This window comes from Tamandua tetradactyla, chromosome 2 (assembly GCF_023851605.1).
Source record: "Tamandua tetradactyla isolate mTamTet1 chromosome 2, mTamTet1.pri, whole genome shotgun sequence".
In the NCBI taxonomy this organism is placed as follows: Eukaryota; Metazoa; Chordata; class Mammalia; order Pilosa; family Myrmecophagidae; genus Tamandua; species Tamandua tetradactyla.
In genome coordinates, this window is record NC_135328.1 from 54,247,601 (window position 1) to 54,312,221 (window position 64,621).

Here is a 64,621-nt window from a genome sequence, read left to right on the forward strand (position 1 = left end):
ATTGACATACACACACCCAGAAAGAAACAACAGAAACCAAAAAATCTAAAAGATGCTTGATTGCTTGTTTTGGTTTACTTTATGTCTATGGGATTATTTTTGGTTTTTTGTGGGGTTTTTTGTTGCTGTTTGTTTTTTTACCTACTTATTAAACCATTTGGCCTATTTCCATACAGAATGTATGTGAATTTTTTCAGGTCATAGCCAAGGAAAGAGATTTTCCCATTTCTGTGGTTCTCAGAAATCTGCACAGCCTTCCATTAACTAGCAATACCTGTCTTCAAGAATGACACCAGAAGTAACCAACAAAGGGATTAAGCATGAGTTTCTCCCTGATGTCGCCTGCACTTAGGGCCCTCCACATACAGAAGAGGTTGAATGCTGGTGGGCTGCCTTTTTGAGGTCATAACCTGGTATATCCTCAACATGTCCTTTTTATTGTTATGTATCAGGACCCTCAAAGTACCAATGCTACGATTGGATTGGAGGCATAGTAAATCATTTGTGAATAGGCATAAGTTGAGTTTCTGAGGCAGTAGTAGCATTTTAAGTATAGTTAGTTGTGAGGCAAGCATGGAAAATAGACCACAAAGATTTGCATCTCCTTTCCTTGGAGAACCCACAGCTGAGTTCTGATAAATAGATATGATGCCCTTTGAACAGCCTCCTCGACCTTATCTTCTCAGTTTGACTCTTGGGAGCTGTGTGTCCCAAAAGCTAATTTCTTCTACCCTGGAGAGGGGGTGGGCAGTTGATTGAGAAGGGAGCTTTTATCTCCAGGATATGACAGGACATTGGTAACCCCACCTAGCATACTGTCTGGTAACCACAGTGCAGATAACTTTTGGGTAGACACAGGAGTTGTGAAGACACTGCTATCACCAGATACCACTAGCAAAACTGCTGGACTTGACAGCAGTGTTTGCTAGCATGTCCAATATATCATAATTATAGTTTTATTAAAATGCTTATTTCCCACGAATGCAGTATCTTTAAAGCCTAGATATGTTTTACTTCTTAGGCCTATAGTACCCTTGAGAGTTGGCAACAAATGAGGGCTGTCTTGCATTAAAAGTAGAATTAAGAATTTGATATTTTTCAGGTACAGAATATTATAGTGCTCTGGGTTGGGTTAATTTAAAAACAAATCTTTCCAATATGGAGTATTGCATATTGGAAAGATTATTTTTTTAATGTTTTAATAAAAGTTTTACATGTTATATTAATTTGTTATGTTACAACCAGTATAGCCTTAGTTCTGTTGACTTGTTTGGTAGCACATAGATTTCACTGAAACATTCTAGTCTGATGGTTTTCATTCTGATTATGCTTCAGACTCCCCTGTGCAGTTTTTTAAAATAGATTCACGTGTCAGTCCTGAAGATTTTGATTTAGTAGGACAGAAATTGGGGCTGGACCCCACAATTGAATTTTTTTTTCAACGTTATCTTAAGCTTATGAACAGAGGAGTCTCATAGTATAACACTCTTGGGCTTCAGTAACCCCTCCCTGAAGCAGCTATCAGCAGAGCCAAGAACTAGAATTAGATCCCTGGGTGTCCATGATTGACTGTCATCTTTCTGTCTTTGCAATTTATGTGAGTAGAGTGAGGGTCTTTCTGTACTTTATATTAGGCGGTCTGCCTCTTTTGAAGAGTTTGGGACTTTAGACATTTAAAGTTAGCATACGCCCTTTTCTGGTCCTTGCAGAATTGAAAAGCCTGTCATATCATTCTACCCTGTTCTCCTATGAGGCCCCCTCAGCCATTAAACGGGTCCAGTCCCTAGGAGCACTCACAACAATAGCCTTGGGGCTTATTCCTCCCACATGCGCACTCACTATTTTGTACACAGGGCCATCATGAGACAAACTGAAAATTTTGATGGGGAAAGCTAGTGGGGCCGGGGCCTAGTTTTGAAGGGAGCAATGTGATTGTGGGTGAAGAGAGCTAAATTCTGACTTTACATGTCATTCTTCTGACCAAAAACTATGAGAGCAGTCTTCTGTCCTTCCATTTTCCCCTGGAAGTGCCTTTTCATAAATAGAAGCTGATTCAGCCTAAACACTTAACCTCAAATTCTCCATGTTAATCCTCTATTGAGGTGGCATGTGACATCTCTACATAAGGCCATATCAGCTGTGTTCTGCCAGATAACTCCTCCAGCCACTCACTGTTGAGACAGCGGCACCTGAGGAATGTGTGGCTGGCATGTTAGCAACCCCTCTGAGTTCCTTTTTTGGGGTCGATTACATTAGTAGGTGGCAGGGGTCATCTCTGAGAGCTCAGACAGTGTGCATCTCCTGAAACCCAAGCTCCCAGGATGTCAGACAGGGAATGCACAGTGGCTCCAGCCTGCCCAGGGAGAAGACAGCAGAGCTTGAGCCTTCCCAAAATAGCGGCAGGTAAAGAACTGTGAAGAATTAGGATGAAAGTGTGTGGATTGTGGGAATGAGTGTCCTACTGAAGGAATCACAGCAATCATCCAGGAGAATACCCACAGCCCCTAATCTTTATGGTAGGTAGGTAGTCAGTCACAGTTGGTGGATTAATTTATCTTTCTGTTCTGTGTAAGGAAAAAGCAGGAAGGAAAAAGATGGGAAGGTAGATTTAATAAACTAGGTCGTTTTCCTTGGCTTTTTCAGACAAATGTATGTTGGACTGGACAATTCCATAATTGGTGCTTCAGATGGCAGCACTGTGATAGAGCTACGAATTGGGTTTCTTAGGAACAGGTAAAACCAAAATAACAAAATGAGACCCATGAACCTGGGTTCCTCACAGGCAAAAGGACAAGTTCCCTGCCTATTTGGCTGTGAAACCCTCCAGTACCCAAGAGCTAGTGCTTCCTTCTGTACTACACTACCCTCCCTGTTCAGGTGTCCTTGTGCTTGCCTTCAGTTTTGCTTTCTGTTTTTGTCAGCCTCCTTAGAGGTTCTAGATCAGGTCTTTGGCATTACAGAAAAACATGTACCAGTAGACTAACTTGGGTCCAGGGTACAGTGCAGGTGACCCTAACCCTTGTTAGCTCTGTGATTGGAACAAGTCTTTTGGCCTCTTAGGTTCTTGGGTTTTCTTCTCCCTCTGGTAAAATGGAAATTACAATGTCTGTCTTGTAGGGTGGTTGTGAGGATTAAATGAGATGATATATGTAGAGCACCTGGCACAAAATAAGTTCTCAATAAGAATAATTATTATTCTTAACTTACAGGAGCTTGTCCCACATCTAATTTAGGCAATTCTAAATGTATTCCCATTTGGACCTCATTTGATTGGGGTGAGCTGGGAGTTGCATTTTCCACCTGGCGGTTGGACCCCTTATCAAAACACATGTAATGCTTACGTTTTCTGACAGCCTTGTGCTGTGCTAGGTGAGGAGATTTCCCCTTATTGTAACATAGCTCTAAGGCAGTGGTCCTCGAACTTTAATTTGAGATTTCTGAGCTGAGTTGGATCTTTGAAGCTATATATTTAGCAAACATCCAGGTGATTCCAATGCAAATGGACCATGTTTTTGAGAAACACTTTAACTACAATTGTCAGAAATGTCAGGGAGCATTGTAAAAGATAGTTGCTAATCCCATGGAAATGTTTACTTTGCATTTAATCCAGGGTAAGAGATCTTTCTGAAATTGTTGATGAAAGGCAGCAAATTCAAATTTAAGTTGCTCTCTAGGCTCCTGAGCTGAGTCATCTTCCCATTCAGACATTCTGAAATTCCCTCCCTCTGTAAATTCTCCCTTGTTTAACAGACTAGGAGGAAACATCTTTCCTTGACTGCGTCCTGTCTCACAGTATGGCTTACTCCCACTTTATTTCTGCTCTTCCCCTTATTCATTCATTCCAAATTAATATATAATAAGAGGAGGAATATCCCTGGACTCATTCTGCCTGAGGTTGGCTCGCTCGACATTTTCTTTTTCTCTCCTATGTCATTAATGCATTGATTCCCATTTTTAATTTCTAACAACAAAAAAAAACTGGCCATTATTTCTAAGCATTTGGTTTTTAGCAAATGCAGCTGGTCCAGATTCATGTCAGAGGCAGGCTTCTTACATATGTCCATTCCTTCTAGGCTTGTTGTAGCATTTGTTGGGTGGAAAATGGGACAGGGTATATTTTCTGACTCTCTGCTGCCTGGGATTAGATCTCTCTCCCTCCTATCTTGTTCTCCCCTGAATTGTCTGTTAGCATTCTGCCCCACAGAAGGGTCAAATAAGTTTGGAAAAAATACCAACTGAGCAAAATTTAAAGATCTTTTACTTGAAGTACTATTTTTAAGCCTTATATATGCTAATATGTTTTGTAACTCATTTTGTAAGGTGAAATAGTTTGCCATTTCCCAAATGATTTGACCATGGAAGCTTTTTGCTTGGAGTCAGTCAGGTTCCTCACTCTGGGAACTGCTCCATTATTCATATTACTGAACAAAAATGTAGCTTATTAAAGTTGTGTTTCTAACATTCATTCCTCTTTTATTTTAATAGTAGGTTTAATTTATTGAGTGCTTATTATGTGTCAGGTACTGTTTCCTAAGCACTTAATAAACATTTAACCCTACATCAGATACTATTTCCCACATCTTTCAGTTGAGAAAATGAGGCCAAGAGAGTATAAATAATTTGCTTGAGTCACACAAGCAAATAAGTGGTTGAGCCAGAATTGGGTCCCAGTACTGTGCCTCCCTGTCTTTCTCTTCATCACCCTCCCCTGCCTCAGCTAGTAGAGGGAGAGGGGCACTGTCTTTAGCTGTGTCTGAAATTAAATCTTTTACTTATCTTCCTCAAGATTTTCTTTCCTTTTAGAAGAAACATCTGCCTGTGTGGTGCCAGGGCCATTGCTGAGCACCTTGCCCCTGTCCTACCGTGTGCAAATAAGCCAACCTTTGACATCAATTACAGTAAATATTCTTCCTCTTGTGTAGTTACTTGTCCCCCCTCTGCTGTCTCGAACGTTGTACATATCTGTGATCATCATCTGTCTAAACTGCAACCTCATGGGGGACAGAGGCTGAATCTGCTTAACTCACATTGGTATGTATCATATGCAGATGGGGGCCGTGGATGAAAATGATCAGACCTTGGTGGAATCATCTGGCTCAAGCCCTTCTGCTGTCTAATGTTTCCCTCCACTCCCCTTCTTTCACCTTCTTCTCCTGGAGTTTGGTTTTTGAGGCTTTCCAGAGTTCCATAGGAGGTCAGGCAGCAGACCCACTGAGGTGGCAGTTGTTCCATTGTTCTAAGCCCCTCTACTTATAAATAGAAACCCATCCATACCACAGGCCTGGCCGGAGATTCTTTGCATTGCTTTCGGCCCTAGATTGCCAGCTGCACAGATTCTTTGTGCAGGGGAGGACAGGAAGTCAAGAGCCCACCCCAGAGAGTGAATCTAGCCCCAATCCGTTGTCTCATAAAGTTCCCTACAGCACTGATCCTGGCTGACCTTACCTTGCTTCTGGGCTGGTCTTCGGCTATAAGGATACAGAAGAGGCTTTTCTTCCTTACCTCCTTAATGTTGATTTTCATAGCCATTCCTGGGCTTGGTTTTTGAGCTTGAAGGCTAGATGGGAACTTGGATCAACAAGTCAGTTTTTACATGGCCTGCAGTTTTTACATGGCCTGGTCTCTCCTACCTTGCCAGGCTCTTCTTATTGTATCCCTCTCCCCCTTGCTCTCAAGGCACAAGTAAACTTTGTTTCTCAAATGCTGCATTCTCCTCTCCTTCCCACTTTAGTCTCTTCCATATGAGGTCTCTGCTAAAATGTTCCTTTTGTTCCATCCTCAGCTCTCATCCTATAGGTCTCATTTAAATACTACTTTCTCTGGTAACCCTTCCCTGACTGCTTTCCCCACTCAGATTTGTCTGCCCCCCCCCCCTTTGTATTTGGCCATTATACTACACTATAATTTTGAGGCATATATCAATTTACAACTGTTAGTGTATGGTTGTTTGATTCATCTAGTCTGTCTTCCCCCTTCCAAATGGTCAATGTCATATAGAGCAAAAGTCAGGAACTTAACTCCCCAAGTTGACCTCCAGAGCAAAACAGAACTTGCTCAAATGCCAGACCCCCCTCCCCCAGCAGAAGATGACATATATGGGAGGGGGATTATTAGAAACAGTTCAAAGGCTTGGAGCCAGCTGGATCCCACCAGAGTTGCACAGCAAGGTCCGGTGGTCTGAACTCCTCCCTGTCTGAGTTCACTAAAGATTCTATTAGGCATCATTACTGCAGCAGCCTCTTGCTATCCCTGGCCTGGCACGTCCCATCCTGCCCAGTGGTCCTGTGGTTCTCATTGTTCCAAGAATGTGCTAAACATACTAGCTCTGGGTTGAAGCAGTTATCATGCAGTACAGCAAGTGATGAAGAGTGCAGTCTGGGAGCCGAGAGACCTGGGTGTGAGCCTCTCCTCTGTCTCTGTAACTTACTGACTGGAACAAGTCGTTTCACCTGCTCTAAGCTTCTGCTCCCTCAACTAAGAAATGACACAAATGACACACAGCCTCACAGGATTTTGAGGACTAAGGGCAATGTATATGACAAGGTGTAGGACAGTGCCTGGTAAAGTCAGTGGGCATCCTCATGAGTGGCTCCCCTGGCATCACGGAGAGAGATCCAGGAACTGCAGAAGCCTTCTAGAGCAGACTGACCCAGTTCCTTCTAAGCCCAGGGCAAACACCCAAGATGTCTTCATCTGACCCTAACAGCAGGAATGGGCCCCAGGACCCTGAAGGAGGGAAGGTGCTTGGGCTGAAGAACACCTGGCCCCTATTTCTGTTTTCTGCCTCAGCCTGGCCTAGGGAAGTGCAGGGCTAGCCCCAGGAAAGGAATCACCTCTATCACCCTGCCCAGTCTTAAGGATCTGGTTTCCAGCCTGCAAGACATAACAGCTAGATTCTCAACTCACACTCCACCAAAACCTGATAGAAGGGGTGTCAGGCTGCACCTGGCTGCAGCTGACAGAAGGGACTGTATGAGCTGATGCAGCAATTTAATTGTCGCCAGCTTCAGTTCTGAACACTTTCAGGAGCATTTAGAATTCTCAAGTCTTCACGTTTGCCTTTTCACTTTCATTCTCTTTGTTTTAGTGAACACAGATTTGTCCCAGTGTAGGGAAATGAAACTGCCACAGCTATGTTAATGTCCCATGTATGGGTGATTTGAAAGTGCAGCCTGAATTCCATCCCTCTCCCCACCATCCCTCATGCCCAGGACTCACGCCAACCCTAGCTGAGGGGAGCAAGCTCTTCCATATACAAAGTAGCAGCAGGTGATCTCTGAGCTGAATTCATTGTGCCCCACCCCTGGGCTTTGGGCATTCCAGCCTAGCTGATTGCTGGCTGTTGTCTTCAGGGTCCTCTTTATTCATTCTGAGCCACTCTAGCAATAGGAGTAAACATTTCTGAGAAACTCATGCCAAGTGGTGCTCAGGCTCTGCTCTTTGGTTGTCAGCTTCACAGATGGTAGGGTACAAGTGGGTATCATCCAAAAGCATTTACTGGCATACCATACTTCCTGAGTGAAACTACCCTGTCAGTCCACCATCAGCACAACATGCACATTGTGCTTTCTCTTAATGGAGGGGAGGGTCTGGGCTGTTCAGCCTCACACATCACCCAGGCCCTTTTCTTATTGTGTTGCTGGCTGTAAGATAATGTATTCAGGGAGTAGGTGTTCCCTTCTGTGCCTGTGACATAGAGCAAAGCAGACCAATGGGGAGATCAGAGAAGTCTAGCATTTTAGGGCTGAAGATTATCCTGTTCAATTCCCTCTTTAAATACAGAAAGGAATTGAGACCTAAAAAGAGGGGAAAGAAGTAAACCAATACAGCAAGTAGAGTTTAATGATTAAGATCATAGGTAAAACGGGGCTTGAATCACATCCTAGCTGTGTGACTCCAGGCAGATCATTTAACTTCTCTGAGGGCTCTGAGCCCTAGTTTCATCATCTGTAAAAAGGGGGGAAAGATAATATTTTCATGTAGATTTGTTGAGAATTAAATGGGGTACAGTATATAAAGCTGGCAGTAGTTTTATTATTGTCATTTATTGACAGAGTGGGAGTAGAATGCTGATTTCCCAATTCCTGATTCATTGCTCTTTTCCTATATGCAATAACTCTTAGACTCATTAGAGTATGACTGTAATTAAAGAGCTGACGTGACTGTTATGAGGAGATCTGAGCTGATTGCTCTGTTAGCTGCTTATACTCCAAAACAATAGGAGATGCCCGCACAGAGGTAAAATCTTTCAAAGATCATTACAACTTGAAGAGATCTTACCTTCAGATTTGCATGATGGGTCAGCTTGTGCAATAAAGGTTCATTGAATGTGAAAAATACCCATGGTCAAATTTTGGGGGGTAAATATTTTATCTTCATTTGTTCACCCTTCCCATAAAAGTCAACTATTGTAAGTCATATCATAGAGGTACAGCTATAACACGGATCTCTGTACTATCTGAAGGACTGGAGAGTAGCAGGAAGACATGCTCTACTTAAGGTCTCTGTGTGTCCACAGGATGATGATGCCTATAGCTTACAGGTACAAACCAGGCAGGCTCTGCCTCCCACTTCTGGCAGCTTACAAAGATCTGTCTCTAAATGTCATCTGACCACCCTGCTATCCTCACTGTACAATTACCTCCACTGGAATGGCACCCCGAAGGTGAGATAATCACTTTTCAGCAATCAGTGTTGTAGTGAAGTCTCCTAAAATGCATTTGGCCTAAAATTGGAATCTTTCAATATACAGAAATCAAACCTTGCCTCTTAAGAATGTATTTTCTGGTTGTTGTTTTTTTATTTATTTATTTATTTTTTTTGTAGAAATAAGATTTTTCATGGTGGTGTCCACCTACTCTCTTTTGGATATAAAATCAGAAAGCACCTTTGGGCTTCTCTGCAACTCTGTTATCTTCCCAAGTGCTTGGTCTGGGAAATCTGGGGTGAGAAAGGGTCCAGTTTCATCAGTTCATGATTCAAAGGTGATCAGGGCACGAGAGCAACATCCTTGAGTAGACAGAGTCACTGTATTCTAAAAGTCAATTTAGTTTCCAATTAGATACTTGATGAAAAATGTTTAACTTGTCTTACTGCTAAAATGCTGTCAAGAACAAATAGAATATTCCAAGTATACTTGGCTTGGCTGCCTAAGTAATAGCAAACAAGATCTTGTTTATCAACTGATTATGGGGATCCATTACCATTTGTAAGTTTATTAATGATGCCAAATAATGACTCCTGTTTTTTTTTTTTTTTTTTTTTTTTTGCTTTTTCTGGTGCTAATATCAGATTTGAGATGTAGGAGAGGGCAGAGGGCTACAGAAGAAAACAGAACTTGGACTCACCCTTACAGCAAAACCCTTTCCTTTTGTAACTCAGCTATTGGTATCAGAGCTACTTTCCTGCAGCCCAAGCACACGAGCCCTTCTGGAGAACATTTTCTAAGACAGACTTATGGCTCTGGAAGTGAAAGTCCTTTCTTCACATAATTCCTCAGACTTCTTTCTTAATACAAGGAAGGTGACCTGCTGCATTAGAAAGGGTTACCCATAGTGGGCATTCATAAACTAAAAGCAGAGGGAAAGTCAACTGAGGACTCTAAATCACTCTTAAGATAGATGGCCATGGTGCAACTCTTGGCAGTGCTTCTGCTGCATGTGTGAACATAGAGATAGTTGGGACCCTGCAATTTAGGGAGTGCCACAGTTTTTTCAGTGAGCATCAGTGTTACCTTGAGTTGGTTATGGTTTTCAGTTGCTGCCTATTGGTGTATTAATGTATCGTAGAAATACTTTGATTTTTCTTTTATCAGATGGTTATGTTCTCTGAAATTGCAGCAATGAAACTGTTTGATTTTTTTTAATCACTTATGTCCTCTAATTCTTGGTTATTTTGGAGTTATTTTTCCTATAGAAAGTGGGAATGGGTGGTGGTGGCCCATAGACTCTTTTTATTCCATGGTGAGCTGAGATGAGGTTCAGCAGACTTCTGCTTCCAATAAGATGGATTAATAGATACCAGATTTACTCTTCTTACTGAAACCAATAAAAATTCAATCAGTTTTCAAGACATTTGACATCAGGCATCAAAGGACAATGATCCTTAAGATTCAAGGTGAACCCCACAATTACCCAGTTCACTGCCTGGAGAAAGTTTCCAGACCTTCACACAGAGAAGGAGAACCCAAATAGAGCCCAGTAGGCTCCCTGAGGTCACAAGGCAGAGAATTGGAGAGGAGAAAATATTCAACTAAGTAATAATCAGCACATGCACAAATCTGGAGAAAGAATGACATGAAAGGATTAAAAGCAACAATCCTCAGAGCTCTCAGGGCAGAGAATAGTGCCTATTCCTACCAGTCAGAGTGGGAAATGTCATAATTCATTGGCCATCAGAAAAAAATGTACCCAGAGGTTTTGCCTTAGCAGTGGGGAAAAATTAGTCCTAAACAAAATGCCACTCTGATGTCACCTAACAATGCTTAAAAGCAAGACCCAACTGTTTCTAAGTAACTTAACTGTGAGAACAAATCTTAAGAAATTTATAGGAATTTATGGGAATACAAATATAGCAATAGAAATTATCTAAATTGAAACACATGAGGAGAGAAGACAAAAAAAATTGGAATGTAGCATCAGTAAACTGTAGTGCAATGTCAACTGGCCTAATAGTAATTAGAATCCCTGAAACAAGAAGGAGAGATAAAAAAATGAAGAGATAAAAAAATGGTTGACTACATAAGTAAATATTTTTTAAATCGTATTTTTTTCAGTGAAAAAATTGTATTTTTTAAATCTCTTTAAAAGATTGCTGACTGCTTAAAGCAAAAACAACAATGTACTGAGCATTTTATAACATGTAGGGAAAAAAGTATGACAACAAAATAGAAAAGAAATAACAAGATGTTTGATTTAAACCCAACCATATCAGTAATCATATAAAATGTAAATGGTCTTCCACAAAACTACCGTCAGTTGATTTTCTACAAGGTGCCAAGTCCATTCAATGAAGAAAGAATCTCTTCAGTCACTGGTACTAAAACAATGGGAAATCCACATGCAAAAGAATAAATATGGACCCTTCCCTCTCACCATGTACAACAGCCAATTCAAAATTAGGTTTTTGAAATTAATTCAAAAAATAGACAGGACTTCACCAGCACTTAAAACTTTTGTGCATTAAAGAACATTAGCAAGAGAGAAAAGACAATATAAATGGGAGGAAATATTTGGAAACCATTTACAAATGGTTTAATATCCAGTTATTAAGGGTTTAATATCCAGAGTATAAAAATAACTCCTACAATTAAACAACAAAAAATAAAACAACCCAATTAGGCCAAGGATTTGAAGAGACATTTCTCCAAAGATGATATTCAAAAGGTCAATAAATATATGAACATATTAAATGTTGTGGTGCTAAAGCATACTTAGAGGGCAATTTATAACACTAAACACCTGTATTAGAAAAAGAAGACTCACCTCAATATTTCCACTTCCACCTTAAGAAACTAGGAAGAGTGAGTGAAACCCAAAATAGGCAGAATAAAGTAAATAATAAATATCAGAGCTGAGTCGAGAAAATAGAAAGTAAGACAGGAGGAAAGAAAAATCAATGAAACCAAAGCCAGTTCTTAGAAAAAAATCAATTAAATTAATTAACCTCTAACCAAACTGATTGAGGAAAAAAAAAGAGAAAAGACACAAATTACCAATGTCAAGAATAAGAGAGATAATAGCACTACATGTCCTTCAGATATTTAAAGGACACTCCATATTTTACATCTTTATGCCAAGAAATTTGATACCTTTGGTGAAATAAATTACTGGATATCACCAAATCCCACTCAAGGAGAAATAGATAACCTGAATAGCCCTATAGCTGTTAAATAACTTGAATGCATCATTTAAAAACTTCTCGAGCAGGCAATGGTGGCTCAGTGGCAGAGTTCTCACCTACCATGCTGGAGACCCAGGTTCGATTCCCTATACCTGCCCAGAGGTAAAAAAAAAGAATTCTAGTGAATTCTACCAAATGTCTTAGGAAAAAAAATAATACCAATTCTTCACAAACTTCCAGAAATGAAGAGGAGGGAATATTTCCCAGTTCATTCTATGAAGCCAGCATTACTCTGATACCAAAACCAGACAAAGACTTACAAACAAGAAAACTGTAGACAAATTTCCCTCAACAAGATAGATGAGAAAATTCTTACAATTTTAGCACTCAAATCCAACAATATATTAAAAAGATAATTCATAATGGCCAAGTTGGTTTTATCCCAGCAATCCAAGTTAGTTTAATATTTGAAAATCAATGTAAGGTACCATATTACCAAACTAAAAAAGGAGGAAAAAGAAAACATATGATCATCTCAATAAATTCAGAAAAACAATTTGATAAAACCCAATGTCCATCCCTGATAAAAACTCTATTAGCAAACTGGTAACAGAAGGGAACTTCTTCCACCTGATAAAAGTCATCTAGGAAAAATCTACTTCTAGCGTCATACTTAATGGTGAAAGACAAAATGCTTTCACCCTCAGATTGAAAACAGGGCAAGAATGTCTACTCTCACCATTTCTATTCAATATTGCACTGGCGCTAAGGCAAAAGAAAGAAGACAGGAAAACTGGCTTTATTCTCAGATAACGTGATCATCTATTTAGAAAATCCTAAGACTTCTACAAAAAAAAGTTCCTAGAACTGAGTTAAGGTTGCAAGATGTAAGCTCATTATATAAAAGTCGGTTGTATTTTGTTATACTAGCAAGAAATAATCAGAAATTGACATTTGAAAAGCCAATACCATTTACAATAGCATCAAAAATATTAATTACTTAGGTGAAAACCTGAAAAAAGATGTGCAAGATCTGTACACTGAAAATTGCAAAATATTGGAATTAAACATCTAAATAAATGGAGAGATGTGTGTTCATGGATCAGAAGTCTCCATATTGTTAAGATGTCAGTTCTCTCCAAATTGATCTATAGATGCAATGCGATGCCAATCAAAATCCCATTGGGCTTTTTTTTTTTTTTTTTGTAGCTGATTCTAAAATTCATATGGAAATGCAAAGGGCTTATAATAGCCAAAACAACTTTGAAAAATTTGAAAGACTTACATTACCTGACTAAGACATAATAAATTGACAGTAATGAAGACCATGTGGTATTGGGGAAAAAAAAGAAAGCTCAGAAATAAATCCACACATATACGAGTAACATCATTTGTAACAAAGGTGAAAAGGCAATGAGAAAGGACAGTTTTTCCAATAAATGATACTAGGACAACTGAATATCCATGTCCAAAAAAACAATTTCAAATTCTACCTTGCACTACATACCAAAAAATAACTCAAAATGGATTATAGACATAAATTTAAAATCTAAAACTATAGAAGTCCTAGAAGAAAATGTAAGAGAAAACTTTTTGGTTAAATTTCTTAGGTACCAAAAGTACAATTCATCTTGTGACGAGCCATGTCCAAATTAGAAGAATTGGAGCAGCCCAATTCTTACGCCTGAGGAATTTGTAAAAGACCTCAAAGTTCTCCCTGAAATCCAGGTTCAAGATTGTACTTAGCTAAACCTTTCCTCATATTCTTACCTTCCTTTTCATGCATAGAAAGACCTCATTTCAGGGAATATGGATTTTCCAGATAAATGAACTTTTCAGATTGAAGACATTTTACCTCTAAGCACTTGAAATTTTATTATTTTTAACCAGTTGGGAGGGAAATCTTCCAATGAGGACCGCACATTAACTTCTTTACATAGCTCTCTCAACATAATTTACTCACTTATTGATGACTTACTGTGAACAGCAGTGGCTGTGCTGGGCTGGGAGACTGGGACGCCTTCTGGATGTTGAGGACAATGGCTTCAGACAGAAGTGCCGTAAGTAGAATAGCAAATAATATAAAAGGTGTGCGTTTATACTCAGCGTCTGTGAAGTACCAACCTTGTGCTAAACCATTCCTTAAATGAGCTTGCAGCATCTCGTTTAATCTTCACAGTGCCCCCAAGAGGTGTGCGCATATCCACATTTTGCAGATAAGGCTACCAGGGTCGCTCAGGGAGAGAACAAATGCCCCAGCCTTGTAGGTGGCGGTACTGGGGTTCAAACAAAATCTGTCAGACCCCAAAACTCACATTCACAGCCACTACCAAGTTGCAGTGCCCTCTTTTTTGCCTCGGACTGGTTTTCAGCCATCCCCACATTCACCTGACTGACTGGTACTCAGTGTATTGTTTGAGGACGCAAGAATCCGAAATAACCAAGCCTGCTCCCTGACCTCTGATTTTGCAAACAAATTTAGCCATTCTTAAAGAGAGAAGAGCCTCAAGTCTCTAATATAAGCCCAGATTTCCAGTATTATTATCCTCAAGGTACCCCCATTTGCACGTCTACTACTGAACATGGCGGCTAAGCATTTGCTGGGTGCCAGACAATGAGGCCAGGGGAGGACAGGGTCTAGGTATGTCCACCTCGAGTTTGCGGATGAGAAAACTCAAGCAGGCAACGTGCCCGGCCTCATTCAGCAAGACAAGTGGCAGGAGCAGGCAGAGCTTCTAACTGCATCTGGCCTGCTGTAAATACCCAGCCGCAACCACCTTTCATCTGTCTGATTAAAAAGAGTCCATGAAATGTGAGCCAGGGCAGCAAAGCTTAAACCTAAATCAGGCTCAGGCCTGTGGAGGAACCTACAGCAGCTGGTAGAGTCTGGTGTCTGCGTCTCACCCTAGTCTGTAACTTCTAAATTTAACCTGCTATCAGTTTGAGAGTCTGGAGGCTTCCGCGGTGTGATTAAATGCCACTTGGAATCCACGTTACTCGTAACCACCCTCCTTGCAAATTCCCTGCCCAAAATCGTTACCCACAAATGCAGACTGCCTCTCTCCCTCCTTGTTCAGCCGCACGCCAGCTTATGGATTCGTATTTTAAGCATCTTTGGCTTGGTCCCGTGATCCAGCTTTGCTTTCTCCTGCCGTAGTCCTGCTGTCTGGACCCCTGTTCTCTGTTTCCAACAACCACACACACACCACAGTCTCTCGTGGGCATAGCTTGGGAGACGACTCCACAGCCAGAAGCCAAACCACTACTGAGAATGCACCACCCATAAGCCATCTGGGTGGAGGGTGGCCAAAGAAGCCTGTTACACAATTTCCTGCTTTGGTATCTCAGACCCAGAAGGCAGGATGCAGGAGCCGAGTGCCTTTGGTTTCCTGCAAAGTGAAGAACCCAGAGAAGAAACAAAATCCCTGATGACCAGGGTGAATGGGAGTTCCTTGTCCTCCGTGACGATGTCAGGAGGCCCCTGCCCTCCCCAGAGGATGGGCCTTATGTTCTGGAGTTGACTGGGTATCCCTCTTCAAAGGCATGAGATGGGCTCGTTGTGGGTGCCAAGAGGACTAACTGTAGAAAGACTTCCTGCGGGGGAGAGGAAGGCATTTCCTGCCCTGAGACCTCAGGATGGAGTGAGCCAAAGGCTCAATAGCAATCATTAATTATTGGGCACCAAGTGTGTGCACGACACGGTCACACACAGCAGGTAGAGAGAGTGCACTGGCAAGAGCTTGGCTCTGGATGCTGGGTTTGAATCCTGTGTCTGCCTCTTACCAGATGTATGACCTTGGGCAGCCTCTCGTTCCACTCTTCCTCTGCTTTCTTTTCTGTAAAATGGGGTTATTGAGAGGATTCAATGAGTTAATACCTGGAAACAGAGCAGAACAGTCTTCACCCCATGTCTGCCATGGGGCAGTTCCTTGCAGACTCCCCTTTCTTTCCATGTGGGGTGACTGGGCCCCTGGGGGGCGCAGTGCCTTCCCCAAGGTCATCCAGGTGGCCTTACCAATGTCCACCTTCAGAGCCTGCACCCCCTCCAGGACCTCCAGGCCCCCCACCTCCCATCCTGACCCAAAGGTCCTGTTAGAAGGAGAAGGCATTTGCTCTCAGAGCTCTGACCCCACGCCGCACCCTTTCGGAAGCTGCCAACTGCGCATGGCGCAGAGCCGGTCCTGGGCTGGCGTTGATCTGGCGGTCATCTTCCATGTGACGGCGGCTCTGCAGGCCCGCGGCCTCCAGTGCTAGCCAACCCTATCATATGGCCTCTGCTGTTGGCCAAGAAGCCGCGCAGCGCCCCCAGTCCTACCTCTACCTTCCAGCCTGCCACCCCTCTTCCAAGCAGAGCACCAGCGGGGGCGCTCATATCTGGCACAGGACCGAACAGCCGGGGCTGGTTCCTGTTGGAGACAGGGGCTGCGGCCAGCAGCGGCGGCCAGGACGGGTGCATTAACGAGGACCCCCCACCCCCACCCCAATACCTTCACTCCCGCGACAGCCCAGCCCTGTGGTGCCGGCAACCCCTCACGGCTCGGCCGCAGCCCTTCGGAAACATCCAGATTCTAGCCAGGCCTACTTTAAAATTACGTTTTATTTCTCTTTATGAATAATTTTTTTCTTTAAAAAAAAGGTTTCATTTTACATTTTCTTCAAGAGTCGTGTGCCTCCTAGTAAGTGCATTGGTTTGTTTTCACAGTACTCTCCACAACCGAGGACAGTTCTTATTGCTGGAAGGAGTGAGCGTCCGCCTCAGGGAGCGGGCCCGGGGCTGAGAAACCAGACCCTGGCTAAGCCCAGGAACCTAGCGGGGGAGCTGCAGCCTTGCCGAGCCTTGCCGGGCCTTCCCGGCCCTTCTCAGCGAGGCAGGGAGGGGAGGAGGGGGGAGGTCCCGGGGCCACGGGGAGCTGGGGGTCTGGGCATGCAGACAGCTGTGCTGGGAACGACAGAAGCACCCGGAGCAGCCGCTGATCCCCTCAAAATGGGCACAGCGCTGGCCCCCTGCCTCAGCAGGCTCCCTCTCGCTGGGGAAGGGCAGGATCAGGGGTTCATCAGCTGAGAACCACAACCCACTGTTCTTCCCCCACCCCCAGCCCCCAGCAGGAGTGCCTTAGCAATGACCGAACCCAGAGCTGGAGCCTGGTTTCCTGACCCCTTGCCTAAGGCCCTTCCTCCAATTGAGTGCAAGAAAAACCTGAGTGCAGAGAAGGGTCTTTCCCTTAGGAGAGCAAGTCCTGGCCAAGGTACCATTGCACTATCCCTGCCCCGGGCCCCAGAGGAAAAGCTGGAACCCCATCTTTCCCCCCATTCAAGGCCTCCCTTGGTGGCATGGCTGCCAAGCACCCAAAGGGGCATTGGCAGTTTCCAGTGGGGGAAGGTCCCGGTCATGACAAAGGAGTCCCCTAGGCACCCCACTGGCCTTCCACACAGCGGCTTTGGTGCTCCCAGCCCAGTCCATTTGAGGATAGCTGCAAATCTCCGGTTGCATGCTTGGCTTGGGAGACTGACTGGATGTTAAGCACCCCTTGAATAAATATAGCATCATGTGGATAATGAGCATAGCAAGGATTTAGGTGACTCCCGCTCTCCCAAGTTGTCACTGAGATTCATACAAGTGGCTCATCTGTAGCAGAAGTGGATTATTTTCCTTACTTGACAGTTTCCTGTGCTTGATTATTATTAGTTGGAATGGGGGGGACCTGGTGACTTAGCTCTAGGTTTTGGCAAGCTTGGAGGAATGTGGGGTCTAGGTTCCGGGCTTCAGAGGGGTGACCCCTAACAGCTCCTGCAAGCAGGCATCAAACCAGACATCACCAAGGAAAATCCTGGCATTGCTCAGGACTGTCCTGGGGCTCCTGAGAGCCAAGACTCAAGGGAGGGTAGCCCTCAAGGACCAGCCACCCTGACATTGTCCTCAGGCTACAACTGGGCCCGACCAGCCTCCTGAGCAGCTCTGAGCTCACTCAACAATGGGGCCACTCAACCCTCTCTGCCCTGGGCCTGGGTTTCTTTCTTTGGGGATAGGAAGCAGGGGTCCCTGTAGACTGTCCTTCCCAGGGCTTCCCAGACCCAGGAACACCAAAGGCTCCATAGCCTCCCTCCCACCCCCATCAGAGTGCTGCACAGAGCCCACCCGCAGCCCTCCCCCGGAGAGCCTGGGAGGAGTGTCCCCTGAGAATGGGCCAGGAGTCAGACGTGGCCCAGCTCGACTGGAGGATGGCTGGTGAAGGCAGCCCACCAGGTTCAACTCTGAAAACACAGTTGCAAGAAGGGAAGTCCACGCCTTTCTGACCTTGGTAACCACAGCGGGGGCTGCACCTTGTCCGTCAAGGTGGCTGGGCTTCCAGGCCTTTGGGAACAGTGTGGCTGGGAGGGGAAAAAAAATTCCGCACACTTAGAGGAGGGTTAAGTAGACCCACCCTTGGGTGGGCACTGAGGACTGAGATGGTGAAGATTCCCTGGGCTCAACCCATAGCTCATGGGACCCCCCTCTCTCCTCCTAGGCCCACCCAAGGCAAATTAAGGCTGCCAAGAAGAGAGAGGAGAGAAGCGGCCCCTGGCAGGTCTCCCCTAGCCATGGCTTGCAGCTCTTCTCTGCAGGTTCCAGGGCGCAGGGAGTTTACCTTGGGGGAGAGAACAAGGGCGCTTTGGACAGAGTCTGTGGTTTCGTTTCTGCTGAAAAAGAACAAGGAGCAGCTGGTTTTAGGTCTAAATTTCTATCCTTGCCCCTCCCAAGGCAACCAGGAAGAAGGCTCGTGTGAATCTCTCTGTCCTCCCCAAACCCACTCCCCTCCCGCCACATCTGGCTGAAGATGAAAAGTCCAGGAGAAAAGAGATCCTGCTTTCTTTTTTTTCCCTTTAAATTCAGCTTAAGGCAAAAGTTTGGCAAAGCAAGTCTACCTAAGGCCGCATGACAGAGGGCGGGGTGGGGGGGGAGCTGTGAGGGGACGCCGGCCACGCCCAGCCCCTCAACCCCGCGAGGACCAGGCCGACTGATCCAAGGCTTCCTGTGTCATCAGTTCCCCCCCTCTCGCCCCTGAACCTCATAAAGAGGAGTCAAAAAAAAAAAAAAAAAACTGAAAAAAAGCAATTGTTTCAGGGAGTCTTTGCCAGTGAATGACTGAAACGGTGAGAAAAGGAGCGGAAAGGAGAGAAGACCGAAGGTGGACACGGAAGGGCGCATGTGGGGTTTGTCTGTCTGTCCCATCTGTGTCTCCCCCTCCCATCCCCGCAAGGAAGCAGGTTTCCCAGAGAGCCCGGGGCGGTGGGGGTGGGGGCGGAGGGGGGTGGCACAGCACAGTGAGACCCGTCCCGCCGGAGAAGGTAGAATGGTTGTATTTTGCTGAATGACTGAAGAGTGTGTCTGAGCTTTGTGCGGAGCGGTACTATTGTCGGTGAGTCTGGCCCGGCGGCCGCCCCTGCCCATTACCGGTGCTTGGGTGGGATCACCACCAGCGGCTGCCCATACTTGGGCCGCCACATGAGGACCTGGGCGTCGTTGGCATTGGGCTTGACCAGGGCGCTGGGCGGGATTGGCTCGTTCTTGCTCAGGATCTTGGGCTGGTCCTGGGCGACGGGCTCCCGCAGCCTGGCCCGCTGGCCCAGGGGCCGGCTGGGGTTCACTTCGATGCTCAGCTGCATCCGCCAGTGCAGCGTCTGCAGGACGATCATGTCATTGGTGGAGGTGTTGGTGGCCACCAGCCACGTGGTGAAGCTCTGGTCCCGGTAAATGTTGGTCAGCTTGGCCACGTTGCTCTCGCTGACCGGCACGGCCCACGTGACACTGGGATAAAAGTTGTCGTTCATGCTGATGATAAACTTGGAGTCCCTCTTGGTGGGGCCCACGATGGTGCACGTCTCCGTGGTGTTGCCGTACCAGGGGTAGTTCACCCCGTCCGAGTCACTGATGGCCTCGATCTTGCCCTCCTGGAGGTCCGGGAGCTCCCAGCTGGACCTGGGGGCGAGGGAGACACGGTCACTGGGCAAGGCCCATGAACACATAGATCCAGCGCCCTGCACCCATGGCGCGCGCCTTCTGGGTACCTAACATCATGTGGGGTGAGCCGGGGGCTCCCCTAGAAGTGGTGCCCCTACCCAAAGTCACACCTGTCCTCTCATGCTAAACCAGTCTCCCCAGGGCCAGCCACCACCTCGCTGGGCAGTAGAACCATTTGGGATGGGGACTGGGTCCCAGTGCGGCTTTGGGCGCGGGGCACCTCGCTTGGCGGGGGCTGGTGGGTGCTGACAGCAGTGGCGAGTGAGTCCCGAGACGGGCCGGGTGCCAGGCAGAGTCTGCAGACGTCGCTGGGGCAGCCGCATGGAGCCCCGTGTGGCCCTGTGACCGCAGGCTCAGGCCGAGGCCGGGGGCTCCGAGAGGCTGGCTGACTCCCCCCGGGCCACGCAGCACGTCGGGGGTGGGATGCAGGGTGGCCCGCACCTGCCCCGGAGTGGCACTGAGTGTCCTTCTCTAGCTGCAGGTGCTGACAGGAGGCTGCAGAGCACAGTGGCCATGGGCCCAGCCACACCTGAGAGGGATTCCCAGATGACTGCACGGCCAGGCGACCTGGGGCAAACGCCGGCCCCCTCTGGGCTGTGGGGCCTTCCATGGGGAGTTCTGTGCCCCCCTCCACCCCACCCCGCATTGTGGTGACAGGCACAGGGGCCGGGCTCCCGGGAGCTCTCACACAGGGTGGTGTGGCCGCTGTCGGGCTGTCACCTCGGTGTCTCCTCTACCAGGCAGTCTGCCTTCCCCAGCCTGGCCCCTCGGCCCAGACCAGGGGGACTCGATGCCCCTCCCTCCCACCCCCCACCCCCAACCCTGCTAACTTCTCTCTGCTCAGGCTCGCCTAGAGGGGAAAGGGAGCAGCAACGCAGCCACCACAGCTGGATTGGCCCCCCCTGGCTTAGCACCTATTTAGGGAGCATTAGAACCAGAAACCCTGACCAAGGGCCCTCCCCACTGGGCTCCAGCCCAGGCTCTGGAGCCGGTTTTGCCACAACTCCCAGACCAGGCTGCTGAGGGTTGGCCATGGCTGGGGGAACCCACGCTTGCAGCTGCAGGGCCCTCTCCACCTCTGAGCAAGAAGACTGCCTTGGCTGACATCTGGTCAGCTTTGACTCACATCTCCGTGCTAGCAGCCCTGAGTGTCAGACTTGGGAACCCTGCAGGCACTGATGCTAGTCTCAGCTGCCCTTTGCCTGGTGGGAGGCTCTGGGCAAGACCGCGCTCCTCTCAGGACCCCACCCTCAATCACACACATCTCTCGGGGAGTCACTGGGGCAGCTGAGGGCAGGCAAGTGCCAGCCCAGTGCAAGGCACAAAGCAAATGCAAGTAAATCGATAACTGCTATTATCGCTGTTTTCATTGTTGTTGCTAGAATAAGAACTCTCCAACAAAGGGGACAGATGCTGTACTGCTCCCTCCAGGGCCAGCCTGCCCTGAGTTGCTCTGCGGACACCCAGATCCCACAGCTCCCATGTGGCTGCAGGCTCAGTAGGTTCTGAGGGGCCCTCCCCAGCCGTAGGGCCCCTGAAAGTCACAGACACACGGAGAGTCATCACCTAACTGCACTCTACAGATGCAAGTGAAGCCAGAGGGGGAAGCAACTTTTTCCAAGGAGATCCAGCTAAGTTGTGGGGCACATGTAAAGCTCAGGATGCTGCACACCCCAGAAGCCTGCATAAACTACAGGTGCACGTCCAGAATTTGTTACTTTAAGAAATACATTCCGGCACAGGAACACATCATTTTGATGTGAACAATTAGCAAAATTGGGGCCACTATAGGAGGGATGGTTAGGAAAGCTCATACAGGATGGTATCAGCTGCCTGGCAGGCTACCTCCTGCCAGCTCCAGCCACGTCAAATGCCCAGGGAGCCTGGACAGAGCTTATCCGAGCCCACATTCCTGAAGTACCCACAGTCCCTAAAATCCAGAAGCCCTTAAAACCCCACCGCCCCTGCTGTGCGGGGTCTCCCCCCACCACCACCACCGTACGGGCGCATCAGGGACCCGAGAAGAGGCTCAGGGACTTGTTGGGAATTTTTCAGCCTTTGGGTGTGGCCTCGCCTCCTCTTTCAGAAGGTACTACCTCTGTCCTTTTGCAGTAGCTATGCTTGCTTAGGAATGTTTTAAAAAAGAAGACAAACTTCCTGACCAGAAGAATTGTAACAAAATAAGGCAGCAGTGGCTGAGAGAGGTCAAATAGAGTGGAGAGGCTACTCTGGAGGCTACTCTTAGGAAGCCTCAGCTAGATATTGCTAATTACCACGTGTGCCGGCGTGAAAGGATGCATGGACCCTAGAAAAGCCAAATTTTAATCCTAATCCCATTTTGTAAAGGCAGCCGTTTCTTCTAATCCCTATTCAGTACTATATGTTGGAAACTTTAATTAGTTTATCTCCATGGAGATGTATCTCCACCTATTCCAGGTGGGTCTTGTTTGGTTCTACCCGAACCCTTTAAAAGAAGAAGCTCTTTGGAAAAAAGCTAGAGAACCACAAGAGAGAAGGCCATGAGATTGTGAGAGGGCAGAGAAGAACGACATAGCCACGAGAAGCAGAGTCCACCAGTCAGTGACCTTTGGAGATGAAGAAGGAAAATGCCTCCCAGGGAGCTTCATGAAAGGAAGCCAGGAGAGAAACCTAGCAGATGACACCGTGTTCGCCACATGCCTTCTCACTTGAGAGAGAAACCCTGAACTTCATCAGCCTTCTTGAACCAAGGTATCTTTCCCTGGATGCCTTAGATTGGACGTTTCTATAGACTTGTTTTAAGTGGGATATTTTCTCACCTTAGAACTGTAAATTAGCAACTTATTAAATTCCCCTTTTTAAAATCCATTCTGTTTCTGGTATATTGCATCCCAGCAGCTAGCAAACTAGAACACCATGGTTTACCAAACCCCAACCAACACCATTCCTGTCAACCCTAAAGAACACCAGGGCTCTATCTGAGATTACAAAAGTTTCATGTAGTAAGATCACTTTCCAGAAATCTACACCCTCCAGATGGGTTCCTAGGCCAGATAAGTCCTGAAACCCAGAGGGCCCAGCCTCTCCAGAACATCAGTTAGTTCCATCCCCCATCCCATATTATCGCCACTCCTTTCCAACATGAAAAAGTTACAATGGCCATAGTCTAAATAACCCCTAAAGATTGGGAGTAAGATCAAAGGAGAAGGAGGAGTTATAACAGAGAATATAGGATTTAACAAATGAGTATGAGTGCTGAATCAGTATGTTGATATTTCTTTTAGTCTCCAGTGTCTTGGAGCAGCTAGAAGGAAAAACCTAAAATTGTGGAATAGAAACCCATACCAAACTGTGAAATCTGTTTTACAACTAATTATTGTGGTGTGCTTTGATATTTATTGCTTTTTTGTATATGTTTTTTACAATGAAAAATATTTTTAAAAAAGAAAAAAAAGGAAGAAGAAGAAAGCAGAAAGCAAAATAACAAAGGACTTTTGCTCTTACCGTACCCCTTTTCACTCCCAAAGGGCTGAAAGCATGCTTTGGGGGAGTGGGGTTTAGCACCTGTATGGGCCCCCTTTTTTGGTCTGTGGGGTTGGGGTTTTCCTTCCTTGTCCTAGCCCCCAAGTACCCAAGCCCTGAGCCAGTCAGGGACAGGTGACGCTCCCCGTGAACTGGTAGATGAATCCTCACGTGGGGAATTACTCAGAACAAACGGCCTCCCCACCAGGGGCATCCAAGGCTGCTGTGGGCCACCCCAGGCCCTGCAGTCTCCCCGTGGTCAAGCATAGCTGCAGGACAGCACATGCAAGCCAGGATCTCAGCACCAGCTACTAGTTCAGAAAACTCTCTGAGCCTCCATTTTGTCCTTAGTAAACTCTGAATAATCACCCCCAACTTGTGAGGATTTTGTGATGATTAAATGTGTTAATGTATATTGCCTGGTACTCGGTAAACCATACATGGAAACTTCTGGAAACCACTGAAGGAGACCTCAGCAGTTAGAGCTGTGCCTCTAACACTAATGGATTTGCTAGCCCGGATTTTACCTGAAGCTTTTTTTGACCTCATTTATAAATTCAGATTACACATGCTCTTAAAGTAATGAATTCCATATCGTGCCTGCCTCCTCCGTAAGATTCCCTGTTGTTCGTTCTGAAATGTCCTTAGGCTTTAAGGCAGACCCTCAGTTCTGTGCTAGGCGGGGTGGAGGGGGGGCTCAGCACCCCATCCTGCCTTGTCCTTGCTGCCACAATGGGATGTGGCGGACACCAGTCTGCAGGTGCATGCGGCGCTCTTGGCACCTTGCCTGGCACAGATGCGCCTGTGAGTTCGGATTCGCCTGTCCCTGCCCTGTGGTGATCTGATCACTTTTCCTCGCAGCCTTCCTCTTTCCAGAGCGCAGAGCCTGTGCACAGGTGAGCAGGGGAAGGCATGGCTCTTCCTTCCATCCTCTCCCTTTGACCCTCTTGCTGCCTTCCACTGATCTTCAAGGTGGGGCTGACTACAGAATTTGGGGGGCCAAGGTGGGAAATGAAAATGCAGGACCCCTTGTTCAAACATTAAGAATGTCCAGATGGTGACAGCAGAGTATTAAAAAGAGTGGGTCCTTCCAAGCATAGGGCCCATGTGACTGCAGGCTGCACACCAAGTGGCTGGAGGGCCATCCCCCTTCCTCACAGGCATGGGGACCCAAAGGACAGCAGGCAACCCAAGGTGGAACCTGGGCCTCAGAACATTCCACAACAGATGTGCGGCCTCCCTCAAAGCCTCCCTTTCCTGCCACGTTCCCCACCCATCCAGCCAGCCAGCAAACTTTGACACTGCACCTGCCCTGACACTAGCCGCCAGCAATGGGGGTAGGGGCTGCAGCCTCTACCCTCTCTTCCCCACTTTCACCCAGGCCCAGGACCCCCGCCCCCCACCCCCCAGGATGACCAGAGCCTCCACTCCTGCCTTCACAGTCTTATCTTTAAAAACAAATCCGACCACCGGAGACCCGGGTTCAATTCCCCGTGCCTGCCCAAGCAAAAAACTAAACTAAAACAAAAACAAATCCGACCACCTCATTCCTCCCTCTAGCCCATGACCCCCCTTGTCCTTAAATCCAGATGTCATTAAAGCCCGAGGCCCTGCCAACTTGCTGGCCTTAGCTCACACCGCCGTTTGCCCTGCCCCTGCCAGTCCCCAGCCCCACCAACTCGCATCTAGTTCCCCTCCCGGGCCGCGCCCCCCCAGCGCAGAACCTTCCACCGGGAACCGCGTCCTCCTCCCCCTCCATCCTGGTGACTAAGCCACTCATCACCCCCCTGCTCCCGCGAGGCCCGGTACCCCCGTATGTGATGCTATTCGATTCTTGTACTGCTTCTTCCTGGCACATGCACAACTGCGATTAAATAATTATGTGATGGTTTGTTCAAGATTCTCTTTCCCCAGATAGGCCAGAAGGGCCAAGAGCGCAGAGACTGGGCCACTCACCACCACATCTTCAGGATTCACTGCGGTGCCTGGCCCAGAATCAGAGCGCAATAAATGTTGGTGGCCGGGATCAGTGACCGTCTGCAACCTGCAGTGTTGTCCCGTCGGGCCTCCAGTCTCCACAAGGGGATCGCTGTAATGAGTTTAGGGTGCCCAAAGAGGCTCGGCCCTGGGGTCCCCGCTTCTGCCTTTAGGACATGCTCCCCCTGGAGCGGCTGCAGCTGGACCCACCACGCCAAGGACGCGTGTTGCCCCAGCAACGCTGGAGTAACTGGCAGGGTGCCGTGCGCATGAAGGTGAGCAGGCGCTGCACATCTGTGGCCCGGTCTTCCCCGCAGCTGGCCCTGGAGCCGGGAGGTGGGGTGCGACCCATGCTCGTGGCAGAGAAGCTGCAGCCCGGTCCAAAGTCACGCAGCTGGGCAGCGGCCGGGCCAGGGCCCATGGCCTGAGCAAGCCCCTACCTGTGCAGCCTCCACGTGAGCCTCCCTGCCCACCGTGCACACACATTCACGCATGCACACGCACACGCAGGCACACGCCGCACACACAGACACACACACAAGTAATTCGAGGCTCTGAACAGCATGACGGACAGAGTGTAAGAAATGAAACCAGGCGCGCCTAGAGGCTTGGATGGCAGGTGCGCTCCGAGAGGAGAGGTGCAACTGTCCCCCCACCTACCCGTGTCCTCGGACCTGTCATGGCTTCTTCCTGAGGCATGGTCTAAATGGGGGGACCAGCCTTTCCTAACAACCCGGCAGCGGGTAGCGGGCAGCGGGTGGCAAGCCTGGGCCTGGGCTCTCTCCTCCCACCTACTGCGTCCGTGGGCCCTACCCTTCCCTGTGAAGTCTCGGGGTGCCCAGGTCTCTCTCTGACCACTGATCCCTGGCTGTGGAGACAGAGGTTGGATGCAAGCTGGGAGACCAGGTCCCCTTCTCTCCAGAGCAATGTTTCCCAACCTCTATGTCTGTTTCATTTTTGTCCTGTCTACTTGTCACCTTTTAGGTTATTACCTTCATTTTTCCTTAAAATTGATCATTCTTAAAATCTTAACCAAATTTAATCTCTCCTAAGAAACAACGACTGGTTATATATTTTTTCTAATATACATGACAAGAAATATATTGCTTTAAAATATAACAGCCCTAATCCCCCTAAAATTATGTCACTTACTCCAAGTGGCATGCATTCTGCATTTTAAGAAACACTTTTACAGATAAGGACTTGGCCCAGGGCACACGGCTCAGCACTGGTTTCAAACACCAACCCCCTCCCCCCCACACAAAAATGGTCAGACAGGAATTTGAGGTTATCTCATCTAGTCCCCAACTCTACAGATGGGGAAACTGAGGCATGAGAGCCCCCTTCCCTAGAAGAACTGAATCCTGGTTTCCTGACTCCTGCCCCGAGCTGCACCCCACTGGGCTGGCCCTTTCCACCAGACAGGTCACCAGGACCCTCCTCTCTCAACCACACCAGGGCCCACGAGCCCTGAGGGACGGGCGTCAGTGTGGCCTCCCTCGCGGCCTGCCCTGCTGCTGAATTTTCCGCAAACAACAAACCCCACTCCTTCCGGCGCCCGGCCACCTTCTTCCTGCCAGCCTCACCTCTCTTAACCCAAGCCGCAGCCTTGGGCCCCTGGGGTTCAGCACCTTTGATTTTAGTTTTTAGTTATAAAATATATGCTTCTTGTTAAGAAAAAAAAAATCAAGCCATAAAGAAGTGTATAAATTGAGAAACGAAAGCTTCCTCCTCCATGCTTACCACCTCCTCTCTCTGCTACCCCCTATGTTAGTTTGTTAAACATCCCCCTAGACCTTTCTCTCTATATAAAAATGCATACACACGTTTTTAGTGTTTTCAGTTCTTTTAAATCAGAACGGATTCCTGCCCTACATATTGTTTTGCACCTTTCTCTTTCCTTTATTATTTAACAATATGATCACTTCCCGAAGTGAGCGCACCTAGAGATCCAGCTTATCATTTTAGCAGCCACTTCCTACTCTACGTGGTAGACATACCCTAATTTAATCCCTTACGGGTGGATGCTTGAGCTGTTCATGGTTTGGTTATTTGAGCAGTGCTGGAGTCAACATCCTGGCACATATTATCTTTATATACTTGCTCTTCGGTTCATTCATTCATGAATTTCTTTGGTAGATTATTTGTGCGTGCCTGCGTATGCCAGGCACTGGCTAGGGGCACCGGATTTCTGTAGGACGGACTCTGAAAGTAGAATAACGCAGCTGAAGGGAATGAATTTCTGAAATTTTAACAACATTGCCTCCTGACCTCCCAGAAGCAGCTCTCAATTGTTCTCCCACAAAGAGCATGTGAGGACGTCCACGTGCCACCCACTCTCCAACACTGGGTATTATTGATTTTTTTAAGTTACCCAGGTCTGATCAAAAAAGGAAAAAAAAAAAAAAGGAGCTGATGACTAAAGCCGTTGAGTGCCGTCCCGCACGCGCCGAGCAGCAGGCAGCCTCTGTCCTCCACACACGGAAAGTGGGTGAGGGTGCGACGATGGCCCGGCTGGGGGGCCCAGGGGGAGATCTCTCTGCGCTGTGTCCGCCGCCTCCCCCCACCCACTTCCGCCCACCCCCGAGCCTTGAACAGGGACTTCCCTTTCCCACCCCTGCGCGCCATCCCCGGGGCCCTGCAGATGGGGGCAGCTGCCTTCCGGGCACAGACAGGAAGCCTTGTCCTCAATTGTTCTGTGCGGGGGCCCTCAGCCTGGGCCCGGGCCTCAGGAAGAGGCCACGTGGTCACCAGGGACAGTCCTCCCTGGCCAGTCCCCAGATCCCTCGCAGCTGAGCAAGCCGGCGTGGGCAAGTGACTTCAGGTCTCAGAGCCTGTTTTCTCGTCCTAAAAAACGAGGCCTCACGAGGTCCTGGGAGGGTGCGGGGAGATGAGAGATGGGACGGCAAGCCCGGGGCAGCCCTTCTCATCACTGCAGGAGCATGGCCCGGGGGCACCCCAGCCCCAAGGCCCTTCCCTGGCCCAGCAGGCCTCAGATCCCCCTGCCCGGCCGTTTCCCATCCAACTCTCGTAACCCCGAGACAGCAGATGTCACCACATGTTCTGCCTGGAAAGACACTGAGAGCTCTCACACAGCCAAGGGCTCGTACACTGGATCTGAAACCCAGGAGAAGAGACCACAGCCACTTCCCCACAATACCGTGGCCAGCACTTTAGGCTGTTTTGTAATTTAAGAATAAATTATTAGGCACTGTGCTAAACACCTGTCACGTACCATCTCATTTAATCTTCACAATGACCCTAAGAGGAAGGTACCATCACCCCCATTTCATAAAGGGGAACAGAGAGGCTCAGAAAGGGGAAGAGAAGAACCCAGCACAGGCACGTGGCAGAGCCGGGGTCCACACCCCGCTGGACATGGCGAGGGGGGGCGGCACTGTCACTCCAAGGGACTCTCTCTGCTCGGGCTACAGCCTCCCCTCATCCCCAGGTCGGCCCTTTGGCAACGTCCTGAGCCATAAACTGGCCTCAGCCTGGGCCCTGGACTAGGTTCCCTGGGGGCTCCAGAGGAGGGCAAACGAGAGGCAACTTGAAGTGTCTCCCACACAAGCGAGCAACTGTGACTTGTCACTTAGGAGGCTTCTGTGCGGAGGAGGGGGCTGTGGAGGCAGGTGTCTCCAACAGTTTGGGGGGGGAGGGGATTTTAAAGTAATGTGGGTTGGACCCAAAAGCATATAGGAGCCTCTCAAGCTGGCACAGAGAAAATGCACCATTTTATGGCTACTGTTTGTAAAAGTCAGGGCACTGTTGAGGTGGGGTTTTTATTACTTCACTTCAAATGTTTCAAGCCCAGAATGCCATTCTGAAAAGTTCTTCTCCCGGATTAGGGATTAATTTCAAGCAGGGATTACGTTTGGGGGTATTATGGATTTCAGTTAAGTATTTGGAATTAATATTTTGAACACAGCCCATTGCTAAAGGACAAAAGCCCTAACCTTCGCTTTTGCCCCCTGGCTGTCTTCTCCCTGGGCCTCTAAAGCTCAGTGTGTGGGTGCAATTTTAATGATTCAAATAGTCTAGGTTTAGGCCAGTGGTTCTCAATTAGGAATGATTTTGCACCCCCTCCTCAGGAGACATATGGCCATATCTGGAGACATTTTTCATTGACACAGCCAGGGGATGGGGTGAGAAGTGCTACTGGCTTCTAGCGGGTAGAAGCCAAGGATGCTGCTAAAAATCCTACAGTGCACAGGAGAGCCCCCACAGCAAAGAAACTATCCAGCCTTAGTGCAGGCAAAGCAGGAGGACAATTCTGGGTTGGTTGAGGTTTCTGGTCTCACCAACTTACCACACTTTATTTTCTTCATGCCAGTAGGGCTTGAAAACAGTAGTTATCGCCGGAGGTTTGGGGTAGGGGAATGGGAAGGTTTTGTTGGGTTTTTTTAAAATCATATTTAAACACGTCTTTTTACATTGAAGGAGAAAGAGGAGGAGGAGGGATGTAAGGCTGAGTCCAGTCTTTCACTAAATGAGCTCAACTCATTTCCCAAGGGTACAGGCTAAATAAAGAGTTCTGCTCACAGACTGACCCCTGACTTACGGAACCGTGCTGTTTGATCATTCAGTTTCTTAATATGATTTTGTGGATTAACAATAAGTCAAGCACTGTTTACTCTGCATTTCAGCCACAAGTTCACCCACTACCCCTGCCCTGTCATTCTACCCTCACAGCAGCCTAAATGCAGGTTCGCTCCTTATCCCCATGTACAGATGACAAAAACCAGAGTTCTGAGAAGTGACTTGCCAAGACCCGGAGCCAGTGGTGGGAAATCACTGGGACCCCCGAGCTGCCCCCATTAGCCCCTGCTCCACACTGCCCTCCCCTCAGAGTCTCGAAGTCGGCCCTTTCCCAACTGGTACAGGTGAACTAGGGAGAGCTACGTGTGACCGATGCAGCACGGAGGGAGGGCTGTGGGGGGGGGGGGGGTCCTGAGAAGGGGGAGGGAGCAAAGGGAAACAACAGGGGAGAACAGAGAGCGAGGAAAACGGCCTTCGACCACCTTAAAACTCTCAAATCGCTCATGCTTTAAATTATTTTTAAATTAAAAAAAAAAAATCAGAGAGTGGGCCTGTGCAAAAGAGAAAGACCTGGGTTGGAGGAAAAATTCATCGCAACAAGAAATTTACGTAAGTCCTAATCCTGTAGTTTCTGCCCTGATCCCAAGGTCATCGCTAACACTCCCCCTCACTCCCCATCTGGGAGCATAATAATCACAATAACAACGCCAAAGACCATACCCACTTACATGAAGCATTTAACCTGGGCTCCCGCAAGTGTTGTCTGGCATAATTCTCACAACAGCCACACTGTTAAGGACGGTTATTAGCCCCAATTTGCAGACAAGAAAACTGAGGTTCAGAATGGCTAAGGAAAGACCCACCCAGGCCTGCCTGACTGCCTAGTCTAAGGACACTGAGCTCTTCTAACCAGGATCCGAGGACTTGCATGTCAAAGGCAAGGTCATCTCAGGTCTCCTGACTCTCGGGGCTGGATCCAGCCTGAATAGACTCGGAACCTCTGAAAGGAGAATGAGGCCCTGAGTGGTTGAAGATAAACCCCTGTGTACAGATGGGGAAACCGAGGATCCAAGAGGACCCCAGGGATGCAGAGCGAGTCAGGTAGAATCTGTTAGAGCCGTCAGACTCCCCACTGGGCCTTTTCCTTCTCCATTGCACACTTGCTTTTGTGGCATTAGACCCCAGTCCCTTTAATTCTCCCCAAGCTTTCTTCCTCCTAGCAGTGGTATCTTTCCAAATTCAGAGGACCCTCTGGCTTCCCAACCTCTTCTAAAGAAGAGATAAAGTTTAGCCTAGAACCCCTAGGAAAACCACTGTTTCTTGGCAGTTGTCCTGGCTGCCTTGTAAAGCCCGAGAAGACTTCTGGGCTTAAGGGTTCTTAGGAAAGATACACACCAAATAACTAAGGATAATGTTTTCCTTCTTGAAGTAGAAATTCAGCCTCCAGCCTGAACTGGATGAATGACTGCTTTTGAGAATCAAAGGGCTTGGGTGTAGAAATCAGCTTGAATAGAGGGGGAACCAAAAAGTGTCTAGATCCATCCCACAAACACCTCTTTGGGGTGACCATGGTTACAGCCTTGCTTTTAATTTTGACCATGATCCTCCTGCTTCTCTTACAACTTCAAAGTCACTAAGTGGAGAAACCAAAAGCTCTGTGGCCCAGCCTTCCCACATCCCCCTCCCACCCCCATTTGTTTTCAGGCCCATTGTACGTATACTTCGATCAGTGAAAAGTTCCAGCTCGAGAGGAAATTCTCCTCTCTTCCTCACTTGCAAAACCAGGAAGTGATGCTGCATAGGGTGGAACTTGAGAGAGACGCAATGAGAGTGCCCATGGCCCGCCCCTGGGTGGGGGTGGGGTCACATGGGGGGCCTGCTAGCTCTTCAGAAGGGGCCTCATACTTAGAGATAGTTATTTTCACCACCTCTGCAATCTCCTTCATGTTTGTAGGGTGGTCCCTCAAGCCAAATCACTTTCCCTTCCGTTTACCTCTGCTTTTTCCTCATCTGGGCTGGCCAGCCCTAGAGTAAGGGAAAATGCCAGAAAAGAATACCTAGGGTCCCAGAACCTTGCACCAAAACCTACATCATTTTAGGAACACTTGGGAGAACAGGCTGGAAGAGGAGACCAGTGAGGTCCTCTTAGTTCTTCCTGGTTAGGGCCCCCCAGGAGCCTTTTGGGGGTCTGCATAAAGTAGCCTTCTGTCTAGGAGAGAAAAAGCTCTACCTTGAGAAGCAAACTGGGTTTCTAAAACTGACGGGTTCTCTCATGCCAAACACCATTTGGAATAGCACAGCAATCCCCCAGGTCCTGACGATGTACATTTGAAAATGCTGGAGAGACAAGTTCAGGTCCAACCACAAAGGACTGTAAAAGGAACTTTGGAGGCTTCCTAGGCCCCCATTCGCCTTCCCTGGGTAGCTGCCAGGCACTCACGGAGGCCTGACCCTGGAGGGCAGAGCTACAGCCTCTCGGGTGACCCCTGATGGCACTGACACTCGGCGAGCAGACAGCACGCTTGCTTTGCCAAAGAAGCACGGGGTGAAATATTCCTCTGCGGGGAAGGATGGCGGAACCTCAGGGCTGGGGACAGTGGGAAGGAAGGGCCTAGAGCTAGGACCCCACTCTGAATGAACAGGCAACACCTCCAGGGAGTTACCTGGCCCCGGAGGACTCAGAAGCCACTTCCATACCTACTTAAGGCTTCCCTGTGATCCTGGCCAGACCGCCCTATAAAGTCTTTCTAACCCAACGGTCCCCCACACCCAGGCCTCCTGGAGGTCCCCAGAGCTTGCTGCTGAGCAGTACTTACATGCCCTGCTCCCCGTACTGGTTGTAGAACTCCATGTGGCTGCAGGCCTGAATCCAGCCAACTATCCAGGTCTCCTTCTTGGGGATGGGTGGCATGACCACCTGGGCCGAGGCGCGGAAGTGCGGTGTCCGGTAGCGGAGGACCACGCTGGAGGACTCGTCGATGCTGGTGGGGATGGGGTCAATAGAGGCTTTCACATCTATGACGGTGATACCTTCCCGGAAGACTCTGGCTTTGCCCCCGATGCTCTGAATACAGCCCATGGCACACAGGACCGCTCTGATCTCCAGGGAAGCCCAGCAATCCCAAGGAAGAACAGGCATTGAAAGGAGGCTGCCAGACCCAGTGCAGACGGCACTACTTTCCAATCTCAAATCTCAAGACTGATATCCATAGGATAGAAAATTCACAGAGTAGAGGGGTTTTGCATATCACTATGTCAGATCTGCTTATAAATAAGGATTTTGCTGCATTTCAGGAGCCCTGGGCTCTCTCTTCTTCTAGCAGTGGACAAAAATCACCGATATTCTTTGGGTTTAAAAAAAAGAAAAGTTTGGAGTTTAATGGATAAGCATAACGTCTGACATCCAGCCCTTCCGTGCCTCACACGCGGGGAACGCAGGTCCTAGACACTCCCTGAAGTCTTCGGATGAAGAAGGCGGCTGCTGGCAGACACATAAATAAGGAAGGCTCCGTCCCTTGCGCGGTCCCGCCACCCTCCCTGCAGAAGACGACTTCCTGCCCTTCTGCCTTCCGCACACGCTTCGGGCACACACACGCCGCGCTCGCCCAATGGAGCCGAATCAATTAAAGAGCAGTTTCTGTTCAATCAGCGGAGACCCAAACGCCTTCAGGGGCGGGCGCCGACCCACGGCTTCCAGGAGGCGAGCGCCGGGCTCCGGCCGCTCGCAGGGTCCCTGAGGAGTGCCGCGCAGCGTGGGTCCCCGTCGGCGCCCACTCGCGGGCGAGGACCGGGCGCGGACCGGACTCCCCCACACGGGCGCGTCGCGTCCCACCCGCCGCCGAGCGCCGGCCGCGCTGCTGGTCGCCCGGCCGCTGTCGCTGTCGCTGTCGCTGCCGGCCGCCGCGCGGGCCCCCGGGGCTGCTGCGCTCTGGCCGCCGCCGCCTCGTTCGCCGCGACCGCCGCGGACCTGGTGGGAGGTAGAAGGCACCGGGCGTCAAGGCCCGTCTCAAACTTGAGCCGAACTTTGCTGCCGGGGGCGCGCTGGGGGCGCGGCGACGCGTGTGCGCGGGTCGAGGGCTGCGGAGCTGACGGCGCAGCTCTGGGCGGTCTCCCCGGAGGCGGCGGCCCCCTCCCGCCCCGTCAGTGGCGGCTGCACGACCGCGCGCACCAGCGAATAATCGCCGCCCGTGACATCCCCGCTGACACCCTCCTGGCCCGGGGGTGGGGCGAGGGCCACCGGCGGGCACTGCAGTGGGACGCGTGGACTTGCCAGTCCTAGCGCTGCCCCCTCGCCTGCGCCGGGCACCTCCTACGCGGCCGAATCCCTCCTGCCCCCTGGGGGAGCAATATGCACCCCCCTCCAGCACCACCTCATGGGGTGCGCGCCCCTTCCCTGGTCTGATCGCCTAGTTCCCCGAGGGCGCCGTGTCACAGCTCCTCCGGCTTGGGTGCCTCTGGTCCCCCCTCGCCAGCCGGTAGCGGGCCCCGGATCCCGACGCGTCTGGCGCTCCCGGCGCTGCTGGGGAACTTTGGCGCGCACGCCCCCACCCGGACAGCGCCGCCGACTCACCTGGCCCTCCGGCCGCTTCGGGGTGCTCGCCCTGCTGCCGCCCTCCGGACCGCCCTGACCCCTCCGCGAGCAGACGCGCGGCTCCGGCCCACCGAGGGCACGTTCTCCGGGCGCCCCCACCCCTTTTCCCCGGCAGTGTCCTTTGGCTCCAAGGGAGTCTAGAGCCTGCGTGGGCGCCCCCGTCTCCCCCCCGCCCCCACCTCTTCCTAACTCGGGGCTGCTTGGGGCTGGGTCGGGGGCGGAGGGGTGAGGCTCGGGGCCCTCTCGCCCCCACCCCGTTCGCCTCCTTTATTTTACGATCATTGTGAGGGTGCCGTCGCCCTTAGCCCCGCCGCGGCGCCGCAGCCGCCTGGCGCGCCGGGCACTGCCTCACTCTGCTGCAGCATCGGAAAGGCAACCAGGTCAAACTTTGCAGAAACTCAGCCCCTGCGCCGGCCTGGCCCCGGCGCCCGCAGCCGCCCGGGCCCGAGCGACAGCGCACGCAGGGACTGCCGCCCGCTCGCCGGCCCCGCTGGGATTCAGGTCCGCAGGCGGCCGCGGCGGGCGGGCGGGCCTCCGCCTCCTCCTCCCCGCCCGCCCGGCTCTTCCACCCTCGCTTCCCAACACACAGCTCTTCCCACCCCCTGGTAATCTCTCTCTCCCTCTCCTCTCCCCCCTCCCTCCCTCTCCCTCTCTGCAGCTGCCTGGGGAGCTTGAACCTCTCCTAGTGAAAACGACATTTCCTTTTTGGCTAGGCCCAGGGATTCTGGGTACTGTAGTTCTGCTTCTGCCTCGGGTCCAGGTGGGCTGTTCCCGGGCCCCTTGAACTCTGGAGACCAGAGGCTTTCTGAGGCTCAGGGGCCAGGAGAAGGGCTTCACTTGCCCTGGTATTCCTGACCATAGGGAGGCACAGGGTTGCTGGTTATAAATAGTGCCCGGATTACGGGGGAGGGGAGAGTAGTGGGGATGGGTCTTGGAGGCTCTAAGACTGGTGGGAAGGTTGGGGGGTGGGAAGAGAAGTTTCGGGAAAGGGCCCCACCTGCTGTTCCCTCATTGCTGGGCCTCCTTTCACCCTGACTCCTTTACACCCCAACTGGTAAGAACTGTACAAGCCTCATCGTTTAATCCATCATTAGCCACCCTTGCCGGGAGGCCTGTAATTAAATGCATTTTATAGAGGAAGAAATCAAGGCTGGAAGACATGGAGACCTGCCCAAGGCCCCACACCTGGCAAATGTCTAAGTTGAGACTGGGACCCTTGTTGTCATAATTCAAAGGTCCAAAAAGGGTTTTGAGCCCGGATGCAGGTTGGGATAGCTGTGAACCTCTCCAAGCAGCCAGCAGCCCCACCCCCTGCCAACAACCACCCTGCAGGGCAAGGGCAAGTGGTTTGTGACATCAGAGAACATGGCAGCCCCAGTAGAGCCACGTACCTCCTCCTCCCCACCCACCCCCAATGACTCTGGTTTCCAAAGGTGTCCATCATGGCCCAGCCAGGTCCAAAAGCTGGAGGATCTTCAGTCCATTGTGGAGGAAGGGGACATGGAGGAGTGGGTGGGCTGTGGCCACTTTGTGTTTTCTCCTTTGTGGGATGAATGGCCCAGGCTGGCCGGGTGATCCATCTCACACCAGCACGGGCTCATACCATAGCACAGAAAGCAGCCACTCAAGGTGGCTCTCCCACCCAGCTGCACCCCTGCCCTCACCCTCACCCTGACCCCAGCCTAGTATGGGGGTCATCCCTTTCCAGCTCAGCTAGTGTATAGCTGACCCCTAATCTCACTGACCCAGACCAAGGTGATGTGGCAGAGCTAAAGCCGCATGGGTGACGCTCGTGGACAGTTTGCTACTGCACAGTGGAACCCCAGACAGCTCAGGGCTCCCAAGAGAAGTTTCTTCTGGGAAGAAAGTTTGTCCAGTCTCTCTACCCATGGCAAACTCTCTCCACCTCCCATGAACTCATGAACCCCACAAAACAATATGTCCACTGCACCTCACTGGCAGTCTTCCACACATCCTGTGCCATCAGATAACTGTTAGGCTACTCAGTTTATATATATGTAAGATATTAACTTTCGGGTGTCCCTCCCATCCTTCAAACCTCGTCACCCCCAGGGCCTGGAACAGAGCAGACCCCACTGACTGGGGTGTCCCTGGAGTCAGGGACGATGTCCCGTTAGCGAGGACTAGTCTGGCACATAGCGGGTACTCCGTGACCATGGGCTGAGCTGCCAATCTTTCTTGATTGATGTGAAGAGGACAAAGGACAAAGCCTGGCCAGGGCCTAAAACTGCCTTACTCTGCAGTGAAGTCCTGGAGATGTTTCCTGGGGAGCAATTCCCCTTGAGGTCACTTTAAGTGCAGTCCTGGACTTTGCCTGTCTCCGTGATGGCGATGAAGATGATGGTCAAGCATTCCACATCTGTCAGGCACTGAAACAATGAGCACCAACCAAGCGCTTTATCCTTTATCCTTGACCGTGACCCTGTGAGGTGATCTCTACAGAGAGACCCAAGGATAGAGGACAGTGACTTCTTGGAGTCCAGATTTGTCCAACTGTAAAGGCCACACTGTTGACTCCTCCAGCAGGCATGCTGCCCTTGCTAGTTGGGGCCTCACCCCTCTGAGCCAAGATGGAACTGACTGCTAAGAAGCATTGTTTCTGGTAAGTCCCATGGGAGGAGGTGATTGAGTGACCACAAGTAAGGGTTCCTGCAAAATAGAAGACTCCCTCTCCCTTAGCCTTAGGTCCAGAACTTCCTCCCTCTTTCCTGTTACCCCTGTGTGTTACTTTGCCTTGGCCTAGTTGGAAGCCCTGATTCTGTGGTAGGAAGACCCAGGCAGCAGCCATGGGCTGGTCTGCCAGGCTCTGTGCTGAGGGGCAGCTCATCTGGGCCCAGCCCTGGGCCACCCGCCCTACTGACAGGGGCTCTGGACAGGCTCAGCTCACACATGCATTCCTGTCCCAGCTCCGGAAGGGCACACAATCCTGCCTCCCCACACAATCCTTCCTCCTGCTCAGCATTTTCTGGAGCTCTGTGGGTGTTGGGCACAGACCCGTGGCTGCTTCAGCCTCTGTGAAAGGCTCACGATGCATCCATGCAAGTGTCAAGCACCCAGTGTCTGCCGGACAGAAGAAGGGGACAGCTGTTCGAGCCATGCCCAGCACCACAGAGGCACTCACACAGCCTTCACCCCTCCCCTCCCCCAGGCGTCAGTCTCCCCAGACTCCTCTGCAGTGACATTACCAGAGAATGGGAAAGGCTAAGGATCAGGAGAGTGGGGCAGCCCAAACCCCACCCAGAAATTTGGAGCTCAAAGTGTTCTCAGTGGGAGGACAAGGTCCCACTCTGCCCAGGCACATTTGACTCAGCAAGATCATGAAAATCCAAAGCCACACAAGGAAATCAGATGTAGAAACAGCACTGAAACCACCCAGTTGGTTTTAACTCACAGCCTCAGACAATTCCAGAGATCTCTGCGGTCTACGAAAATAGCCCAAAGCAGCTTTTCCTCACCGAACATCTTTGTAAGCCAGGAACCCTGCACACATCATCTTCATGGCTTTCCACAACAGCCTGTGAGCCGGGTCCTGTTATTATCCCATTCTACAGATGAGGACACTGAGGCCCAATGAAGAAGGACGTGTGGGTTGAACCAGGCAATCTGGCTCTATGGCTGGAGGCTGGGTGATTTGGGTGCAGCAAGCCCCCTCACCACTGTTCCCTGCACCTATGGGGACCTCGTTTTCAGTGGTCTGATGAGACAGCCTTATACTCCTCTCCTCTCATGGACCAACCTGCATGTCAGGGCCCAGCTTGTCCTCTGAAGACTCACTGCCCCCAAGAGTGGGGTTGTCATGAGGCCGGAAAGCCTTTTTGTAGGATGGAAAGTCTTCATCCCACAGAGAGAAAAGTTAAACACCAGAACTGTGTTGCCCTGGGAGACGAGGTTCTTTTAGACCTAACTGCTGGGAACTAGTAGGAAAACCAGTGACAAGGCCTGGAATGTGCTCATGGGAGGCAAGTGGTGCTGGAAGGCCAGGTGGGTAGCTGGGGCTGGGGTGAGGCATGGCCGTGTGGAGAAGTGAGGAGGTTGGATCCAGCGGCAGGACCCACCCCTGCACCCCTGATGCACCTTCCCTCTGTAAGGAGCACACTGGGACCCCAAGGAGATCTTAGAGAAGGCTGGCTCACCTGCCTTCCCTATGCATGAGGAGGAGAGGCCCAGCAAAGTCATCAAAGGAGGGTTCCAGAACTAGAACACAGGTCTCCTGGCCCCCAGGTTAGTGGTTACATTGCTCTCCACTGAAGCACAAAAGCAAAAGTGGTTCTGCGACGTGGCACAGTGGGATGGCTGGGAAGCTCGGGCCGGTGTTTACATCCAGCTGTCTAAGGTGACCACAATTCTGAAGGCTGGGGCCGTTCCAGTCAAAAGTTCAGAACCGCATTTTTTCTAGAGCATGTGAGGCTTGGGACTGCTGAGCTTGCCTGCCCATCATTAATGTGGTCATTACTTCCCTAGGACTGACTGGACACCTCCTCTGGGCAGGGCCCTTGGACAGCACTGGAACACAACACCCGGGTCAGGACACGCGGGCGTGGCCCCTGCAGCATGTACATCCCAATGGGCCAGAGAGCCATTAAAGGAGACTTCCAGGAATGATTAATGAAGGAATTAATTAACATCAATAATAAATAGGTAAAAATTGATATTCTATATAGTTATGAGTAAGTATTGAATGGTAGGTCAGGAAGTATATGAGCAAGTTGTTTCGATGTATGCAAGTCCAGTATTGAGCTAGGAGAGGGGAGGGTGAACAATGCATGTTCCAAGGGTCTGGGGTATGTGCAGTGATGTGTAGGAGTGAATGTGTTTGGGTGTGTTAGAGTATGGGAGTGTATATCATATATGTAAATAAGTATGTGTGGAAGAGTGTGATGGTGTGAGTTTGCATGCCTCTGGATGTGTAAGAGTTGTATGTAATTGTGTGAGGGTGCGAATAAGTGTCCATGTGAATGCGTGTGCCCCTGTGGGTGTCTGTGAGCATACACGTGGGGGCGTATGTGTGCTTGTCCATGTGGGTGTATGTATGAAGTGGATAATCGTGTGTGTGTGGTGTGGGTGTAGCTGAGAGAGTGTGTATGATGGTGTATGTGTCCGTTGTGTGTGGGTGTACGTGAGAGTGTGTAAATATGTAAGGATGTGGTTGAATGTGTGGTGCCATGAACACGTGTCTGTATGAGTTTAGATGAGTATGTGTAAGAATGTGAGTGCATGTGATGTGAATGTCTGTGAAGGGGTCTGTGAGCATGTATGCGAGGATGTGAGTGTGGATGTGTGTGTGGATGAAGCTGTGTGTGTGTGTCCATGTGAATGTGTGTGTGTACATAGTGGTCTAAGTGAGTCTTGTGATAGTATGAGTGCAGGTGAGCAAGTGGGTGTGATGTATGAGTGTGTGCATGTGAATGTGAGGGTGTATGTGAGCGTGCATAAGTGTGTACAGGTGTGTGTGCGTCCCAGTGTGTTCCGGGTGTATGTCTGGGGTGACAGTGTGTGTCCGTGTGAGTGGTGCTGGCAGGAGGAGGTCTGGACTGAAGTCGTGGTAAGAACTCGCCGGGTGCTGTAGCTTCACTAGCGCTCTGGGGAAGCTCAGCTCTGGCCGGAGCCGGGTGGCAGGCTGGACGCCCGCTGCCCCCGACGTGGCGCCCTCTGCCCCCCTGGCCTGGCTGCCCCCCTCACCGCGCGATTTCGCTGAGCCTCCAGAACTAACTGCAGCTCTGAGCATGTAACTTCTCCCCTTCCCAGGGACCTCCTTTGGGAAGCACGGTCTCCCGGTTAGTGAGTGAACAGAACGAAGTCCCCTCGCCCGGCCCGGCGTCGCCCCCCGCGCCCGCGCCCCAGCACCATCCTGGGGTGTGAATCCCTCGTGCACGCGCGACCCCTCCGCGGTCCGCCAGCCGCGGCTCCTTCCGGACCCGGGATGCGCTCCCCGAAACGCCCGCCCCACCAGCCGCCGGGGAGGCCCAAGCGCGGCGTCAGCATGCTGGGCGCGGCCTGGGATCGGGTGCGGCACTGGGAGTTCTCCAAGGTGCTAAAATAAACTCCGCGAGGGATCAGATTTCCCGACCGAAATAACCCAGGAGCGGCCTTGGAAATGCGAGCTGAGAAAGCGACCCGGCAGCTGGAGCGCCTGGAGTGGGGAGGCGGTGATGAAAGATGCTTCTCACTCGGTTCCCTTCCGCTCTTGGCAGCGGGACACCGTGACTCCCCTCCCGCCAGCTTCCCGCGACCTCTCCGCAGCCTTTCCCCCCTCTCCCCTGCAGCTGCGGGTTTTTCTTGGCCGCCCGGACTCCCTTCCCCTTCCCTTCGGGAGTCATTACACCTAATCACCACCTCCTATTAGCGATAAATCATTGATCGCAAGTAAATAAGTGCCCGGGCCTTGTCATCAATCATGCCCGGACGCCTGGGTCCCATCATTGGACAAACAATGATCCCCTCACCCGGCCCCCATGCTCGACTGGAGGACACGGACCACAGACACACAGAAGTAAAATGTAGGGTGTGTTAGAAGGAGGTGCCAGCCAAAAAAGGAAAAGAGCAGAGCAGAGTAAGGGGTTTGGGGGGTGATGCTTGAATTCTGGGGTGCACCACCGACTCACTTGCTGATCTGCATAGAATCTCTTCATTTCTGAGCTTCTGTTTTCCCCTTTGTATAGTGGGGTGGGGGGATGGGGGGATGGGGGGGTGGGAACTAGCCACAATTTATTATTGTGATGCTTAAATGAGCTGATACAACTTCATGTCCTTAGCTCCAAGTCTGGCATATGGCAAGTGTTAAGTACAGACTAATGAATATGCTTAGTAGTATTAGTAGTTTAAGTCTATCTTAATATTTAAAGACAACCAAATAACTCTCCATGTCCTACGAAGCTGCCAGACACCATCTCTTTCTTACTCTCAAGTAAATGAAGGGCAGCATAGGTGAGTGGTTAGGGGCAAAGGCTTTAGGCTAAGAGCTGGGGCTGAAGCCTGGCTCTGCTTTCAAGTGATGGGCTCTAGCAAGTCACTTCACATGCACACCACTCTGCCTCTCAGCAATCGGTGGTGGAAGGTTGGGAAAAACGAGGTCCAGGTGTGGCAAGGCCTCCTAATTTGGGGAGGCCAGTGGACCTGAGGGATGGAGCCACTGCAAAGCCATCTTTGCACTTCCTACTGGTCCTTGCATGGGGCTTGGCCACATGCAGCAAGCCTCAAGAAATATTTGATGAGTGAGTGAGTGTGCCAGCAAGCTAGTGTAAGAGATGAGGCCAAGGAGGCAGAGCACAGAGAAGGTACAGAATACACGGCCAGGAAGTTGGTTCACATCCTCAGGAGTGAGAGGGAGTGGCCGGCACCACATCCGGCTCTGGCCCTGACAGGCTGTGAGACCCCATAGGTGATGACACTACTCTGAGCCTGTTCTCTAAAATGGGGAGAGGATGGCTGGACTTCCCCTGTCAGGTCTTAGTGTCTACAATCCCAGCATGCTGCCTCATGTCTGGGCGCTGCAGGAGTGGCTCAGGTCAACCATTGGATCTCTTGGATGCATCTATGTGCACAGTTCCTTAACTGCTTGTTTACATTCTGTTTCAGTGCGCAAGGATGTGTATATAAGACGGACCATCCCACAGTATAGTTGGCCATACCTAAAAATAGTTACAAAATAGAAACAACCAAAATGCCCAATGATAGGGGATTGGTTACATAAATTATGGCCCATCCACATGATCAAATGCCAGATAGTCATTGGAAATGATGGAGTTGTCATGGAAACACAGCCAGACATACATTATTAAGTGAAAAATGAAAATGTAGGTTATTTTATTTATTTATTTATTTATTTTTTGCATGGGCAGGCTCTGGGAATCCAGTTTTGCAGGCAAGAATTCTTGCCACTGAGCCACCATTGCACCATCCTGTAGGTTATTTTTTAAAAGGGCAGATAATATGATTGTATTTTTAAAATGCATATATGGGTGTGTATGTAGGATATACATAGATATAGTTCTTCTCTTCAATACATATTTTCTATTATTAAAGTAGTACTTAGTGGTTATAAAATATTTCAATAATTTGAAATAAGGTGAGTGAAGAATCCCTCTATAACCTGAGCACCGCATGGTACTCTATAACCTGGTCACCCAGTGGTACTATACTTACATCTCTATATTTACTGAATTGATTGTAGTAAGTATGTGATACTTTGATAGTAAGAGAAAAATAAAACCATTGTTAAACTTATATTGTTTTATAACATTGGCTAATTATTCCATGGGTGTGTGTGTGTGTATGTGCCTTATCACCCCAAGTAGATTGCAGGAGAAGATAACTGAAAACATTGATTGAACAAATGAATGCATTCTAAGCCTCTTGAGAACTGAGACTGTGTGGCCCATGGTAGACGCTCAATAAAAGTTTTAGGGTTGAGGGATGACACTTGCTCCTCAGCCACCCTGAGAATGTGCCTGGTGTCACCCCATCATAAAGGTGGAGAGGAATGAGTCAGTGAAGGTCTTAAGGTCTTGGGGGAAGTTGCCACAGGTACCACCTCCTGATTGTCCATTGTGGACAATCTGGGTTGGGTGAGCCCTTCCCTTGGCCCTCTCTCCAGCCCTCTGGGGAAGAGAGAGAAGCCTGGAGGAGTGGAAGGACTTGCCTACAATCAATCACTCAACTGCAGGTGCTGATCTGGGATTTGAACCTGGAGCTGCCCCACTCTGGGGCCTGGGTCTTAACCACTCCTAGGCCAGCCTCAAATTGGACTCTACAGTCCTCCTTAGTGTGGATCCCACTGTGGCCTTCAGAAGTTGCCGGCAGCTCCAGCCAGCCTGAGATGCTGACACAGCCTGCTGGATATTAATAGCCCCCAACTGGGCTGGGCTTCTCTTCCCCCCATCCTCCCTGAGGCCGGCCTAGGTCATGCTCTCCACCCAAGGAGAGTGAGCTAAGTGCCCCAGTGGAGAACTTAACAGACACATCCAGGACCCTCAGGGTTGAGCAAACCAGAGTCTGCAGGCCCATATGCTTCACCTCTCTGAACCTCAGCTTTCTCATCTGTAGAATGGTGGTAATATCACAACTACTTCACAGAAAGATTGGATATATGCTATCGATAGGCTAAGGCACATGGAGAGCTCAACACACTACCTCATAGCCATGCATTACATGTGCATCTTCATCTAGACTACATCCAACTGTCCAGTATAACAGTAGCATCTCGTCAATTTACTATATCCCAGAGGGCAGGATGTGGCACCATCTGAGATGGGCCCCTCTGTGGCCGTGTAGTCTGTTTGGAACAGTCTGCAAGAAGGAGAAGAGGAATGAGGTGGGCCCAGCCTAGTCCAGAGGGCTGAACTAAGCCAGAGGATCTGCAAAGAACTCTGGATGGGGGGCTCTAGATCTCTGGCCTTGCCCCAGGCAGAGAGACTGAGTGGAGGCTGGACCACAGGGGTGGGTCCTTCTGAAGGGACCACTCAGAAATGAGAAAGGAGTGTGCCTCATTTGTCAATGAGAACACCAATTCCTAGGCCATGGGGGTTGGAAACTTACAGTGTGCCAGGGACCCTGCTCAACATTTTACAAACATCATCTCATTGAGCTTCACCACAACCCTTGAAGTTGGGGACTATTGTTCCCATGTTACAGGTGGGAAAACTGAGGCTCAGGGAGATAAAGTGACTTGCTCAAGGTGACAAAGCTAGTCCGTGGGGAGACACCAGCCTGATGCTAGAGCCCATGGGCTGGCCTGCTGTGGTCAGAGAGCACTTACCTCCTCCCCAGGCAGCCTCCTATCAGTGGGAGGCTCTGGACCTGGTGCCCAGGGAGGCTATGGGGCAGGCCTGGGGCTGCACACTGAGCCGTGTGATTAGAGGGGAAATTGAAGACTCCTGCTTCCATCTGAGCTGAGCAGACACATCTTGATCATCCCAAAACAGGAGGCCAGAGCATCTACTCCTGGCTCATCTGATCACCCAAGGTCAGTGATTGTCCCTGTCAAGCCCAGACCCAGGCAACCCTAACAAGGTCTGTGGAGACTTCAGGTTCCCTTGGGTTGCTCACATAGGTGCATGGAGACCTGCCTCAAATCCAGAATCCTCGACTGAACCCTCTTGGTCTGCCCTGTCTGGGCTTGCAGCCTCTGCTCCCTCCCCTTCACCCATGCACCAACTGCATGGGCCTTTCTGAGCCTCACCGGGGACAGGCTCTGTCCTGCCCAGGGCTTTCCACTGACTCTTCTTTCCTCTTTGTTCCTAGATGTCTTTCCTGGGGGAAGCCCTCTGTAATTCCCAGACCAGACCCAGAGCCCTGGTTATATGATCTTGCAACATGTTTGCACACTTATGACCACTTATACCCACATTTGTTTAACCCCCATTGTGAACTTCCCAAGGACAGGGATGGAAGCTGTCTCACCTGCTGCAAGATGCCTCGCATCTAGCCGTGCCAGGCACTCAGTAACTATTTATGGTTGGCACATTCCTTTCCTTTACAAAACTCTGGGCACTGCAGACAACCTTCAAGGGGGTAGATCCATTACCAACTGATTAATTACTCCTCCTTCTAATGGAAATTAAATCTTATAAATTTCCATTTGATTGGACTGTGATGGACTGAAACTGAATTAAAGACTAATTTAAAAAAAAAATCCAGCCTGCCAGTTTAATGAAATGCTGCCACAAAGGGAGGGGCTGGCCAGGCCCCAAGATGATGCTTCCAATGACGTCGTAAACTCCATCTGGTCCTTGAGAGGCTTCTGGCCTGGGCTCCACCACTGGTCCCCGGCGCTAGGTACAAGCTGCCCAGGCCAGTGGGTTGTGGGTGTGGCTTACAGGGGCCTGGACTGTTCAGAGGGAAACTGGTAAAAGTAGGGCTTCGTCTGGGGCCCCATATCTGCCTTGGCCTAGAGGCCCAAGTCACAGCGGAGTCCAGCGGATCGAGGACTACATTTCCCAGAGTTCCTCAGAGCCTGGAGAAGGAGCCATTGGAAGATTTAAATAGCCCAGGCCTGAGGCAGCCAGGCCACAGCCGTGGACTCGCCCGCCTCCCCGGTGGCTCCATTGGCGCTCGCCCCGCACTGGTGGGCTCGATTGGCTGCCCAGCCTGGGCATTGACGTCCCCTTCGAGCCCGGTGGCAGCAGGAGGTAAACAGCCATGTGCATTCCTCCACTCTATATTTAACAGCTGCTGCGTGTGCCGGAGGCGGCAGGGAGGCAGGGAACGGTGGCGGCTCTCGGGGCAGCTCTTGTCTTCGGGGAGGAGGCCCTTGGAGCGTGGCTGGCCCCGGCCTTCTCTGGGTGAGCAAGGTCGCCATGCCAGCTTCCCAGAGCCGGGCCCGGGCCCGGGACCGCAACAACGTCCTCAACCGGGCTGAGTTCCTGTCCCTGAACCAGCCCCCCAAGGGGGCCCCGGAGCCCCGCAGCTCAGGCAGGAAGGCCTCAGGCCCCTCCGCGCAGCCCCCACCCCCCGGCGAAGGGGCCCGCGAGCGACGCCAGTCGCAGCAGCTGCCCGAGGAGGACTGCATGCAGCTGAACCCCTCCTTCAAGGGCATCGCCTTCAACTCTCTGCTGGCCATTGACATCTGCATGTCCAAGCGACTGGGCGTGTGCGCCGGCCGGGCCGCGTCCTGGGCCAGCGCCCGCTCCATGGTCAAGCTCATTGGCATCACGGGCCACGGCATCCCCTGGATTGGGGGCACCATCCTCTGCCTGGTGAAGAGCAGCACGCTGGCCGGCCAGGAGGTGCTCATGAACCTGCTTCTGGGTGAGTGTGCCCGCTGTCTGCCACCCACCTGCCAGGCCCCCTGGGGGGGAGCTTTCCCTCCCTGCCCCAGCCAGCACAGCGGGCTGGCTGGGGTGCCTGCAGAAACCGGCTGGAACTATCTAATGAGGTTAAGCAGGAAGGGTGTCCCAGAAACAGGCCAGCTGGGAAGTGAGGGCTAGGGATGTGCAGACAGAGGGCCCCATAAAGGGTACAGAGGCCCAGTGGGAACCTTGGAGAATTGGCCCAGCTGTCTCAGCAGAGTGAGGTTCTGCCCCAAAGGAAGCTTGAAAGGAAGGCTGGGGTACAGATGGCTGTGGCCTCGAGAGATACGGTCAGGGGTCTGGTTTGTGTCCTGGAGCCAGGCCTCTCACCTGTGTCACACCTGTGTAACTATCACGTGGGTTGGGGTCCTTGAGTGCAGGAAGCACTTGTAAACCACCCCTAGGCCTGCTCCCTTTTCCAGCCCCAGTGCCTGCTTGGTTCAGGGACTCTGCAGGCTGCCCCAGCTTCTTCTGCAGAGCCTAGGGGACCCAGCGGTTTCTCTCTGGGACTCCCACCCACCCATAGTCTCCTGGAATCCTTACCTACTCCTTCCCCAGGGATGTTGCTGGAAGTCGGGACCTGGTGGGTTGGACATTGGTGTGTTTTTCCAAAGTCTTTGCCACCAGAGCCTTTCAGTTTAGCACTTGCCCTGTGCCAGGCACCACGTGGGCACCATGTGGAAAGAGAGCCCTCCTTTCCACCCAGGGTGGCGCCTCCCGGCCCCCATTCAGCCCCACCCTCTGAGCATCTCCAGTCCCCAAGGTGCTCCATGAACCAATGCCTCAGGCCTCCAGTCCAGGCCAGGCCCTCCCCAGTGGAGCCACTATTTTGGAGGCCAATGGTGTGGGGGTCTCAGTCAAAGCAAAAGCAGACAAGGGGTCCCAGGTCCAAAAGTGGATGTGAGTTAGACCACTGAGAACAACGGTCACAGAGGATATTAGAATAAAAAGCTGTGTCTCCTCACTTGGGGTCCCATAGAGTATATGGGCTCCATGCTCTGTAGGGTTGGGGAAAGAAGATAAATACTCAATGCAAGAGGTAGCTGGGGCTGGCACCATCAAGGCCTTTTGTTCTTATTACTAAGTTATTTACATTATGTTACTTATACTTTATCCCAAATAAACATCACTCCAAGGCTACTGCCATTATCGTTCCCATTTTACAGATAGGAAACTGAGGTTCCTATAAGTAAAGCAACCTGACCAAGGCCTCAGAGCTTGACATTTGCACTCAATAATTCCAGGAGCTGTGCAACGGTTTTGAGAGGGAAGGGCATGGCAAGGAGATCTAGGCTCTGGGCCAGGGAATTCCAGGGGCAGAAACCTCTGTTATCCGAGATTTCCCAGGGCCTGCTCTGGCCTAATAGAAAGCTGCTGGGGTTAGGTTGTCTGGTGTTAGAGGCCAGACAGGAGAGACCAGCTGGGTGAGAGAACGCACAGGAGGATCAATACCTGAGCCTCCCTCTTGACCCACTCACTCCCTTAGCCCCATCTGCCCATCCCTCCCCCCCCCCCCCCCCCCCCCCCCCGTGCTGCTGGTGGTAGCGAAGCTGTTTTCATAATTTGTCAAAGATTTACTATCATTTGGTTTGGTAAAAGACCACCATCACTTCTCACTCCACCACAACCCCATTCAAAGAGGAGGAAACTGAGGCACAGGGTGGTGACTTGCCCAAGGGCATGCAGCTGGTCAGTGGTTGGCTCAGGGTTGGAAATGGGAGCAACTCTAGCTTTTCAGAGTTGTGGGGAGAGGGAACCAGCCTCAGGCTGCTTCATACTTCCCTGTCCATGAGGGTCAGAGAAGCAGGGATAAGTCCGGGGGGTGAATCTCAGCTTTCTCACAGTTAGACCTGTCTAACAATGGGACAGACTCTCCAGAAAGGGGGTGAGCTCCCCATGCCAGGAGGTATGCAAGCAAATTGTCCCTTGTCACCAACTAAAATTGCTCTACTTTGACCTGTCTTCTGCACATGAAAGTTTGCTTTTAAGACAGCTTTGTGTGCTTAAAACTTTTAAAAGTTTGTAAACCACTTATCAAGATCAGGTTTCTAGCTCCTTCCAGCAACCAACTGCTATGGGCACTAAGGCATTTGCTCTAGAGAATGGTGAACAAAATTCAAGATGCCTTGTTTCCTGAATAAGAATGTCAGAATATTTTTTTAAGTCTTAATAATATCAATTATTGAACTTCATTACATTTCAAATATTATGTTATGAACATCCTGTATTATGCTTTTAAAAATCTTTCCAGGAGGCGCAAGGGTAGTTTAGTGGTAGAATTCTTGCCTGCCATGTGAGAGAGCCAGGTTTGATTCTTGGCCCATGCACTCCTCCCTCCCTAAAAAAAAAAAAAAGCAAACAAACAAACAAAAATTGAACAAACAGTGCTGCAATAAAGGGACACTCACATGGAAAAAGAATGAAATGTGACCCCCACCACACCACATACAAAAAAAAGCTTTCCGAACAGCCTTTCAAGGGAAATATTAATATGTCCATTTTACAAATTAGTAAACTGAGGCTCAAAGAGGTTAAAAGATTTCTCCACTCTATGCAGTTGTACAGTCCAGGCTGCAAACCCCATGCCTTTCCCCACACAGCCACTAGCCTGTATCTTTGCAGAGAGGAGGTAAAGGTGTGGAAGGAAGTTTTCTGACTGCCAGCACCTTTGATGGTGCATCCAGGAACTTGACCAGGGACAAAGAGGTCACCCCAGCCTGACCACTCAGAGCAGACAGGGTGGGAGGAGCTGGTCCGTGGTCCTGCAGCTACTCATGGGCTGTGGACCCAGTCCCCCAGCTTGGTGCAAGGAAACTGCAGCAACCAGTCCTGATGCGATCCGCAGCCCTGGCCTGACCCGGAGAAGGGCTGCACCACCATACCCTCTCACTCTGACCTCTGGGCTTTAGTCCCGCCCATCCACAAGGCGGACCTTCAGGCCTGTGAGAGCTGAGCCCAAACTGCTGAGTTTTATGTGCCCGTTAGTCTTTGGAGAGCCTGGGCCACCTTTCAACCACAGAGCCCAGGCTTTGTCCAGTCTCTGTTTGGACCCTAACATGCTTGGGTCAAGTACAAACCCAAGTGCTAACTTGGTCGGGTTGGTGCCAGTCTCCTGGCCTCATCGTCTCGCTCTGTCCTGTGGGGCTACAGGACTGTAGTGGGGACTCAAGGAGACAGTGCTCATAAAGCTCGGATGCCGTAGCTGGCCCGGGGCATGTGCCCACTGAACAGCCCATCCCCCTGCTGCTGGGACTGCTGGTTCACGAGGAGCGAGGAAGCTTTGCTCAGCTCTGCCACGTCCTCTCCCAGCACCAGGGCTCCCTATAGACTCCCTGGGTGCAGTCTCTGGGCTGGGACTCCATGTGGTAGAGTTGGGGCCTCCGCTCCCATTAGCTCCCAAAAGTCAAACTTGGGTGATTTGGGACATGGGAGTTCTGGCTGCTGGGCCTGGGAAGGAAGTGGGCCAGGAAGAAGTTCTCTGTACTCCTCCCTCCACGACACGTGGCCCTCCACCCTCCTGGCTTTCCTCTTCTGCAATGCGTGCTGCCCAGACTCCGCAAACCTGGAAGCCAGAGGGGTCTTAGCAGCTGGCAGAAGCTCGGACTCCAGAATCAGCCTGACCCGGATGAAAATCCATGCCCTATTGTGGGAACTTAGGCAAATGGTTTCTCCCATCTAAGCCCCAGTTTCCTCATCTGTCATATGGGTTGTTGGGACACATCACTAAAGAATTACACATAAATCTTAGCACATTGCTGGGCACACAGATGAGCTCAGTTATTGCTTGTGTGGCAAAGATTACAGCATCAGCATCATCATTAAAAGAAGTCCTGGGTTCTTCTAAGACTTCCTTCCTCATCCCCTCCAAGCTATGAGGGGTCTGGAAGTTAACTCAAGGCCCTCCCCTTGCCCGCCCCCCCCCCACTGTAGCTCTACGCTCCCAAAGGGAGCCAGGTGACAGGTGGGCCAGGCCCATCCCAGTCCACCAAACCCCACTCTTGTTTCCTTGTGGGCATGCCCTGTGATAGAAAACGGCCTCCACGTCTTTTTGCCACCATCTTCATTATTTACGAAATCATCTTCATTGAGTTTTTCCTGATTATGAACATTCTTATGAAAAAAAAAAAAGAGAGATTCCAACATTACAAAGACAGATAATGAAAAAAGTGATCATCTCCCATAACCCCCCATCCCAGGGATGACCCCTGTTGCAGTCTGGGCTACACGCCTCTGGATTTTTCTCCATGCATGTACCAGCATAGAGCATTTTTCTAAAATGACCTTCTGTGGTGTTTTTCCTGACTCAGCCCCGTTCTCATGGCTGCACCATGGGCCATGACAGCCCAGCACGGCCAAGTACCCTCCCTATGGAAATCCCAGTCTCGGCCTCCCCTGTCCCTTCATATCAAGTGTGGGGGGTTCAGGCACCAGTGTAGACTTTCTCAGCCTTGAAGCTCTGCTCCCACCCCCACCCCCCACCTTCCCCTTGACATCTCACAGCCCTCCCCACACCCAGCCTCTCTCGGTTGACTCTCTAGCTAATGTGATCCGTCAGCTCCCCGAGCTCCTCCCCAGCAGCTCCTGTTCTCAGAGAGCTGGGAATGAGCCTTGGTGACAGCCTCTCCCCCGGAGGCTTGTATAACCTGTCCCTAATTGATGGGTATTTAGGCTGATTCCAAATCTTCGCTGTCAGAAACGCTCCTTTCCGCTGGAGCGGGCACAGTGCTCAGTTCTCAGAGGTAGAAGGTTTTCCTCCCCCTTTCTCCCCACCTTCACTTCTTATCATCTCAGTGGGGCCCAGCTCAAAAGCCTTTAGCAACCCCCAGGTCAGACCTCCTTTATACACTGTCATAGAACCTGCCCTTGCAGCAAATACAGCAGAATTTAAATAGTGACGTAGTGACGTGTGCAGTGATGCAGAGTCCGGGCCAGCGCTCAGCCGAGTGACCAAATGATGCTATTAGGTTTTTAGACCAAGGATTTTGATCCCCTCATACCCCAAGAGTCTTCAGAGATAGGTAGAGCAAGCTGGAGTACCTGGATTCTTCAGATAAGAAAATAGAAACCCTGAGAAGGTAAGAAACTTGCTCAGAATCACTCAGGCCAAGAAAGTTAGAGACAAACAAGGACCGAGATGTCAACTCCCTGGGTGCCAGGGGCAGGGGTGGTGGGTCTCTGGCTGGAGGCAGGGGCTTTGCTGGTCAGGAGAGAAGCCTGACTCACACACGCACACACACATGCATGCATGCATGCAGGCCAGTGGAGAGGCGGGTTCAGTGTGCAAAGGGTTGGTGGATCCAGCTTCCCCTCATTTTTCTTCAACCCACCCTCTCTGCTCACTGCACGCTCTCTGGTCTGGAGCCTTCTAGAACCATGCACTGGTTTTTAAAATGACTTTATACGAGTGTGCACAAATGTTGCCTGTTCATGGTAAGAACATTTTTTTTTTTGCATGGGCAGGCACCGGGAATCGACCTGGGTCTCTGGCATGGCAGGTGAGATCTCTGCCTGCTGAGCCACCATGGCCCACCCATGTAAGAACATTTTTAAATGCAGAATTATAAAAAAGACAATATAAATCACCATCAATCTTCCAACCTAATGAGAAGCACTGTTAATAGGGTGGTACCATCTAGAATTTTTTCTCTGCATATAAACGCATTTATTAATATATCTTATTTTATAAAAATGGCATCTTACAGTAAATGCTGTTTTGTAATTGGCCTTTTCCACTCAGCGCACCCCTTAGCTCTCCTTCTGTGGCTATAAATATCCATCTGCTTTATCATTTGCAGTGACCACAGAGTTTTCCATTGTCTAGACTCACCACGATTCGTCCCATCCGTCTCCTACTGAAGGGCATGGGGTTGTGTCACGTTTTTCAGTGTTATAAATAATACCGCAGTGGACATCCTTGACGATGAATCACGGTGCACGACCCTAATGATTTCCCAAGGAGATATTCCAACCCGTGGAATGGCTGAGTCAAAGGGAGACATGTTGTGAAGACTTCTGATTCTGAATGCCAAATACCCTTAAAAAGTTGGGCCTATTTGCATTCCCCCTGAGCAGTATAGGGCTGGTTCTTGGTCTCCCAAAGAAGCCAGAATAGGGGAGTAGAGGCAGAGTCAACCCCCAGGCAGAGGAGCTTTGGAGGGGTGCTCTCCTCAACCCTCAGCCAGCCAGAGACATGGGCCCACAAACCTGTCCCCTCACCAGCCAACAAAGAGCGTCTTTAAGGCCCTGTCTTTGCGCCTTCGTTTGCCAACAGCTGAGCCCACAACCCCTGTTACCCACCCCAGCTCTGATTCCTCAGGGACCCTACCCTGATGCAAAGCTGGAGCAGAGCCCATCTTTGAGCAGCCGAGGCAGACACACACACACACACACACACACACAGCCACAGGTCTGAGGAGGAGCTGGTTCTAAATCTTCCACGATAGCAGCTTTCTTCTAAGAGAGCTTTGGTTCCTGCCTCGCCTTCGTGATGCTCCTGCCTGCCCAGTTCCTTGGTCACCACCAGCCCGGGCATTGCTGAACCGCAGGAGAGGGGTGGGCACCGAGGCTCTGCACGCAGAGAGGAGCCTCTGAACCCTGAACTGAGAGGTGTGCAGACCAGGAGGCCTTCAGGAGTTCGGGGCCTTGGGGTCACTGTGCTTTGGGCATGCCACATCCCCACCCAGTGGAAGAGGCAGCAGGGTGGGGATCTCCGGGGCTAGAAGGACGTGAGAGGTGGCCTGGTCATGCCGTCTTCATCTGGTTGTAGTCACAGGTTTCACTTATGGAGGCCCGCTGCACACAGCCCTCAGGAAAGAATGCGTGGTGATCCCCATTTTCTCAGGGAGTGAAGAGAGGCACAGAGCGGCTGCGTGGGGCCAAGGCCACAGAGTTCAAATGCAACCACTTTGAAGCCAGTCAGTCTCTCTGATTCGGGGGCCCAGTTCGGGACACCACCAGAGTCACCCACAGCGAGCAGAGGTCCAGGAGGCTAAATGACCTGCCCCAGTCACACAGCATGTCAGGTGGCTTTGGCCCAGGTCTCCTGACCCTGGCCTTTCCCTGCTCCCCTGTGAGTCCCCTTGCCCCCTCTGAGGAGGGAATGTAGGTCAGGGGACTCAGAACCACGTGAGCAGAATTCATGGAGCCTTGAGTGATGGTGCCATTTGCTTCTATTTCTGGACAGCAGATTATGCACTGATGGTGTCAGAGTCGCAGTCACACCGAGCACTGGCCGTGCTGAGGGAGGGAGGAGATGCCCTGCAGAGGCAGCAGGAGGGGGCTGGGTTGCTGCGGCTCCCAGAGTGGGTGGTGGGAGGCCCCTGGGGAGACATCAACGCTACTGGAAAGTTATCCTGTGGTTTGAGTATGTCACCCCACTGCCTCTTCTCCTTACAACCCTCTCCCTACGAAACTCAGAAGGCTACAGGATGGTAAAGTGGAAAAACAGGGCCATTTTACAGAGAACTAAAAAATAGTTCTCTGTAAAATGAGTTGCTTGCTGCCCATCCCCCTCCTCTGCTAGCCTGGCTTACCCGCCCCAGCCCCTGGCACACCATGTGCCCAAGAACTGGTGGTGGTGGTCAGGTGGGTGAAGGAGCTGGGCACAGAGATGGGCCAGGCCAGCTGGACAGCCTGAGGGGCCCCGGACAGGAAAGGGGCAGAGTCTCTACCTCATTATGACCGCAAGAGGCAGAACCAGCCAGAAATAGCAGCAGCTTCCCAAAGGTTCGGATGCATGGTTTTCAGGTCATGCAACGTGGGGTAGCCTCAGAGGCTTTCCTGGGTGGCAGGGGAGGACCCCACAAGTTGAGCCGCAGATGCCCCCTCACTCCTGCCACCCAGTTTCAGTCAGAGCGATGCCTCTGTCTTCTGTTTCCTAGACTGAATCTTTGTGTATGCTTCCCCCCGGGAGAAAATGCCCTACTAGTAAAATGTTTGAAGGGTATGGGTCTACTTCAATTCTTGGCCTGTACATCCTGATGGTCCATGTGGAGAAGCTGGGCTACTTGGGGAGGTTGAGGCACAAGCCTTCCCTGCCTTCAGCCACCTGTCAGAGCAGAGGCCCTGAGCCTGGCACACCCACTGGGCGACTCAGTGAGGCACCAAGCCTGCTCCCTTCCTCTCTCCTCCATCCTTGATGCCAGCAGCTCTCTGTGGGGCACCCACGCTGGAGTCATGGTGTCCACGGCCCAGCTGGAGGCCTTGCTTTCCCAGGGCTCATGCTGCTCTGACAAGGCAGATGTTAAACCAGTAATGATTTGCCAGGGGCTGAGCTGGGTTGCAGCTGAGAAGCGTGATCAGCAATAGGACAGGACCACGGCCTCCAGTGGCGGTGTCATGCTTTGACCTAACTTGGGACCTGATCCAGGTCCACATTAACCCCTCAAGACCCCAGCGGCCCTCCTGGCACCCAGACTCTGAGAGAGGCCCTGCTCCCTGCCCTGGCCCCTGGCTCTCTGATGAGCCCTTGGGAGACTTTTCTTCCAGGGGCGCAGGTCTCAGACCCCGGATGAGATCATTCTGACCCTCGTGGGACTTGAGAGAAGAAGCCCTTTCACCGGCGTGCCTGCTGAGGCCAGCCATCCTGCTTGAAAATCTTAAATTGCTTACCTGGTTCAGGGCAGGCTGGGCCTCAGGAGAGAATAAATAGCAGCAGTGCCAATGGCCAGCATTTCTCAGAGCTCTTGACCTACCCACTGTGCGGAATGCGTCAGGGGCACTAATTAGCTCATTTCCTCCCCATGGCAACCCCTCCTTGGTGAGGAGACCAAGGCCCAGAGAGGTGCAGGAACTAGCTGTTAATAAGGGGAGGAGCCGGGACTTGAGCTCCTGCCCAAGACTCTGGGACCTGCAAGTTTAACCCCCACCGTGTACGGCCTGCCAGCCCCAGCCCTCCCCAGACGGAGGAGCCTGTCACCCAGGGCATTTCCTTGGGGCTTACGGGTGAGAGAGGGGATCTCACTGGGCTGAGGAGGGCTGGCTGGCTCCTCTTGGCCTGGCCTCCTGCCTCAGCCTCCCTCTGTTAAACCGAGGAGTCCCCAGAGGTCAGATGCAGCCGCCTCCCTCCAGCTCCCGCCTGCCCTGGGGACCTGGCAGGCCCTGGTCCCTCTCTCCTGCGGACCGGGACCTCCTGCAGGCCAGCTGGCTCCGAGCCTGGGCCTGGCCTCCTGGGTCAGCAGCATCAGGGGCTGACCCGCCACACCCCTCCCCACTGCCTGCATGTGCCCCAGCCAGGAGGCCTGGGCTCCTGGGAACAAGTTTCCATGGGAATGCCAGGGAGTGTCGAGTGAGGCTCCCTCCCTTCCTGCAGGCGCCTCCTGCTCTCCACCTGCCAGCATCTGCCCCTCTCTCCCTTGGTGGCTAGGCATGGCACAGAGCAGGAGGCTAATGGGAGGGGCAGAGACAGGAGAGGCGGGGGCTTCCAATCCAAACCGAGAGACCAGACTCCAAGCAGCAACACCTAACTGTGGTGAACAGGACACTGGGATGGCAGGAGAAGCTGCCTGTCGGCATTAACCAGGGAGCCCGGGGTTCCTGGGAGACAGGGTGCCGTCCAGCAGCCGGGCCTGTTAAATGCACCACAGTGCCTCATACCCACCGCTGCCAGAGTGGGCGGGGTAGATGACGGGGCAAGGTTCCCCAGGGTGGGTTACGGAACAGTAATATGGAGCATACTACAGCTTTTATTAAATCTATGGCCCATGGATGGATAGAGGAATCTGGAATGGTGGCTAGCTCTGAGTAGCAGGGTTATAGGTGAGTTAGACTCTTCCTTCTGTTTTGCATTTTATACATTTTCTATAGTAATCATCTACTGTGTACTTTTTGCCAATTTTTTTTTTTTAATTTCTGAGCAGTTGTGAGCCACCAATTTTATTTATTTATTTATTTTTTTGGCAGTGGGAGGCGGGGTGCACAGTCCAGGAATCGCAGAGCCAGCACTTTTGATAGACACTGGAAAGTGTTCTAGGAGAGCGCCCGCTGCCTGGCTCCGTTTAACTGCCATTTAGCAGAACCCCCCCCCAACCTTTATCGAGCCTTTAGGGTGTGCAGGCACCCGGGGTGACCAACGCGTCCCTATTGGCCTGGGACTTTCCTGGTATTGGCACTGAGCAGCTTCTCTCCCAGGAAACCCCTCAGGAAACCCCTCGGTCCTGGGCTAACCTGGGACCCCCGGTCACCCCACAGGCTCTCTTAGGCCCCTTTGTCAGACTCTGGGTGGTAGATGTCGGTGATCTCCGTCTTACAGGCGAGGCAACTTAGTCCCAACGCCACCCAGCAGGAGGCTCCGCGTCCCTGCCCATCATGGGTACCCGCTTCCATTGGGCGCCTTTATGGAACGCCGCCCAGCAGTGAGCAAAACAGGCCCCCGCCCTCGGGTGAGGGAGAGATATGAGACAGACTATGCGAAGGCAGTGAGAAAAATAAAGATAAGGGGACAGGGGTGGAGAGCGATGAGGGCTTGGCGAACAGGGGACAGGGAAGGTGTCTCTGCAGAAGGAACTGAGTGGCGGGAGGGCAGCGCCAGTGGCGGTGGACCTGAGTGTGCTCATGAGTGTGGCTGGAGGGAAGCAAGCAGGAGGTAGGTGGCGGGAGAGGGGGTCGGGGGATGCTGGGTCGCTTGACCTGGGGTCCCGCGGAGCGGCTGGTGGCACTGATGGCCTGGTGGGGCCTGTCCCCCCCCCGCCACAGCCCTGCTCCTGGACATCATGACGGTGGCCGGCGTGCAGAAGCTCATCAAGCGGCGCGGGCCGTACGAGACGAGCCCCAGCCTCCTGGACTACCTCACCATGGACGTCTACGCCTTCCCAGCCGGCCACGCCAGCCGCGCGGCCATGGTGTCCAAGTTCTTCCTCAGCCACCTGGTGCTGGCCGTGCCCCTGCGCATCCTGCTGGTGCTCTGGGCCCTCTGCGTGGGCCTTTCGCGCGTGATGATCGGGCGCCACCATATTACGGACGTCGTCTCGGGCTTCATCATCGGCTACTTCCAGTTCCGCCTGGTAGAGCTGGTCTGGATGTCCTCCAACACCTGCCAGATGCTCATCTCCGCCTGGTGAGCCACCGCCCACCCACCCGCCTGCCCAGGCCACCACCTTCCCGAGCAGGCCCCGGCTGCTGATGGCTGGAGAGAGGCCGCAGGAGGAGCCAGGGCTTGGCAGGGGTGGTGCACTGGGCAGCCACCCCAACTCAGCTCTCCCACCCTGGTTGGAGGCTGGCGGCCTCAGGCCGGGCTGCACCTGGTGTGTTCGGAAGTGCCGATGTCACCTGCCCCCTTGGTTGGAGCCCACGTCTCCTCTCTAGGCAGGCCTGGGCCCAGCCGTGGAGACAACCCTGCTAAGCTTCTACTCTGGAGATAACAGACGAGAAAAAGATGACAGAGAGGGGCTGAGTCTTGTCTTATCCTTTCATCGTCGTAACTGTTGAGTTCTTGGTTGTGCCCATCATACCATAGCAAGATGCTCAGCAAAATACCCAAACCCACCACCCAATGCAGGTGCCCAATTGCCATTAACACTCAGCAGTAGCTTAGGGCAGCTGTTTTCAAAGGGTGCCCCACAGGACACCAGCCTGCAAGGCGCTTGGGGGCAGAAAAGGTTTTGTGGTCAAATAAATTTGGGAAGTGCTGCATACTCTGCCCCCACGTTGGAAATTCACAAGGGCTGTTATTATTATACAGGTTCTCTCAAGCCCTGTAGAAAAGCTTCCTGTTGAACCTGTTTAACCCCGTTTCCTAACTTTATTTGACCACAGGACCCTTTACTCATGGGACAATTACCTCCCGAGGAGCTACCATGTCCTCAAATGTATTTCGGGAGATGCTGCCCCAGGAGCCAAAGGTCACAAGCTGCCTCTCCCTGGGCTCCAGCCCCAGGGCCTGGGAGACCAGGTGCCCCAGGCCAAAGCCTGTGGGAGGCGGGACTGCACACAGCACTGCCCAGCACAGGGGCATCTGTGCCGCTTTGGCCCCCAGGGGCCGGACTCTGTGTGACCTAATAGGTCGTTTCCAAGTCAACCCTTACCTTTGATGTGATAATACAGATGATATGCAAACAGACCCTCTCCTGTGTGTGTGTGTTTTACTTGTATAATGTAATCACCCTAGATTCAGAGTTCCCTGGCAGGGGAGTCTCTGTTAACATGGGATGGGGACCCCTGATTTCTTCAGCCCTGGTCGCCATGGGGCATTGGGCACAGGCTGGCATGCTCCCCCACCTTCCCAGGCAGGTCACTCTCCCTGAGGTCAGGGCCTCATGCTCCGTCCCGCATACCCGGCGCTGGCTGCTCTGCCCAGGGCCTCGGCCTTTTCTTGTTTGGGAAGACCCCTGTGATGCTGACAGAGGTCTCCACTGGGGACCAAAGACCCTCTGTCACTCCAGCCTCCAGCCCTCCTGCAGGCCCTCCCTCACTCCTCAAGGAACCGACAGTCATGTGGGGGTGGTGGACAAGTGACAAATGCAGTTGAGCCTGATGAGCGCTGCGGCGAGGGCCAGACAGGGGCCTCCTCAGGGAGGTCAGGGAATGAATGTCCTGGAGAAGGGCAGGTATAAGTCAAGGAGGAGGAATGGGCAGAGCGGGCCAGGGAGTAGTGGAAGAATGTTCTTAGCAGAGGAGAGAGAGGTGCAGAGGCCCGGAGGCCTGGAGGCCATAGGACCGGGACCTGCCCCGGGCCCGCAAGGTGGTCAGAGGGGCTGGACCCAGGCTGCAGGGTGGGGGCAGAGGTGTCAGGGTGAGTCCGGGCTCTGGGTTCCCCATTGCCTGACAGCACCCCTCTGCTCTGGGCCATTCGACATGCTCGTTTTATTTTATTTTATTATTTTATTGTGGGGGGAAGTCCTTCTCCCACCTCTGTCTGTCCAGTAACCTCATACTCTTTCCTAAGAGACATTATAGAAATTTTCTTTCTGGAGGGAAACACAGGAAACTGATAATAGTAGTAGCCTCTGGGGAGAGTGGAGGAACTTTCCGACTTAAAGATGAGAAAATCAGGCCCCTGCAAGGGGAGGTGACTTGCCCAGGACTGCCAAGGTAGGAGGCAGCACGGAGGGTGTGAGCCAGACCCGTATGCATCCCGCGGTCTCTGCTTCCCGCATGGACCTGCCTGGCTGGTGCGAGGGTGATAGGGTTGAGCTTGGCGGAGCTGTCAGACGATGCAGACGCAGAAAGCTCTGGGGTGGGGGGGGGCAAACCTCCTCCCCCAGCCAGCCCTGTGCTTACAAGGCAGGGAGGCAGCCCCCCACCTGTCTCAGGGGCCAGCTGCCTCTCTCACTCCCGCAGCGGGGCCCAGCTGCTAATGGGAGGGACCTCAGCCTCCCGGCCTGCCTGCCTCCCCCCTCCTGCAGGATTTCACATGGGCCACCCCCAGGACTGGTGCCCCTGCAGGCAGGACCCCAAGCGCTCTCCCCCAGCCACCCCTCATCCCAAGGTGCCCAGCTGCTCTCTCGGGTCTCCTGCCCTGCTGGGGGTGCAGGAATCTGCACCTTGGCTTTCCACCGAAGGCGCTCAGGGACCTTGGGCCTGGCCCAGCCATCACAACTGAAACCCCTAACTTCTGATCTTCAACGTTGGCTGGTTCCAGAGTCTTTAAATTACCTTCCACATATTCCCAAAGACACTCCCAAGTAGTGTCATTTATGGGTTGCAGAAGGGGTGAGAGTGTCTTCCTTCTCTCCTTGTTCTCACCCTCCCGGATCTGTCGTCCTGGCAAACCCGGCTCCCATTTGGGGCGAGAGACAGGTTGCTTTCATCTGGGGGCCCTAGAAGCAGGGCATGGGTAGGTGGTCTCCGGAGACTTTAGGATGTGAGGAGGGGGGTCTCTGAAGAACAGAGAGCTCACAGCAAATACTCAAGGCTCGGCAGGGGCCGTGGAGTCCCAAGATTGCCTAGAAAACAGTTCAGAGGAGCATCTCCCTGGGGAGGCAGCCAGAGGTGCCTGCGGGAGTGCTGAGTGGGTGTCTGTGGTGGGGTGATGGGACCCCGGCTCAGGCCCGACACCAGCACTTCCCAGCGGGGGAGACAGCCTCTCTGGGAGCCCCAGGGTCCTAATCTGTCACACAGGGATGAAAGCAGGCCCTGCGAGGCTGTGCTGCTCAGGTTGCCCCCTACATCGGCTCCTGGCACAGCACCTGGCAGGGGTTCTGTGCCCAGCGACGGTCCTGGTATTGTTGTCGCTGGTGGCATGGAAGGAACCGGGAGACGCCCGTGCTGGCACAGCTGTGAGCCCACGGCCAGCAGGGGCTCTCTGACCTCTCCCAGGTGCATCCTGCCCGGGACCTGAACGGTCTTGGATGCTGACCTCTCTTCAGGGACAGTAGCCCTGCAGCCCCTTTCCATGGAGGCCCAAAGGCAGTGTGAGGAGGAGACGGACCTGGTGCCTCCCGGGTAGACTCTTTGTGAGGATGTCTGCAAGAGCAGAGAGGGAGGGAGGGCGGCCATAACTCCTTCAGGAGGCCCTCACCGCCGGCACTGTTCCTGGAGAGCCTGGCTGGGGAGGTGGGTGGGCAGTGGGAGGTGGGGGACAGCGGCAGGAACCCGAGTGGCGGAGCGAGAGACAGACAGTGTAGGAGCACACACACCTGGGCACATTGGGCAATTAGAGCCAATAACTGCGCCCATTTTGTGTGTGTGATGGTGGATTGTAATAACTGTCTCACCTTGTAAACCAATTCCGCATACCTGGGAACAACCCCATGTGATCAAGACGCAATGCCCTTTTAGATATTGTGGATTTGACTGAGTAAAATTTTTGTGAAGGATTTTTGTGCCTGTATCTGCAGTTTCCCCATTTGTCTGTGTCTGCTTTGGTTATTAGAGTAATGCTGGTCTTAAAATATAAGCGGAAAGGTTCCTCCACTTCTATTTTTCTGAGTTTGTGTAGAATTAATTTTACCCCCCTCCCTACCAGATGCCAGATTCCTTTCATTCCTGACCCCTCAGAAATCATCCTCTCTGTAGAGTTGATAGATTGACAGTCAGTCCTCTACCATGATTTCTTTTTTCTCTTTTGGGGTGGAAGATGAGGTTGGTGATAGGGCTTCCTAGGGGCCTGGCTTGAGTTAAGTCTCCTGTATGCCTGATCTCTCTGGATCCTCGTGATGATTTTGTCCCTGTTTTGCAGATGAAAAATCTGTGCTCAGAGAGGGAAAGTCATTTCCCCAAGGTCACCCAGCTAGGACGTGGCTGGGTCAGGTCACAGAGTACCCACCAACTTCAGAATAAGTCTGGTCTGGGGAAGGAACGGGGCAGGGGTGGGGAGTTGACAATTTTTTAAAACAGAGAACCAAGTCCTATGCCCTAGACAGCTGCCTGTGTTGTCTGAGGTCAGCCTTGGGTATCCATGATGGTCTGTGGGCAGGACGCAGCTGCTCAATGAAGGTTTAAGGCGCTCCAACTCCGGGCCGCGTGTTGTATGATGTGAAAAGCCCTGCTCCGTCCCTGAACCCCTGGACCCCTCCCCAACCTCTTTGTGAAAGTCACTCCTCCCCCACCCTCTGCTTCCACTCATGCCCCTCTCCCATCCTCAGACCGGACCAGCTCTACGTGCTCCGGCCCTTCCCCCTCCCCGCCTGTGCTCCCTGCAGCTGGCAGCTGGCCCTGAATTTGCCCTGCCCCCTCGGACCTCCTCGGTTTCTCCCCTCCCCATCCCTCCCACCCAGCACCTTCCTCCCCACTTGCCGGTATCACGGACGGTATAATCACTTCCCAAACACAGAAAAATGGGAGCTCGGGAAGCCACCTGCATGAATCAGGACTTTTGGGGAACTTGAAAAGGTGACCTTAAACGTGGCATTTCACTCTCTTAGCAGGGGGCAGTGAGTGTCCAGGGAGCTCCGATAAGGAAGTAGGACACTTGTGACTTGTTTTTGATCCAGATCTGGCCTAGGAGTTCAAAGGGTGTGTGGACCATCTGGGCAGGGTCTCCACAACAGAGGTTTTTTCCTTGTAAGCAGAGGGATCAGCCACCCCTAGCTGTCAGAGGCGCAGGGTGCCACAGGAAAAGGCAGAGCAGACGCCCTGAGGACATGGTGCCCTTGAGGTGGCACTGCCCAGGGAGTGTGGGCCCCGAGCAGCACCCTCCAGGGATGCCCGTGTGGAGGTTTGGGGCATGTTCCTGTACCTCCTTGAGCCCCAGCTTTGTGCTTGGAAAGATCAATCGACTGGAGAGCCAAGGTGGGCTGAAGGGCCCCGGCTGGCGTTGGTCTGGGTGAGACTGTGCTGACAAAAGAGCGTACACTTGGGATTCAGACAGACCTGGGTTTAAATTCTTCCCCCCACCCCCACCCCAGGTACCAACAAGTCATGGAACCTTCCAGAGTCATGGTTCGCCCCTTTTTAAAGCGAGCATAATGCTTGCCTTGCACAGCTGTGAAGATCAGAGACAGGGCATCTCGGGCACCCAGCCCTGTGCCTGGCACACAGAAGTGTTGTTAAAGAAAGAGTGAGCTGGCGGTGGTTCAGTGACAGAATTCTCACCTGCCATGCGAGAGACCCGGGCTCGATCCCTGGCCCATGCACTTCCCCTCCCCCCCCAAAATTCTACAAATAGTGCTGCAATAATGGAATAGTCACATAGAAAAAGAATGAAATGTGACCCCCACCATACAGCATACAAAAAAAATTGATTAAAAAAAAAGAATGAGCTGCTTGCTAGGTAGTCAGTGTTTGGATAACCCCTCCCTCTCCCAGGAAGGACCACAGTGAGCCTTCTTGGAGCATGCGGGACAGGGCGGGATGCCTCTGAGCTTGGATGGGCAGACGTTAGTGGGGTGTTGGGGACCCAGAAGTAGCCAACCTGCCCATGGCAAATCCAGTGTGTGCCTGTCCGCTGGCCATGGTTTGCCTGGATCCTTGGGGGAGGTTTGGGGGAGTCTGTGTTCCTTCCCCAGTGAGACCCCGCTTTTCTGAGAAGTCCCCATTAGTGGGTCCAAGGAAGTAAATATCTCTTGAGGGTTCTGAGCCAGTGTTCAACCATCTCCTACTAGAGCTGCCAATCCCACCTAATCACTTCTATCTGAGAAATCTTGCTTCCATCTCCATAGCAACTGCAGGGCATCGGGGAACCCGGTCACTGTGGTTCAGTTCCCCCGAGAGGCCAGGCCCTGGGGCCCGTGGCACCCGCAGACCTGGAAAAGCACGCTGGTCCCAGGCCCCAGCCTCAAGGCCAAGGAGGGCAAGGGTAAGGAGGGAAGGGGGGCAGGCAGGGAGCCACAAACAGCTCAGCGGTATGGTGGGGGGACTCAGGGAAGGGGGAAGGAGGCCCTGGGATGCGGCTGTGGGTGGGAGGCCTGTGGCTCAGCACCCACTCAGGGCAGTGCTCAATCCCCACCCTCCCCAAACCAGAGCCCGGCAAGCCGGCAGGGACAGGACTCAGAAGACCTTGCTGGCTCCGGGGCCCTGTGAAATTCTGTCGCTCCTCTGCTGAGATGAGTTTCCGAGGGCTCTGAGGAGGGGCTGCGGCTTTGTCATCTGAGGTCACAGGTAAGAGAGGCTGCTGGGCCCAACACACACTGGGGCAGGGGTGGGGGACTACTGGTGGGGTTAGTGGCGCTCAGACATCATTGCAGTCACAATAAAGGACCTGAGCAAAGGGGCAGCTAAGGCCCCCAAACGCTGCAACCTCGTCCTCAGTTGTGCCCTGGCGACCCCAGCACACACAGCGTCTCTCCCTGACACCGCCCTCTGGTCCAAAGTGCTGACCACGCTCACCTGACTCACGGGCTCAAGGCCACTCCTATGGACAATACTTAGGTCCAAACTCAGGCTTGAGAGCTTGTCTCTGTTACTGTAGGAAGGATATATGTGCATCCAGGAAAAAGATGGAGAAGCCAGGCACAAAGAAAACCACACACACCCGTATCTTTATTCCCAGCTTGCCTCGAGAGAACACCTATTGACCTCTTCACATGCACCACTCAGCTAAATTCCTGTATATGTAAATGCATGCAAATATTTTAAATAAAATGAAATTGTATGTCATTATCCGCTGTTTCATTAAATAAGATGTCATGGACATTTCTGTGCATCAGTTGCATTTCTCCGTCATGTTTTAAATTGCTTTGCCGGGGCTGTTCCGTGGCGTGTGGGCCCCTTCTGCTTCCTGAAGCAGTTCTCTCCAGGTGGACCTTCAGACTTTTTGCAGTTTTTCACTGTTATAAATCACATGGCAGTGAAAGCTCTGTCCAACCATCTTTGCACACATCTTATGATTTCCTTAGCATCAATCCCAGACATGGGATTGAGCGGTCCAAAGGGGATGCACACATTTTATTATCCACTTTTTTTTTATGAGGAGGGGTGCATGGTCTGGGAATCGAACCTGGGTCTCCCACATGGAAGGCGAGCATTCTACCACTGAATTATGGGATGCAC

At 51.6% G+C, this 64,621-nt stretch overlaps 3 protein-coding genes and 1 long non-coding RNA gene across 11 annotated transcripts in view; 3 read left to right on the forward strand and 1 right to left on the reverse strand.

Moving 5' to 3' along the window:
• Positions 1–192, forward strand: part of NUP214 (nucleoporin 214) — a 167,651-nt gene extending 167,459 nt beyond the window's left edge. For all 5 annotated transcript variants that reach the window (XM_077147213.1, XM_077147220.1, XM_077147224.1 and 2 more), the window contains one exon: positions 1–192. This exon is cut by the window's left edge and continues 132 nt beyond it. The gene's annotated coding sequence lies outside the window, so the exon portion shown is untranslated.
• Positions 193–19,163: 18,971 nt separating this feature from the next.
• On the reverse strand, positions 19,164–33,635 carry FAM78A (family with sequence similarity 78 member A). The gene is made up of 2 exons (XM_077147235.1): positions 32,674–33,635; positions 19,164–19,798 (listed from the first exon to the last, which is right to left on the reverse strand). Exons 1-2 carry the CDS (start codon positions 32,994–32,996, stop codon positions 19,270–19,272), a joined length of 852 nt encoding a protein of 283 aa, XP_077003350.1. The 5' UTR covers positions 32,997–33,635; the 3' UTR covers positions 19,164–19,269.
• Positions 33,636–34,971: 1,336 nt separating this feature from the next.
• LOC143672661 (uncharacterized) lies at positions 34,972–41,111 on the forward strand. Of its 4 annotated transcripts, none has more exons than XR_013169942.1 (4): positions 34,972–37,071; positions 37,376–38,690; positions 38,931–39,107; positions 40,215–41,111. It is a non-coding gene; the product is annotated as an uncharacterized LOC143672661 (long non-coding RNA). The 4 variants fall into 4 exon arrangements; XR_013169943.1 differs by having other exon boundaries at positions 37,618–38,690; XR_013169941.1 differs by lacking the exon at positions 34,972–37,071 and having other exon boundaries at positions 37,078–38,690.
• Positions 41,112–45,262: 4,151 nt separating this feature from the next.
• On the forward strand, positions 45,263–58,310 carry PLPP7 (phospholipid phosphatase 7 (inactive)). The gene is made up of 2 exons (XM_077147240.1): positions 45,263–46,214; positions 56,948–58,310. The coding sequence occupies exons 1-2, from the start codon at positions 45,764–45,766 to the stop codon at positions 57,310–57,312; spliced, it is 816 nt and encodes a 271-aa protein (XP_077003355.1). The 5' UTR covers positions 45,263–45,763; the 3' UTR covers positions 57,313–58,310.
• Positions 58,311–64,621: the final 6,311 nt, after the last annotated feature.

Coding starts and splice junctions, on each gene's coding strand:
- FAM78A (XM_077147235.1), bottom strand. CDS start 32,996: ATGCCTGTTCTTCCTTGGGATTGCTGGGCTTCCCTGGAGATCAGAGCG. Junction 19,799..32,673: donor CAGTACGGGGAGCAGGGCAT/GTAAGTACTGCT, acceptor CCTCGCCCCCAG/GTCCAGCTGGGAGCTCCCGG.
- PLPP7 (XM_077147240.1), top strand. CDS start 45,764: ATGCCAGCTTCCCAGAGCCGGGCCCGGGCCCGGGACCGCAACAACGTC. Junction 46,215..56,947: donor GCTCATGAACCTGCTTCTGG/GTGAGTGTGCCC, acceptor CCCCCGCCACAG/CCCTGCTCCTGGACATCATG.